At 41.6% G+C, this 71,359-nt stretch overlaps 7 protein-coding genes and 1 long non-coding RNA gene across 13 annotated transcripts; 2 read left to right on the top strand and 6 right to left on the bottom strand.

Moving 5' to 3' along the window:
• Positions 1-8,055: 8,055 nt before the first annotated feature.
• LOC127775711 (F-box only protein 7-like) lies at positions 8,056-9,225 on the bottom strand. The gene is given in 2 exon segments (XM_052302000.1): positions 8,056-8,725; positions 8,819-9,225. Coding segments are annotated over 2 exon segments (1,077 nt in total).
• A 13,358-nt stretch (positions 9,226-22,583) lies between these two features.
• LOC127777626 (heavy metal-associated isoprenylated plant protein 29-like) lies at positions 22,584-23,764 on the top strand. The gene is made up of 3 exons (XM_052304226.1): positions 22,584-22,731; positions 22,830-22,905; positions 23,022-23,764. Exons 1-3 carry the CDS (start codon positions 22,726-22,728, stop codon positions 23,486-23,488), a joined length of 549 nt encoding a protein of 182 aa, XP_052160186.1. The 5' UTR covers positions 22,584-22,725; the 3' UTR covers positions 23,489-23,764.
• An 887-nt stretch (positions 23,765-24,651) lies between these two features.
• Positions 24,652-27,676, bottom strand: LOC127775676 (arogenate dehydrogenase 2, chloroplastic-like). Its single transcript, XM_052301956.1, has 6 exons — positions 27,017-27,676; positions 26,122-26,289; positions 25,878-25,960; positions 25,622-25,691; positions 25,456-25,530; positions 24,652-25,262 (listed from the first exon to the last, which is right to left on the bottom strand). Exons 1-6 carry the CDS (start codon positions 27,542-27,544, stop codon positions 25,158-25,160), a joined length of 1,029 nt encoding a protein of 342 aa, XP_052157916.1. The 5' UTR covers positions 27,545-27,676; the 3' UTR covers positions 24,652-25,157.
• Positions 27,677-34,377: 6,701 nt separating this feature from the next.
• LOC127776570 (polyadenylate-binding protein-interacting protein 8-like) lies at positions 34,378-41,958 on the bottom strand. Its single transcript, XM_052302986.1, has 10 exons — positions 41,312-41,958; positions 40,660-40,770; positions 40,524-40,568; positions 38,256-38,328; positions 38,064-38,176; positions 37,870-37,929; positions 36,365-36,412; positions 36,204-36,272; positions 34,933-34,994; positions 34,378-34,830 (listed from the first exon to the last, which is right to left on the bottom strand). Exons 1-10 carry the CDS (start codon positions 41,759-41,761, stop codon positions 34,773-34,775), a joined length of 1,089 nt encoding a protein of 362 aa, XP_052158946.1. The 5' UTR covers positions 41,762-41,958; the 3' UTR covers positions 34,378-34,772.
• Positions 41,959-44,405: 2,447 nt separating this feature from the next.
• Positions 44,406-51,464, bottom strand: LOC127778113 (uncharacterized). Of its 5 annotated transcripts, XR_008018410.1 has the most exons (7): positions 50,558-51,464; positions 49,994-50,487; positions 49,311-49,465; positions 48,192-48,237; positions 45,823-46,086; positions 44,949-45,054; positions 44,411-44,827 (listed from the first exon to the last, which is right to left on the bottom strand). It is a non-coding gene; the product is annotated as an uncharacterized LOC127778113 (long non-coding RNA). The 5 variants fall into 5 exon arrangements; XR_008018408.1 differs by having other exon boundaries at positions 44,407-44,827; positions 45,823-48,237; XR_008018409.1 differs by having other exon boundaries at positions 44,408-44,827; positions 48,192-49,465.
• Positions 51,465-54,755: 3,291 nt separating this feature from the next.
• On the bottom strand, positions 54,756-55,586 carry LOC127777792 (uncharacterized). The gene has a single exon (XM_052304410.1). It carries the CDS (start codon positions 55,472-55,474, stop codon positions 55,076-55,078), a length of 399 nt encoding a protein of 132 aa, XP_052160370.1. The 5' UTR covers positions 55,475-55,586; the 3' UTR covers positions 54,756-55,075.
• An 8,102-nt stretch (positions 55,587-63,688) lies between these two features.
• Positions 63,689-67,248, top strand: LOC127777964 (non-specific lipid-transfer protein 4.1-like). 2 transcript variants are annotated; one of them, XM_052304584.1, is made up of 2 exons: positions 63,689-64,073; positions 67,024-67,248. In XM_052304584.1, exons 1-2 carry the CDS (start codon positions 63,706-63,708, stop codon positions 67,031-67,033), a joined length of 378 nt encoding a protein of 125 aa, XP_052160544.1. In that variant the 5' UTR covers positions 63,689-63,705; the 3' UTR covers positions 67,034-67,248. The 2 variants fall into 2 exon arrangements, with proteins under 2 accessions (XP_052160544.1, XP_052160545.1); XM_052304585.1 differs by lacking the exon at positions 67,024-67,248 and adding an exon at positions 66,812-66,887.
• Positions 67,249-67,387: 139 nt separating this feature from the next.
• On the bottom strand, positions 67,388-69,896 carry LOC127777962 (cationic amino acid transporter 8, vacuolar-like). The gene has a single exon (XM_052304582.1). The coding sequence runs from the start codon at positions 69,506-69,508 to the stop codon at positions 67,718-67,720; it is 1,791 nt and encodes a 596-aa protein (XP_052160542.1). The 5' UTR covers positions 69,509-69,896; the 3' UTR covers positions 67,388-67,717.
• Positions 69,897-71,359: the final 1,463 nt, after the last annotated feature.

Here is a 71,359-nt window from a genome sequence, read left to right as displayed (position 1 = left end):
AACAGAAGTGTGGAACCCTCTCATAACGGAGATCAAACTTTCGTGTTACCTCCTTGCCTTGGACAGAGATTTTTATGGCCAGCTTCAACTTTAAAGGTTGCTTAACCAAAAGATCCACCCTTATTCTGAAGAAGTCATGCCTATTCCTCCCATCGTCACCAACATCCACCTCACGAACACGCCCCAGTTTGCTACCATATGATTCACCCTGGCTTTTGTCATCAGCACAAGTGGGAAGTCATAAATCCTGACCCAAATAGGTACAAACTCTAGTGGAACAGACGATAGGCTTGTTAATCCATCAAAACTGGCCACTAGAAGAGCATCTCCTCTGTGTATCCATGGCCCCCCTTGGATGACAAACTCGTAATCACCTTCTACAGTAAAGGTTATGATAAACATGTTATCCCTTAGTGACTTGTAGCTCATGTCCGAATGGAATCTCGACGCCCTCCGCATATCCTCGAACAAAGCCACCTGATTCGGAACCTTGCGAGAACTGTCCACTATCCTGCTTTCTGAACTTCATCTTCCTCCAGAACCACCTCAATCACATCTTCCTCCTCTTCAAGCACCTCTCCTTCTGTAAAAATCTCTAGTCCCATGGACACCCCAGTATCAGAATCGATCACAAGCCCTGTTTTAACCACCGGCGTTTGCATCGACTCTTGTTCCCCCAAATCTACCGATCCCACAGGTACACCCACGTCACCGCCGATCAGCTTCGAGTGGGTGATCGTCAAAGTGACAATCCCTTTATCACCCCCACCGTCAGCAACCGCCATGGATCGTCCTTTGAGCTTATGAGGTAGAAACCCTAAATTGCAACCAGGAGGGGAAAACCTTGGAGAACTTTGTATTGTATTACTGGCCTGCCTAAAACCACAACTTTATAGCGGAGATCAAACGAGATTGGAAATATCCCTTTTGCATCCCAAGGAAACCGACCCGGACTAAACTTCCTCTTTGATTTCCAGACTTCCCAAGATTGAAAGAGACCAGGTGTACGACAAAACCCTAGTCTTAACTCCAAAGGATCATAACGATCAAGACGATTACCAAAAGCAGGCGTAAACCCTGCACACTTCCTCAGCGGATCAGAGATGAATTCCAAAACATGGAAACCGACCCTTTCCTATTCCTATTCTTTTTATTTTTCTATTAATTTTTCTGTTTCTTTTATTTTTACTGTAGGCTCTGGCAAAGTAAAAAAACATACTCCACGGAAAAAACGGAAACTAATAAATTAGAAGAAAAACATGGACTGGCACTATGCAAAGTGAGCAACATGATACTAAAGCAGAATAAATTTGATCAAAATGTAAGTGATCAAATCTAGAAATATTTTGAAACCACCAAATTATATTATTATATTGATCGGAACAGCGTATAGAGTTAATATTTTTTTTGTTTTTATTTCCTTTATTTATGTGAATTAATATTTGATATATAGTAATGTTTATCTACAGCTTCATCTGTCAACTTGGGATAAATATCTATCTCTTCCTTATCCCTATATATTCTTATATATGGTTTTAAATACACTCTCCCCGGTTTTTAATATACGACGCCATTAACTTTAGACATATTTTAATCATTCCTCTTACTATTTTACAATATATTTGTCGATAATTAAAAATTTGACAACTGTAAATATAGTACCATTGTAGTGTAACTATAACTAGCATGTAACTATAATATAATTTTGAACCGTTCAATTTGCTTTAAAATTCATGCCAGGGAGGTAACAGAAAAGTACACCCCACGCACGTGTTAGGGGATTTGGCAACATATTACCTCGGGATTTTTAAAAGTTGCATACAAGTTATATGTAATTATATCACGATTGTACTATATTTATATCTGTCATTTTTTAAAAAAAAATTGACGATAAATATATAGTTAATCCCATAGTATTATTTAAACAAATACAAACTAAAATAAATATATAAAGTAATGCTTGAAGAATCTTTGATGATAAATCAATTTATAACAAAATAAATAATAATTAATTTTTTTAATAAGACGAAAGGCCATACGTATATAAAAAATTAACGGTGTCATATATTAAATACATGAGGGAGTATCTACTTAAAAATTCATATATATATTTTTCCAATCTTCACACTGTTGGCAACTGTTAAATGTCGATTCTATACCGCCAACATCTACATAAAGTTTAGATAATAAAACATCCAACATAGTGATAGATGCTTAATCTCACAAATTCCATAAATGTTGGTGTATATTTGTATGCAAGTGATAAACCCTGATGTTGGGAGGAAATCTAGACTAAAGTGAGGAGAATTATGTATACATACAAGGATGGGTTGTAAACTTCATCAAAACATCAGAGAAGCAGTCCAAAATACCGAAGAATAGATAGAGGAGGTATAGGGGGGAAGATGGGCCAAGGGCCAGGCCAGATGGGCCCAACCCAGGTTCGGCCGAACCCCTGGTTCGGCCGAACCACCATCTCCACCGTTGGATGTGGGATTTGGCGTGGACGTTCCAGATGCATCCCTAATGACGGTTGGAGGGCACTTCGGACATTTCCCCTTCGCCAACCGTCATACCTACCTCTATATAAAGACATCACTCCCTCACTTCACTCACACACTTCCAAACTTGAGATGAATTATAAGAGGCTCTATTGTACTATATTGTATACTAGAATAGGAAGAGAGTAGAGTAGAAGAAGTCAGAAGAATTCCAGAGTTGTCGGTAATCTTCTCCTATTTCTTTTATTCTGTTTATTACTCTGAATTCAATATAATATTTTTCTTGAGTAATGTAGATTTATCTTGTGAGAATTATCTCTTGGTTAGTTCCTAAGTAACATACGGGATTATTGTTCACTATAATCAACTAAAATATAGTGATTGCTTTGGTGAGTTATAAATATTAAAGTAGATATTAATTGTTTAGACGTGGTGTTTAGTCAATTGTTATCCAGTAATTGTTGTGTATCCCACGTACGTTTGAGGTAGGTATAGAGGTAGTGACAGGCCTCAAGATCACTCAAGTCCTCCCTGTCCGGGTACGTAGTAGAGCGACATCTGGGAACAGCGGGTTGCTAGTGCATGAAGTATTGCATTAGGATTAAAGTCTGTTTCTCACTAGAAAATCCTCTATATCCTGGCCTATCATCTGCTTGGTGTCCTTGGATGAACCGGAGGAAGATTTGACCACACACGTTCCCTATAATTCGATACCCTTGGAATACTCCGTAGAGGAAGTGCTACATCGGTACATCCATGTACTTACGGATTCTTCTATCTGTAGAAATACCAACACACATACACGCCTTTTTGTTTTTGTTATGTTTTGCTTTTCAGATTTTCCACAATACTGTCTCACTCAGCTTTTATTGACCATATGCTCTCTCTTTTATCAACCTTTTTTCTCTAGTAGTCGAAAAAAAGAAAAAAAAATAGAGGAAATCGAGTGCGGGCGGTGTTTCCTTTTCCCGTTCCGCTCGGCGTCGGCTCCGACTCCGACGCCCGCAGCTGCCTGCGCCGATCCCCATCCATCCCTCCCGCGAGTAATGGCGCCGTCGGTTGTCCCTATGCTTCCGCCGCATTCTGGTGAGCATCCTTACGCAAATCCTCTTCCTCATCTCTCTCTCTCTATACCAACGCACTTTTTCTGGAATTCGCGTTAACCCTAGCTTTTGTTCTAGAAATTTACCTTTGTTCTCAAACTGAACCCGTATGTCCCAGGTTAGATCCGCCTCTGTAATGTATTCAGATATATTTAATCCAGTCCTTACATGACTCGGATTGGCGTGGAAAGGATCTATATAATAAGCAAGCACAAGGGGGGGGGGGGGGGGGGGGGTCGGGGTTGCTCGCCGGAGTGTTGTATCCGTCGGCTGCCCCATAGTCTTGGTCCTCTTGGATCCGTGATCTAATCAAGGCGCTGTTTCTTGAAGCTCCACGATGGATGGTTCTGTGACAGATTGGTCAGGGCTACCTGACGATATATTGAGCCTTGTATTCGATTTGCTCGAGTGCATAGACCTCCTCCGCTCTGCCGCTGTCTGTTCGGCATGGCGCAAGGTGTTCTCCGACGCCCGCAACCTCAATGTTTGCCCGCGCCGGCAGACCCCATGTTTACTCTATTGCACCGAGGCGGCTGGTGCAAGCGCAGTTGGCATGTACAGTCTCTTGGAGCGGAGGGAGTACACAATCCCGCTCCCTGACCCTCCCATCAGCAACCGGACCTGGATCGGCTCATCTCATGGCTAGATTGTCACTGCTGATGATAAGTCTAATCTGATCCTTCTTAATCCAATCACTGGCGAACAGATTGCATTGCCGCCGGTGACGACCATGGAGCATATCAAGCCTATATTCAATCAAGATGGAGTTCTCGACAAGTATGAGATGTCATACTATAATGGCAAGATTCCAAGAGTGGAGGAAACACCATATGAATTTGATTTGCCTGAGTATCGTGAAGTCTATTACAAGGCAATGTTGTCGTCTAATCCATCTTCAGGTGACTGCATTGTCATGCTCATCCATCAACCGTATTCACAGCTCTCGTTTGCAAGAGTAGGAGAAGATCATTGGAATTGGATTCCTATTGGTTTGTTTTATACTGATTGCATCTATCATAAGGGATGGTTTTACACCGTCAGTGTTTTAGGAGCAGTGGATGCCTTCAATCTGAATGGGCCATCTGTCGTACACAAAAGAATTCTTAAAGATATGCTAACACTAGGGTATGAACAGATGTATATAGTTCAATCTCCATGGGGCGATATCCTAATAGTAAACAGGATGACAATAATTCCGCGCAATGGGAATCCTGAAATAGAAGAAACAGAGCTATATACATCTGACATTGTAGTATACAAGGCTGATATTGGTGAACAGAAGCTTGTCAAACTGACAGGCATAGGTGATTATGCGCTGTTTATTGGGCATAATACTTCCTCCTGCCTTCCTGTGAAGGATTGCCATATGTTGATGCCAAATCATGTCTATATTACCGACGATGAGTATCTATGGCTACTTGAGTTTAGACATAAGCGACGGGATGTTGGAATTTACAGCTTGGAAAATAACTCTCTATCAAATGTGGTTAGCCCTGAACCTTGGAAAAGTTGGTTGCCTCCTATATGGATGATGCCCAATCTCATGAAAACAGGTACAGTTCGGAATGCAAGTTAATCAATTACTTTAAGCATGGGAATTAGGAAATGTAAAACATTTAGTCATCTATTACTTCCATTTATGCTGGTATATATGAATAAGAGAGAGTACTGTTAGAACCTACCATCTTAATGGACGGAGTATCCAGCCAGATCTATAAGTAAACACGGTTCATCCTTTAGCTTTTGCATATTGAACTACTCCAGCCTCTTTCTTGTTTTCTTTGTAATTTTGTCAAGTTTCTTCAGAGTTCGCCTTTTCTAGCCCCATTTCATTATGAATACATAACAGTTGATTCTAAATCTGCAACTCTTTTAACTACATATGCATGTCCATGATGCAACCAGTTATGGAGTTCACCTGACCTATAAAGCTTTTGTTTGTATTATCAATTTCGTTCCCTGAGATGCCCTTAACCAGTTATAGTGTATCTCACATTTCTCAACTCTACTTACTGATTTCTTACCTGTGACTTCGTAAATCTTTTTTAGTTAATAATTTGTTGCTTACATCTTTCTTCCTGATAGGTTTTCAGGACCAAAATAATGGGGGAGATTAGTTTATGGTCTTCAAAATCATGCTGAAAACATGTTGTAAAATTTGAGATGTCTCTGAAGTTTAGTTGAATAATTATGCATATCCTGCATGCTGCCATATGCTGAGTGAGGTATTGACTGAACACAATGGAACAAGAAATTGTACTGGAAGTGCAAGTTAAAGGCGTGACGAAAATCACAATGCTTTCACATGTGCGCAAAGCTGCATAAGAAGTAATAAAACAAGGGAAAAAGTATGAATTACCCCATAAACTATCGTATCAGTCCGAATTACCCCTTAAACCATAAAACCGGACATTTTAAACCCTGAACAGTCTGTACCGGACGAATAAGCCCCTCAACCCAATCCGGAGTAGTTTTGTCCTACACGGCGTACGCTGGCAATCCGGTCAGCATTTTTCTTTAAAAAACATAGTGGGGCCTACCCATGAGACTCTCTCGCCTCTCTCTTTTCCCTCTTCCCCGACCTTGTCACATGGGCACTGGTGAAGTAGAGGACGCCGTCGATGGCGGGAGAGGTGGGCGGAAGGCCACGGCGGTGGGCGACGCGCGAGGCGAGGGCACGGAGGGCGGATCTGAAGGACTCGTCGCCCGGCCCCCATCGATCTCCTTGCCGCTGACGCCTCGTCTCCACCAGCCTCCCTACCATCGCCGTCGCCGCCCGCCTCATCCAATGACCTGTCTCCTCCTTGCGCCGCTCCACCTCATCGCCCACGCCTCATCCTCCACACTTGTCGTCGCTGCCGGCCCCACGGCCTACACCGTCACGGAGGGGATCTCCACCGTGTACTGCGCCCTCGCAACCAACTCCTCTGCTGCCGCTGTCGTGTCGCGCCGTTCGTGAGGTTCTCCCAGGTGTCTGGCGGGGGAGGGGCGTTCATCGACGCGTTGCAAGTTGGGGCACTCGCGCTTTTCTGCTGGCCGTCCGCCGCGCCAGGTCAGCTCAGGCGGGTGTACAACGGCCCGGATCAGCTTTCTGAGCTCGCCGTCAGGAGCGGCAACGTCTCAGCGTACCACGCGCGTGCGCATGCCATGGCAGGGACCGCTTCCCTGTCCAGGTCGCGGGTGGGTTCTCCTCCCTCTTCTCCGACGATGACTTCACTTGCACGGTGGAGATAAACACCTCCGCCGTATGATGCTTGGGCCTGCGCGGTAGCGCTGTGGAGGCAGTTTTTCTCAACGTCTCCATCTCCACCCTCGTTGCTGCGGTGCACGGCTGCAACGTGCGATGGCTGGCTAACGAGGCCGATGAAGTAGGCAAGGCGCGCATCGACATGGCTGAACTTGTCGCCGTAGCGTTTCTATAGCGCGGTGAAGGTGTTGACCACGACGTCGAAGCCGGCGAGCTGGGACGCCTTGATGTGGTCCCACGACATGGACATGTGGTTGTCATGGACCTGGAAGTTCGGCGGTCACTAGCGAGCAGTCGACGCCTCCCCGGACGATGTCAGGGCGGACGGCGACGAGGTTTCCACTCTCCGCCGCCCTGTGTAGGTAGAGATGGAGGAGGAAGGAGGTACTTCCTCCGTTTCACAATATAAGTTATTCTAGCATTTCCCACATTCATATTGATATTAATGAATCTAGATAAATATATATATATATATAGATTCATTGACATCAATATGAATATGGGAAATGCTAGAATGACTTACATTGTGAAACAGAGGGAGTAGAAGAGAAAGAGAGGAGATATAGAGACTTACATGTGGGTCCATTATTTTGTAAAATATTTTTTTGCCACGCTGTCGAGTTCATGGAGGTAATTCGATCGACCGTGATAGTTCGGAGGGATAATTCATATTTTTTCCTAAAACAAGAGGCTTGTCTTCAGAAAAGAAAATAATGTCATCATCTTTTAATATGTGAGAGCTTCTTTCAGAACAATTAATAACTATGACTGGGATCTCATGAAGCATATCTTGCAACTAACATACTAGGCAAAAATTAGAATGATCCATGTAATTTTCAATAGTTATTAACAAAACTCTTTTGGGTTCATCAAACATGACGGAGTCACAACCATAGATAAATTAACCGAAGTAATTCACACATACCAAAATAGCTGGAAAAGCATGCTGGCATAAAAAATGCACAGCAAAGCTGGAGAAGTTAGTGACAAACCTATTACAGATGGGTTTGTATTACATTAGAAAACTAAGATGAGCGGAGTTAGTAATCAAAAGGTAGTTTATAACACCGTTGATAACACTGTCACACTGATAATAACAATTCGAATAACAAAATGTGAAATCATAAGAAAGGGTGGTTTATAGAGACTATATCAATGAAAGCTTGGTAAACATCTGTATTTATTAAGATAACTGAATGCACACTTATCCTATGAGACTAGGAGTAAACCAAATGGGAGGCAGTGAATATATCCAAAGTTCAGGATATACCACTTTTGTGACAGTGTTATTCTCTATGTTGCACACTCCTACATCACGACGAGAACTTTTGAAAGAAAAAACTGTTTCAAAATCGTCATCAGTGAAGTAGACATGATTCGGCATCAAAGTGGGATGGTCCTTAACAGAAAGGCAAACCGAAGCATTGTGCCCAACAAAGAGAGCGTGTTCACCAATTCCTGTCATCCTCACAAGCTTCTGCTCATCCAAACTGACCCTGTACACTCTGAACCCCAATGTACGAACTACTTGGTTGTGTCGTTGCTCTTTTGCAAGGATGTCTACTGTTCTGTAGATCCGAAGAAGGCCCCCCCATGGAGCCTGAACGATGTATTCCTGGTGCATATTATTGTCTTGGATCCTCGGAAAGATTGTTTTGTGCACAACGGAAGGCCCATGAAGATTGAAGGCATGAATTACTCCCATGGAAGTTACCGCGTAGAACCATCCGTCATGGTAGATACAGTCAACGAAAGTATAATCGACTGCGAGCCAATTCCAACTATTGCCTCCGACCTCGGCAAAAGAGAGCTGATCATATGGCTGATGGATGAGCATGGCGATGCAGTCAAGACGGATCTGAAGACAACACTAACTTAGTGTACATATAGCGACGGTATTCTTCCAGGGAGTATGTGTCGGGCTCGCTGTGCTCTTTGCTTGGATCCCTCCAATCGTAGAAGGAGACCTCGTACTTGTCAAGAATCCCTCCTCGTTCAGGACCAGCGTGACATGCTGCATGGTGGTCGCCGGAGGAAGAGCGATCCGGCGGCCGGTGATGGGGTTGAGCAGTATGATGTCAGACCGGCAGTCAGCTGTTATCAGCCAACCGTTGGAGGAGCCGAACCAGTGCTGCTCGCTGATGGGGTCAGGGATGGGGATCGTGTAGGGCCTCTGGTCAGAAAGGCTGTACATGCCAATGGCGTTCAGGCCAGCAGCTGCCGATCTATAGATTAAGCAGGGGGTCTGGCGGCTGGCTGCAATGCCACGGCGACGCAAGTCGCGGTACGCCGCGCGCCAGGCCGTGCAAACGGCGGCACAGCGCATCACATCTGGGCACTCGAGCAGCCGCAGAATCTCCAACAACATGTCCATCGGCAGCTCAGGCCAACCAGGGCCTGCTCCTGCGGCCGTTTCCATTAATACTTGTTCAGAATACTTGTTCTTCTATAAATCGGCAAGGGAATATTAGGCTTGCAAACAATCTGACCTTCCGGTATTTATGGATCCAACCTCCACGCCGACGCGAGCAAGAACTGCATCAGATTCCGGTTCGTCTCCACGCTGATCGGAACTCCAGCGAAAATTGAATCTATTTCTACGCCGATCCTAACATGAAAAGGGGTGTAGCTGCCATAATGCCATTACATGACGACTGAATCAGGAAACGCCCAAACTGTATTCGATTGCCACTAGAGAATTTTGTATATGGGTGATCCTTAAGAACCGACTTCGCTAGAATACCATCGTTAAAATAGGTTTTATTCGAATGCCACTCTCAAGCAGTGCGCATTCGCTACTATACTATTTTGGTTGTTTGTTGTATTTGCAAAACATTATTCATCAAAACAATTATTTCTCGAACAGTTTTGCCCCTGGTTGTGGTTGAACCAAACCACATATCCACGCATCTCACTCTCTGGACCAACAACACGCACTCACGAGTGAGCGAGAGGAGAGAAGGCGACTAGGCTAGGGTGCCGCCGCCGCCTCCCAGCGCGGTGCGCCACCTCTCTACCCCCGCCATTTGCGCCCCTGCCCTTCCCCCTCCTTAAAATGTTGAGCAGGCGGCAGCCGGTTGCTACGGCGCGGCTTAGCGAGGAGAGGAGCCACGGGTGGCGGCGCAGCCGGTGTGGCCTAAGGTTTGGGTGGCGCGGTCAGGGGAGGAGGTGCAGCTCGGTTGGTGGAGAGGTCGCGTGCTAGGTTGGGGAGGCGGCGGCACGTTTGCCGGTCGGCAGCGGCGTCAGCATGGTTGCCTTAAAAATGATTTGTAAATGCAACAAATAGCCAAAATGGCATTGTAGCAAATACCCGCTGCGTGAGAGTAGAATTCGAGCGAATCTCATTTTAATGATGCATATAGAAGTAAAACAACATAAGTTTTTGCAATAATGGGATTCAATATGTTCAAGGAATATGGTATGACTTGCCTTGCTCGAAGAGAAGGTCTACTGACGACTTGATCTGCACTTCGAGAACTTCCGAAACGACGACAACTACACGAACAACAAAGCAGGGCTACAACTCTAAGAAAGAAATGAAGACAACACAAAAAAACAACAAACATGGGTTCTTTTAAGTTATAACAAAAATTAAACAATTTAAACGGGTCAATTAGGAGCTCGCATGGCCGAGAAACAACCATCCGAATTTTAAGTGCAATTAAAGTGGATATTTCTGAGTTATTTAATTATTATTATTATTATACTATTAAATTATGCGCAATGAAATATCGCTCGAAGAAAGAAATGATCGAGCAATTGGCAGCCGGGACTACCACGTGAGCTACACACGTGGGCAATCCACGCGGCGACCACATGGGGAGGACGAGGATAAGGTAGCAAGGGAAGAGGTTCTCACCACGGGCACGACATGGGAAGGGAACAACGATGACAACCGGCGACGACCATGGCACGGCGACGACGAACGGAGGAGGGTGACGGAGACGAACGGGTCGACGACGAGGGGATGGCTCCAATGATCTTCGGGCTTGACGAAGAGGCGGACGCTGGAGGACTTGGTGCTGCGGACTTGACGACGATGATGATGGGCAGCACTTCGTCTTGGCAGGAACGGCGACCGGAGGAAGGCGACAGCGACGGGGTGACGTTCCAGGGGTCTTCGCTTGAAGAGAAGCAGCCGAGGGAGAGGGCGACGAGGTTCAGCTGACAGCAACGGGCACAGCGAGGCCGCGCTCCGGTGAGAAGGGAGGGGGTTGCTGGAGGAAGAAGACGATGGTGTCCTCACTGTTCGCCGGCGAGAACAGGCTTCCAGCGAGCTTCGGGCTTAGGGAAGGGGATGCCGGGGACAAGCACAGTGAGGCGAGACCGTCGGCAGCGACAGCACGGGCTGCAGCGCCCAGCTCGATGGGGAGCGCTTGCCAAAGGTGGAGGATAACGATGTTTTGGACGTCAGCGTCCCCGGCGCACCAGCTGGCCTCGGGCGGAACAGAGGCGAGGCCGGGGAAGAGGAGGTCGCTGCGAAGCGGATGGTGGCGACGCCGGGCTCCGAGGAGGTCCCGACCGCCGATGAGGGGCGATCAGAGTTGCGCAACGGTAGCGACGTGAAAAGAAGGCGGCGCGGCGGCCAGGGAGAGAGGTAGGGATGCAAGCGGGGCGGGCAAGCGAGTTTTTTTTAGCCCGCTTATCTCACTTCTAGTTCATTTTTTTCTTCTAAATTTTGTACTACCATATGAAAAATGAACTAACAAATAGGTTTTTATACGGGTAGCGAGACTATCCACTTACATCCCTAGAGAGAGGTGGGGGAGGGCAGCGGTATGTGGGGAGAGAGGAGGGGGTCGGGACTCCTTTTTATAGTCCGGGGAGGAGGAGGGGATTGACCGGGGAGAGGAGAGGAACGGCCGGAGTACTCGCCGGGCTGCCATCAATGGCGGCAGTTCATCGAAGAGTAAATTCAGGAATCAAGACCGAATTAAGAGGGAGAACGTGGGGGAATTGATGAGGAGGAGGATAGGAACTGACTTTTGGTATTCAATTAGGAGGAGAATGAGTGGGGAGGGAGATCGGCATGCCGGCGGTAGGGTTCGGCCGGGATGGGAACAGGCAGCGACTGGAGGAAGACGACGTGGCCAGTTGGGCCGAGCGAGGAGGGGAGGAGCTGGACCGAGGCGGCCCAAGGGAGAGAGGGAAGGAGGGTGGGCCGGCTTGAGGAAAAGGATGGGCCGGAGGAGAGGAGGTCGGCCCGAGAGAGAGAAGAAGACTTCGCCCACGGGCTGAGGGAGACAAGGACTTTGGGCCAAAAATGGCCCTAAGAGAAGAGAGAATTATTTTTAGGTTTTTCATTTTTAATTAACTCTAAAATTGGTTTTTGTTGCATTTAAATTATTTCTTGTGCTCTAAAAATTCAAGTAAAAATTGAGGAGATATTTTAGAAGAAGGAGAATTTACTAAAAATACTCCAAGCAGAATTCCAATTTTTCTTAGATGTATTTTAGTGTTTGAGATTTCTCTTAGACTTTTAACAATGAATGAGAGAATCTATTCTATACTCATGGGTTTGTTCGAGTTCAACGATTTTCCATCGACATTGTCTCCTTCTATAATATATCGATGACTTTATCGATTGTTCTACACTACGCCATTAGGCTGGACATTCTTTTTAAAAATACTTAAAATACCCTTATGGACATACAAGTTCAACAATTGATTTATCCAATTAGAAGTTTTAAAAAAATATGAAAACTTTTATGTAGCATCCTTACACAACATGGAAGTTTGTATAGAAGTTTCAAGTTTTTTATATTTATATATATTTTTTAGAAAATATAACTTATCTGTTATATGCTATATAAAATATTTTTATTGATGTTTTTAATATAAATCATCTTTCATATACTACATAAGATATTTTTGTGCTATTATCTCTCGTATAAGCAAATTTTCTCTCATATACCACATAAGATATTTTTTTTCTAAAAACTAAATATACCAGAAAAAACTTGAAACATGTATACAAAGTTCCATGTTGTGTAGCGGGGCCACATTAAAATTTTCATAATTTTTTAAACTTCTAATAAGGTAAATCAATTGTTAATCTTATATCTCACTAGAGGTATTGTGGGTATTTTTAAAAAGAAGGCCTAAACTAATGGTGTATTGTAGACCAATTGATAAAGTCATCGGTATGTTATAGAAAAAGATAATGTCAATGGCGAATTGTTGAACTCGAACAAACTCAGTGGTATAGAATAGATTCTCTCTTTAATATTATTCCTTTTAAAAAGTGATTTTTAATTCGGGATGGATTTATCAGGGCGTGACATCCTCTACCATGGGGTTGAGTTTGAAAGCCATGTACTCCAGTTCCAGCATCTCCTGCTAGTCAGTGTCCCCCTTGGCCACCACAAACGCTGCAGCTATGGAGACATTGTAGTCGGTAGAGCTCTCGACAACGGGCATCTCGAACGGATGATCGCGGTAGATGAGAGGGTGGTATGTAGGCGAGTGGCAGGGTGGATTGAAGGAGGAGGTGAAGAGTGAAGTTTGATGCGTAGCATTGAAAGGAATATTCTACATATACTCTTTTTTAAAAATAAATGAACACCAAACTTTTTATCATTTATCTAAAAAATAAACATTGTCATGAATAATACCTCACACATTAAATTCCTCTATTTTCGATAATGTTATTGCCAGCGCTAGCCACCATATGTTGCAACTAAACACTACTAGCTAGTTCATCTGCACATGCTAAAGTATTATTTATTAATTTTACATGAGTTAGTATTACTTGCTGAAACATAGTAAAAATATTAGTTACTTGCTTAACTAGTTTTTAGAAAAGAGATATTTTCTCCCTAACATAATATATAAATCTCTTAACTGATAATAAATATAGATAATATTCAATGCTAGCTAAAGTCATAAAATAGACATGTGTAATGAATCTAATGATCATAATGCACTATAAACATTGCTCTCAAACGAGTTGTGGTTTTACTATATACGAGAGCATATGTCTTATGTTATGTTATATAACTTTAATTTATCATATGAGTATAGTATTTTGTTTGTTATTGTGGATATCAATATATTTTTCATTGAAATCGGTTAATGATACAGAAATTTAAATTAGGAAAATATTAAAATGACTTAGTATAGAAAAGAGGATATAAATAACGAAAAAAAATAATGTTAATTGCTATAATTATTTATAAAAAAAATAAAAAAACTATAGAGAGATAATGTAATGCTCTTGAGTATGTTTTCATTCACATCAGACTTAAAAAATAACAAACATTGAACTGAATATTGCCCTTTGAACTGAATAGAGAAAAACATTTAACTGAATATTTCCCTTTGAACTGAATAGAGAAAAACAGTATTAATTTTATCTTTATGATTTTTCAGTTTTTACAACAGTAGAATAGTAAAAATGGATAACAAAGTAAACTAATCTTTTTTATTAAAGGTAACCTGGCGAGAAAAGGCCCTAAAGTTCTAAGAAAAATTGAAAGAAAAGGTCCTAAAGTTATAAGAAAGCATCATACAGTAGAATAGTAAAAATGGATGGCAAATGCCTTGTTAGTTCAAAATAAAAATACATTGTTTAGTTCCAAAACAAAAATTTGTGCTATCATATAGAACGATGTTTAGTTTCCAAAATAAAAAAAGTTCGCAAAACAAAAATTATTTTCAGACTATGACATAGAACGAGGTGATCTGTCTTTCCCGCAAAAGCCATCCTGAACTAGTGTTTTCATATGTTATTCTGTTTCGTGTCTTTTATGTACTCTTGTTGTGATATGTTTCGTGACTTAACAATAAAACAGAATTTTAGGCAAGCCAAATTTCCTTTTCCATATTTTTTAACTTTACCAATATGTCAGCAAGCAATTCTAACGATTTCTTTCATCCGAAAAGATATTAAATAGAGATATAAACCAGTACTTGAATGAAGGGTTAATTGGATCCATGCCATTATTAATTTATCCGTTTAGAAATATGTCAATACTATTCATGAAATTTAAACCATACCATTGCGATTTTACAGAAATTTGATATGTGCCATTGCATACCCCTTCGAAGCATTATCAAAATTGTCTTGACCAAAATACCCTTTTTCTTCCTTCTTCCTTCCCCTCATCTCTCTTTTCCATTCATGATAGAGCAATGCCAAGAGACAGCGGCGTCACCTTGACGAGCGGCGTCAGCTGGAACAGGTTGCCGCTGTTCGGCAGCACGCAGAGAACGTCAGCATCGCCGTAGTTCTCTAGGCATACGAAGCAGCATGTCTGCGTCGCCGCCGCAATGCTGTCGCAGCCTTTCTAGCCTCACTGTAGACCACGGCCGTGAACGCCTCCAACGTCTCGTCGTCGATGCCGGCCTCGACGTCATCGCCGCAGCGTGATCGAGGAGGACAAGTCTCGGAGATGGGTGGGCTAGTGGCGGCCACGGCATGGACGTGCTGCTACATAAGTAGATGGTGAGTGCGGCGGTGGAGACAATGAGGAGCACGCCGACGGAGGCTCCAACACTATAGCCGCGAACCCGCCGATGCCACCCGACCCAAATATACTCTCAGCGCCGCTGCCGTCGACATCTAGCGACGGGCTCCTCACGCTCATTGCCTAGCTAGCTACTAGCTCTAACTAAGCTACTGCCAACGTCGTCGTTGTCAACGTAATCAAGCAAGCAAGTTGGGCAGCCTGAGCTCGACCATGGCAAGGCAGCAAGCAAGTTACTCTCCTACGGTGAGGGAAGGAAGAAGAAAGCAGAAGGGGTATTTTGGTCAAGAAAATTTTTATAATGGTTAGAAGGGGTATGTAGTGGCACATTTCAAATTCACTAGTTAGCGTGCACGTGCAAGACACGTTAACATACATTTAATGGAGTAAAAGATATACATCCTTCGCTTAAATCAGTTGAGTTAAAAGTTCTTGTACATCATGCCCAAAGAAGCTACACCATTACATTCTATTCTAATAATCTTCGATCTATTTAAAACTCCGAGACAATAGCCAACATCGACTTTGCATCATGGAATACATGACACAGCCGAGATCTACCTCCCTGTAGCATCCAATCCTAATGCTATGGAATGCATTTCATCATGGAATACATTAGCTCACACTCACATGTACCGATAAAAATGGAAGTTCTATAAGTACCACCTTTAATAAGATTACTGTGACCTTGGCTCCTCCACCAGTTTGGTTGAAAAATAAAAGCATCAACAGATAGCCAATCAATGGTAAATAAAAGAATAGAATTTCTTTGACCACCTTGTAGGGCTTGTTCAAAACCGAAGGCGACCTAACGGATGATCTATTGATCTTCATTCCGTTCATTTACAGCGTGTAAGCTTGTACAGTTCCTGATAGTTTTTTAGCATGCCTACATGCCAACCTGCAAACATAAGACGAAAAAGAACTGTTAATGGCACAAAATTAGATATACTTTTCATTCAAAAAGTCTGCAACTTTTTGTGTTTTTTACGTAGTGTACTTTTATACAAGCTTTGTGATAGTGGCTCAAGAGCAAGAAATGTGCAAATCTAGAACATGCAAACTGGATTCGCCAATATGTGCTCAGCAAATTTGGAAATAACGTAGGCTAAGCAGTATTCAGTTCAAATTGATTGTTAAATTGCGAAGCCACGCAATTAATATTTAGACTAAAGAATTCCGACTGGATTCGCCAATATGTGCTCAGCAAATTTGGAAATAACGTAGGCTAAGTAGTATTCGGTTCAAATTGATTGTTAAATTGCGAAGCCATGCAATTAATATTTAGACTAAAGAATTTCAATGTATATAGACTAATCTGATGTGTATGGACAACTGCAATACATGACGACGATGTATATTTTAAGACAATTCCAACATTAACTTCATAAACATTACGTTTGACAATTTTCAAACTGTACTTTTAGTCGAAAGCATGCATGCCATAGCTCATATTTGATAAACAAAACGGTAAATCACTTGTAAGCAAGAAATCAAATCATGCTCGAACCATCTACATATTATGCTTAAAAACTCAAAGTTACTTTGTAAAATTATCAATGTGCTGCAATAATTTATCAAACGCATGGTCAGTTAAGAATCTTTCATTGAGGAATTTTAACATATGGTGAGCAGACATTTGTAGGAATCGTACAGTAATGTTCAGTGAACAGCAGAATGCCTAAGCTTTTATAGCGACTGTAGAAAAAAAAAAGATCATCAGGATTGTAGTATTGTAATTTGTAGTACTAATTAGTGAGGCTAAATGATTTCAGGAGGAATTACCTTGAAGGATTGCTCCATTCTTAAGCACATGTGATCTCAGGTGGCATAAATGGTAGTGCTCTCCCCCAGCATCATCAGCTCATGGACTCACATAGACAAAAGTATAATACCCTAGAGTCATATATTCCAATCAGATTAGGGTCAAAATAGTACATATTAAAATAACTCATATATCAAAAGCAAAGTTGTTATTAAACTGGAAGAAGTGATTTGCTTAAATGTAGTTAGAACGGGTAAGGTAGACCCTAGATTGCAAGGTACAAGCTAAATCATCAGGTGTTTGAGCTACATTCATAATATGGATTATTAATAGAAGCTACTGATTTTCAGATGAGTTCAGATAAAATCATTAATTGAAGTACATTCAAATCTCACATAAGAAAAGGTAAAATTATAACTCACAAGTATGACCTGCAGATATTTCTTTTGTTAGTTCAAAAATCAACAAGATGTCGATAATTACTTAAAGTAGGAGTATAATTTTTTTTTTTTGCTAGCATATGCATCACAATACCCAAGGATCCAGCGACTCTTCAATATTCTCTTCATGGGTAGTTGTCAGTCAAGTTTCTAGCATCTCTTCATTGTTCTCTTTAACCCTTCAATTCTACCTTCATGAAATACTCCAGAATTTGTTGATGGTTGATTAGAAATAAGAAATTTAGAAAGAAAATATTTCACATGAGCTCGAAAAATTCAATATGCAGTTTTCAAATAAACCTCATAGCCCACAGTACTCGAGCTAAATACATGATATAGTAGTTCAACAATAAAGAATACACATCGGTGATGAATGATGGTGCCCCTAAAATTTTTGTTTGGTAATTAAAAATCACCACTCAATGCCTATGGTTATTGGAGGATTACCAAAACATAGAGCATATCCATTGGTTTGCACAATAGAAGCACACAAATGAAGTGAAAATCACCATGTATATGCAATCTTAATCTTCCCAATCATTTGCTCATTTCTATCTATCAACCTGTCAAATTTCTTGTTCACATCCGATGTTTGATATATATACTGCAACTTGACGTCTAATCTCTCAACTCAGTCAATACAATTTGATATAATTAAGATCGGCTAGTAACATGCATATACTTGCAGTACCAAGCTATGAAGGTTAATTATGGACTCTTTATTTCTGACTAATAAAGAACTGTTACCCTGTTAGCATTGTTACAACTTGCAAAACGGAATCTTATATTTCACATGTGTAAAGGTGTAAGAACAGTTATGTGTTAAATGTAATCATACTGTTCTAAATTGCTGATTGGGTGGATCTGTGGTTCCTTTAGGAAGATAATGCATTGGAAAAAAAATGTAATGATAGAGCTACTACACTTGGTTGGGCTATGACTATGAGGCTAGCTCTATAAGAATCAAATTCCTTTTGCATGGAGGCTGTATGCATATCTATAACATGTTATATACTGCCAAAAGATATTGGTGGCATAATTTTGTAACACACAATACCTGATAGTTCTAGCAACAAACAAAATGATTGTTTGGTATAAACGTGCTTGCTCAATAACCATGTAATAGGAAAGCCTATTTGATCTATGAAATAGGAGATGGAAAAAAGATAAAGGATTACTATCCTGAATCCTGATTCATAAGCAGAAAAATCAAAAGCTTTATAATATGCAGACTGACATATCTATCCATTCTATTCGAGCTGCTATTATAAATAGAAACAACAATTTGACTAATATGATTTGCCAAAATCAGCAATCAAAGATAATGATGTAGACATATGCAGGGTGTTGACATCGTTTTTCATTGTATCAAGATGCCGCCTCATGTTTGTGTAGCAACGTGGAAGTCACAAACCGAAATAGCATATAGAGCATATACCATGTAAGTCACCGACTGAAATAGCATAAAGCATGTACGTCAGAAACCGGAATAACCTAGTTTAGAGGAAGAATTCAGTGTGTACTGCATGCTGAGGTGAGAGAACCACCTCCCGACATACCAATTTCCTGAAAGTAATAGTGTCTTGATCCATACTATATTACTATGTCGATCAGTTAATGAAGCTAATTGGAGTTCGGTGTTTGTGTCAATGTAGAATGTGACCAGCTGAATATGGATTGATATAGATGGAGAAACAGAATGAGATGGATGAAAAACGAATCTGACGGATGAATGAAAAACTAAAAGTGACAGTATGCTCACCGTAGGGCGAGGCAGCGAGGCGGTGGTGGTGGCGGTGTGAGTAGACCCCAGCTCTCCTTCCTCTCCGTCGCGGCGCGAGCAGGGAAGCAGGCGGATCCTAACTTGGAAAGTGGGGCATTTACCCATGAAATATCTGGGGATACCAATAGACAAGCACCCACTGAAAATAAAATAGAAGGAAAACTTAGCTGTTGGCTGAGCAAACTCTTTGCCAAAGGAGGGAGGTTGACCCTTATTAATGCCAGCTTGAGCAGTGTCCTTTATACATGCTATATTTCTATGAGATCCCTAAGGGAGTAAGGAAGAAAATGGAATTTTTCGAAGCTAGATTCTTATGGCAAGAGGATCACGGTGTTAGGAAGTAACATCTAGTAAATTGGCCCACTGTATGTACACCTAAAGAGGTTGGGAGTTTTAGAGCTAGGGAAAATGAATACAACCCTGCTTGGGAAATAGCTATGGAAACTAGAAAAATGAACATGGTATTTGGCAGGACTTGCTTAGATCAAAATACCTCTAATAAAAAACCCTAACTCAAAAGAAGCCCAACCCTAGTGTAACTCAAAAGAAGCCCAACCCTAGTGATTATCAATTCTGGAAAGGATTGATTAATGTGAAGGAAACTTTTCTTCAGTTATGAGAGAAGAAGATAGAGAATGGGAGGAATACCTTGTTTTGGGAGGATAGCTGGATGGGAGGTACGCCGTCCTCTGGCTGACCAATTCCCTGGACTATATAATATAACTTTAACAAAGAAGGTGTTGGTTGCCCAGGTAGTGGAAAAAGGCTTTAGTGGATCAAATTCAGAAGAACCCTATATGACAGAAAACTAGAGGAATGGAACAAGTTACAGAACATATGGCAATCAATTGCATTGTCTGATGTTGAAGATAAGACTGTTTGGAAACTGACAAAAGATGGTGTTTTCACTATCGAATCCTTTTATACAGCCTTCATATTGCAAAACACTTGGTGAAGGTTTTTCTTTGGCTTTTATTGAAAAACATCATCTTAATAATGGAGAATTTGTTGAAGAGAGGCTGGAAGGGCAAAGAATCCAAATGCCAATTTTGTGCAAATAAAGAAACTATGGAACACTTATTCATAAAGTGTCCTATGGCTACATTCCTATGGGAGAACATATTATATGCACACAAGCTTCATGTGCACACTCCGTGCACACCAACTAATAAATATCATGAAAAATTCTAAAAAAAATGGACATTTACTCCTAATAGTATTACACATATCTATAAAATCTCATATTCAAATTTATTATATTTTAACCGTAACAAAAAAAATGAAAAATCTAACAGTTTTAGGGGTAAAGGGGTAAAAATATGTCAGAATTGTCTTTTTTTAGGCTAAAATATAATAAATTTGAAGGTAAGATTTCACACGTAAGTGCGATACTATTGGAATATGTGTCTAATTTTTTTAGAATTTTCTGTGATATTTGCTAGTTGGTGGGTACGGAGTGTGCACAGGAAGCTTATGTGCATAGGGTATATTTCCTTCCTCTGGAATGTGGTAAATGGTGTTTTTGAGCTGAAACCAATTAACAGCACACACGCGACCTATTTGGGGGGCGTGGCTACATGATTTTTGGAAAATTGACAAAAAAAAAAGTGACAGAGATGGGCATTGCTGCGATCATGTGGACTATTTGGGACTGTAGAAATGCATCGTCCTTTAATAAGAAGAAAATTCAGGTCCCAATAGATCTCGTTCATGTTTAGTTTCAAACATTTTCTTCAAATTTCTAACTTTTCCATTACATCAAAACTTTCCTACACGCATAAACTTTCTTTTTTTATCACATTGTTTTAATTTTAACCAAACTTTTAATTTTAATTTTAGTGTAAACATACCCTATGTTTATGGATCGATGCTTGGGCTGTCTCGCAGAAATCGGAGGACGCGTGAAGACTGTGCTGCTAAAGAAGGTGGTCGCTGACAGCTGCAACGCAAGTCACATGTGGAATTCTTTCATCTGACGCCTGGAGCAGGGAGCTTAAGAGAAAGCGAGAGACATTTTTTGAATCTTGTGTGGTTATGTGCTTGTGATTATAGCACTGTTTAGTTCCCATGCAAAAATTTTATACCCTGTCATATCGAACGTTTGGACATATGTATAGAGTATTAAACATAGAAAAAATAACTAATTACACAGTTTGTATGTAAATTGCGAGATGATTTTTTTAAGCCTAATTAGTCCATGATTTGATAATGTGGTGCTACAGTAAACATTTCCTAATGATGGATTAATTAGGCTTAATAAATTTGTATCGCAGTTTACATGCAGAATCTGTAATTTGTTTTTGTTATTAGTCTACGTTTTTTACTTCAAATGTGTGTGTCTGTATATCCGATGTGACACACCGAAACTTTACACCTCTGAATCTAAGCACCCCCCGTATGTGGGAATGTTTTTCTGCATACATGTCGTAGTTTTTAACTGTTGAGTAGTGTAAGCAAAACTCTGTAAGGACCAAGATTTCCTAAACCGCCGAGGCCGGGGTTACCGCACCCCGGCGGTAAGCACGGTTACCGGTAACCGTGAAAAACCGTACAAAACTGTGCAAAATTCATTAAAATTTCAAATTATTTTTTAAATTTATTTGAATTTAAAGAGGTTACCGCGGTATTTACGTTACCGTACCCCGTGATAAGCCCAGTAACCGCGATAACCGTGCGGTTACCGGCGGCGGTGACCTAATGTCATGTCATGTCAGTAATGAAATGGGAGGATCACCCCTCTCTTTTTTTAAAAAAAAAAAAGTGCTATGCTAAGCTAAAATGCTTGTTCGAACAGGGCCTGAGTCGAGTCAACTTAATTAACTTAACTTCAACCGTCGCTATTCTGGCCTGACCAAGAAGCATCCCAACAAACGCACGCAACTTCAGTACTCGCTGCCAATCGCCGGGAAGATACCGGGATCATGCATCTCGGTCGTCGTCATTGCCAGATCGTCAGCGATATGCAAGCAAAGCCGATGACTCGTTGGCCCATCATTTCTTAGTTTTTGCGACGAAGAGGGCAACAGCTACGCCGAAATTATCCGGCAACTCATGCATTAACTACGCTGCAGCTTGGTGACACTAGTGATTAACTATCTTGATCCATCTGCTGGCAGCTGACTTGACTTGGAAATTCTCAATGCTAATTATTGGCATCTCTTGTTTCTTCTCCTCCTCCTACTACTACTACTACTACTTCACATCTCCATTTTTTTAAGTTGGATAATGATAGACACTAGTAGTGTACTACTACTATATATATACAAACACACACACAGTGTCCTAGAAAAGCACTCTTATTAGCAGAGGAGAAGCTTAACAACTCTGTCATATGTGCATATACAGAACACTGTAGTTAGCATCTATGTGATTAAGCGGCGTCTTCCAGGACTCAAGCAGCGCAGCAGCTAGCCTAGCCATGACGGTAATTATTGGTTTGAGTTGTTGCATGGTTGTGAATTATGTCTCCTCTGGTTCAGTCTGGTGATGATCTGATGCTGAATAAATCTTCTGCTGATGCAGATCGTGGAGATGCAGATGAACATCGACTGCGACGGTTGCGAGGACAACGTGAGGAAGGCACTCCAGAGGCTCCAAGGTTCGTGCCAATAATCCTCTTTTGAGAAATTTAGCACCAATTAATCCGTTAATCACTGTGGATTAAGTGTTAACCTGTAGTTTAGCTCGCTTAATCATCGTCGTCGTCTTCTTCAGGGGTGGATTACGTGGACGTGGACAGGGTGAGGGGGAAGGTGACGGTGACGGGGTCGGCGAGCCAGAAGAAGGTGCTGCGTGCGGCGCGGCGCTCCGGGAGGATCGCCGTGCTCTGGCCGTCGGCGTACGACACCGACCACCGCCACCACCACCAAGCCTACTACGCGCAGCCGGCGTACCATCACCACCACCACTACCAACAAACCATCAAGCCCGCCGCCGCCGCCGCCGTCGCCGTCGCCGTCGCCGCGCGCGCGCCCCACCACCACCAACACTACAGCAGCGTGCAGCACGGCAGGATGAGCGGAAGAGGCAAGATGGTGAGCTCGTACAACTACCACGTCCACGGATACTTCGACTCCGACCTCCACGGGTACAGCGGCGGCCACCACCACGGCGACGTCGTGCCGGCCGCCGCGCGGAGCTACTTCAGCGACGAGAACCCGCACGCCTGCGCCGTCATGTGACCGTCGCCGTCGCCGGCCGGTCGGCCGGAAGAACGCTGCTCTGCTCTGCATGCGCCTCTGTGTTCTTCTGTGGCTTTGTGCAGTTGTTGTTGTTGTGTACTTGTGTACAGTTTCAGACTTTCAGCCTTTCAGAGATCAGTCTGCGTGTTTTCAGGAGTACCTCGCTAGTTCTAGTATTGTAGCCTGAAACTTCTGAATCCAAGAGCAAAGTTTTGCTTTGCTTCCGGTTTGATGAATCAAATAGTATTGTTTTTTGAATGAAAGATTCAAGAAAACAGACTGAACCGTACTAGTAAAATATTTGGCCGAATATAGCAAAACAGTAAAATAATGAACCTTAAGGCGACTTGCATACAAAAATTCCATTTTTTGTATACAAAAAGATCTCCTCATGAGGAGTGCTAATGAGAAAACATTGGACAAGATAGGTTAAGGTGGTGTTTGAAACTAATAAAGATGAAGATTAAGTTAGAGCACGTAAAACGAGAAAGCTATTAGCACATGATTGATTAAGTTTTAATTATTATAAACTTGAAAAATATATATATTTGATATTTTAAAGCAACTTTTATATAGAAAGTTTTCGCACGAAACGTACTAGTAGTTTGAAAAATATGATAACGTATATCGTGATAGAATCTGTATCTCAACCTCACTTTTTCCACTATCAGTAAACAAGATGACATGGATCTTATCTACATCTTCTAGAGCTATATTCGTCGGAATTAATAATATGACGCAAGAAAGAGCATGACATAAGTACTTTATTAACACTTAATTCAATGGAAATTTTCTTTACAAGATACAATGAACTTGGAATGTATGCATAGGGAGTAATTGAGATATTTTTCTCGCCGAGAATTAACTCTATATGTATTTTACTCCATCTATTCATCTATCTGATCTGGAATAAGATAAACCGAGAGATGGTGCTGGTGCATACTTCTGAAAGTAAGCAATGTCTTTATCCCCTTTCATTTTCTGAAGCTCAACTTTGACGTGGTGAAAGGGAACACAATCCGTTTCTTTTTCCTGTGAACCTTCTCCGTGTTGGATGACAACATGTTGCAACTTGAGCAAGAGGCAATTTATTTATTATTAGATCTTAGCAACAATACAGATGAGACTATAATCTGCAGTTTATAGTGCCAATGGGAGATGGATTTTCAAACAAGCATTCTCTTATATCATAACTTGTTTCATGCTCAGTGTAAAAGAACAAAAGAATTTCGTTACAACTCATGAAAGAACAAAAACAGAGGACATGATTACATCTTATTCCTTGCATATTTAGCTAACACCTAAGAGAAACATTGAATGCATACAGCTCCTATCACAACACTGAGAAAGACATCTAGAATTAGTATCTTGGTACCAATGAAAATATCACAACAGGGTTTGAAAAAATTATTGCCTATGACATTGATATTTTAACCTAGGACCCACATGTTATTCACATATGTGATGGTATTTTCCAATTGTCACCTATTTGCCATGGTATTAGCCTAATTCTGTGTTTTGTCAAGTGTAGGGGTGGGTGTAGCAGAGATATGGGATATGTGCAACTTCTTCTGTGTGGATACAACCTTACAGGAGAGAAGAGAGGGGTCCCAGGCTCCCAGGCCCCAGCAGCACTGGACTGGGCTTCATTTGATATTTACTGAAGGGGCTACGGGATTGGGACCCTCTCTACTATCTGCTTTCTTAGTACATTATGCAGCCTACCATAGAGCATCTGCTTCACCTTCTCAAATGCCCTGTCCAGGTTGTCTATCTGCACATACCATAGATACAAAAATAGTTACAATATACGTACAAACCGTACATGTTATTACACACTAAGTTTTGATCTTTGGTTATCCCTCATAGTAATAATTATCTGGGGGTTGATTTCAATCTCCATCACATGACCGTAAATAATAATAATTTGAAACAAGGATGACACATCACATGGAGAGCGAACTTGCCTGTTCTGTGGCATTCACATTGTACATGAAAAGCCCATAGTACAGATCGAAACTATCACTTATCGTGTTCTTAGTCTGAAAAGTTTCAGAAAAAGAATATCATTCCCCACACAATAAAAAAAGGATAAGATGTTTTCTCTTCAAGAGTTTCGTTAACTCTGCTTACAAGTTGCAGAAGGGTCTCATAACCCTTGGTGTTGATTGGTGTGGACTCAAGGTTTAGCTGTGACAAAATCCTGCTTCAATGGTACAAAAATTAGCTTTTGGACTCTAATAAATAAATGGAAATGATTTTTTTATATAAAAAAACAGAGCTGGTGTGTATATTACAGTGAGATAATAAACAAATGGACATGTTAAACAAGCACCAGAAGATACATTTAATAGGTGAAATGGTTCCAGATAAATAACCTGTTGCTCACCTCCCAATAGTGTGAGTGATGAACTGACTTCCCGCGGCATAGCGATCATGCTCTTCGCACAACATCTCCACCATCCTACATCCCTGCCAGTAATAGAAAGAAACAAAATGAAACACAACCAGTTTGCACGCCTTCAGTAACTGTCATCAGTTATTTCAGGTATCAAGAACTACTCCACTGGTTTTATCCACTGTAACTAACAAGAACATAAAATTCTGACAGATAAATCAATCAACCGAATTACCTCCCGCTCAAAGATGCTCAAGAACTGTTCGCACTTGGCCGCCTGATCCCCTTCCTTGGCAACACGGACCTTGTCATAGACAAAAGGTAGCCCACTCCAGCCATGCTTTCCACTCTCCGGCCCAAACATGGGGTGCGTACATACAATCCCGAACCCCGGAGGGAGGATCTAACAAAATGTATCACTCCACAATAATTAACTAATGAAGTCAACTAATGTAGTATTCCGATCTAGTCATGAAAGCATGTTGTTTTGGGTGTGCTTTAAGTCAAACTTTAGAGCTTTAAACATCAATATCATTTCAAATATTTTTAACTGGTGGTGCTGCATGAAAATGATTTGTAGATTTTTCTCGGAGAGCACTTTCATAATATCCAAAGTTTATCATGTTTTACAAATAAATGACAATATAAAGAGTCTGGTCAAAGTTGTATCTTAGAGGCCTATCAGTGTCCAAAACACTAGTAACATGTTTCTCGACCAGAGAGAGCACCATTGTACTAATACTAGCGGTAGTGCAGTTACACATCCCACATCAAGCCAAATGTGTGTTGGCGTCGTGTGCTTGGCAGGACCTCGAATCAAAAAATGTCTAGTGTGTCGATGTCACTACCACAAAGTCACTAACCAACAAGACCAAAAGAATAGTACTATCCTCCGCCTTTCAAGACGGATGACTCCCCCTAGTTTAGAGTTTCTTCTAGTAGGTTGGTCGGTACGTGTTGGATGCTGATTAGTGTGGCTAATCTCCAATGACAGTGACATGGTGATATCGAATTGGAGGCAGCAAGATCTGATTCGAGAGATGGTGTTGGTGGCTACTAGCAACCAGTGCGATCAATGGACGATTGAATTGATGTGATGTGTTTGCTGGTGAAAGTGTTGGTGTATGTACCTCGAGGAGGAGGTTGCGGGGGAACTGCTTGACGGAGAGCACGTCGGCGACGAGGGTTCCGGCGCGGAGCTTGCGGAAGGGGATGGCGCGGACGACGGCCTCGGTGGAGAGGATGGAGCTGCAGACGAGCAGGACGTCGGGCCCGGCCTCGCAGAGCTCGTCGGCGGTGGCGAAGAAGCGGATCCCGTGGCGGGCGCAGTAGCCCGAGTAGTCGGATCTGGAGGTGGCCAGCACCGCGTGCCCCTGCCGCTGGATCCCCCCCGCGATGAACTGCCCGAAGTTGCCGAACCCGACGATCCCCACCCGCAGCGCCCCCGCCGCCGCCGCCGTCGCCGGCGAGGCGGCCGCGGTGGTGGGCTCCGACGGCGACGGATCATGGCCAACGTGCTGCTTCTGCTGCAGCTGCTGCTGGGGAAGGCTGGGGAGTTGCCTGGTCGGGCGGAGGGGGGCGAGGGCGCAGAAGTTGGGGTAGTGGCGGCGGAGGAGCAAGGTGGGGTGGTGGGTGGAATGGCGCGGGGAGGACGCCATGATCGATCGAGAGAGCTCGGAGCGCTCAGCTCGAGTAGAATTTGGCTGCGATCGATGGATGGATGCGTGGGTGGGCGTGGCGCGGCGGAGGGAGGGAGGAGTTGGGAGTTGGTTTGGTTGATAGATCAGTCATCACTCATCAGTCAGTGTGGTAGGTGGTGGGGGCCACCCGTCTCGACCGCGGTTGGTCAAAATGGCGCGGCTGTTTTTCACCTGTGTCGTCCCCAATTTTACCCAATTGGTCAACGTGGTCAAATTGTGTTTTTTTTTTTTACTGTCCCCCGATTATAGAAAATAAGGGCCCACGACCGGGCTTATTGGGCTGGCAAAATGGGCTCGAGAGACCAATACGATTTTTTTTTGAGAGGAAAAGAACTTTCCATTAACTTAAGGACTCAGCAAAATCGCTGGTCACCAAGTCCTCCATGGCCGGAGGCATACTGTCCCATTGTTCAACAGTGTTCCGAGGACATTTACAACCCAAAGCTGCTAAAGCATGCGCTACTCTATTACATTCTCGTTTCGCAAAAACAAAGGAACAGAAAAGGAAATTACTTCCGATCAGCTTCTTCGATTCATAAAACAAGCCACCCGTTGCTGCAAGTCTGTGATCATCGGTATCCATTGCTTGCTTCAAGATAATGGAATCAGTTTCAAAAACGATATGGCCCATTCCTAGTGCATTCGCGGCCCTTGCTCCGGCCAAGCACGCCACAACTTCCGCCTGGAAAGCATCTAGCAGACAAGATATCTTACCAGCACTTGACAGGATAACCTCTCCCTCCGAATCCCGAATTACAAAACCCCATCCTCCTTCCCCTGTTTCAGCTATATAAGCTCCATCAGAGTTTATCTTCAGTTTACCCACAGCAGGTCTGCACCATCGTTGTTTTCTCCTTGTCACCTTATTTTGTTCAAAGCTGCATATGCTTTCAAAATCTGTTGCATTCTTCCCAACGAATTAATAACTCCACTTTTACTCCCTCGTAATATAGATCTAATCCAATTCTTATCCCTCAACTATAATATATTATATCTTAATTCTCTAACTATTAAAATTGATCTAATTTGACTCCCTCGGCTGTTCTGAAAGTGGTTTTCGCTGATGTAGCACGTTTGCCTAGTCCAACTAGCACTGGGGAGTCTTAAAACCACTCTCAAAACCGCTTAGGAGTTAAATTACAATGATTTTAATAATCAGGGAATCAAGATAGTTCAAGGACATAAATCAGATTGGCCAAGGAATCAAAGTGGACTTATCCCTTCCTTACTTTGGGTTGCAAATCTCGGCAACAACCAGGCCTACTGACGAATGGGCTATGGCCTACGGCCGCACGCAATCGATCCGCACTTCCATTTTCTATTTTTCACCCACACGGATTTCCTTTTCTAATTAAGGTCACTTCGTATACCAAAAGTTTATACATTCGATTCTGATTCAAATGATTTTACAGGGAATATAAAGTATTTTTAGATAGCTTCTCATGATGATACACACCCGGACTAGATTTAACATGTTCGCCCATTAGAAAATAAAAGATCATTTTGTGAGTAAACCTTTTAAATGCATGTCCTTAGCGACTCAAAAGCAAATACTGTAAAATAAACTACGATGAAAAAACTCAAATTCAAAAATTTAAATTTTAGCTTATAAGTACTCCTTCCGTCCCTAACTATAAAGGATTTTGGTTGGATGTGATGTATTCTAATACAACGAATCTGGACATCAAGCCTGTCCAGATTCGTTTTACTAGGATGTGTCATATCCAACCAAAACCCCTTATATTTAGGAACGGAGGAGTAATAAGTATAATTCAAATAATGAGACCCTAGATGGCTAGATCTACCCACACGGACGAGATACACACGGACCATGCTTGCCCATTAGACCTACTAAATTCCCCAATAGGACAACATTTGGAATGGGAAAGCAGTACAATTGGATTCGGGGTTTTATTGGACTGAACTATTTCATGACCGAATACCGATTATGCCTTGGCCCTTGGCCAGCTCAAGTTGTACATAGACGCATTTCCAGGGTAATGACTTTTGAGAGTGCAGTGACTAGGGGTGGACGCAGGATAAAAAATAACTGGGGGGCATGTATCTATATAACTCATAGAATAGTTAGAAAGCCAAGTAAAACTCACCTTATTGCAGCTTCTAAAAACTATGAGATATTACATTATTTTTAATAGTAATATATATATGCCTTTCAAATAATGTCATTGTCTATAGAAACAACATAAGTTAACACAAGCCATATACATATAAATATTACTGAAACTAGTATATATAGATAAGAAATAAGGTTTATAAATATAGTACATGGCATCCTTTTTACCCTTTTCACGACGGTGTTTCATTTTATGGAAACGATCGACAATCACGTCATTAGTGATTGTGTCTAATATTTTCTTATGTCTTCACGTTGGGATGATAACTGCCATTCTATTCCTTTTACTGTATCCGAGGAAACTTGTCCATATCAATTGGTTGAGGCACTCCAGATTTTTCTTAGTATTGGTCTAGATGCATTTGCACTAGAACTTCCTCCGGTGATGTTCATAGCTGCTGGATTTTTAATAAACAAAATTGTTCATTATCTCACCTACCAAATCATGGGAAGGCTAATTAGATAGAGCACGTGAGGAGGAGGAGGACCTATGGATCCATCCACTATAACTATTGACAGCATGAAAGGGAGGAGAGGGTAGGCAGAGAGGAGAGAATGAGCAGCGCCGCTGAGGCTGAGGCACTGACGATGACGAGCGGTCAAGGAAGGCAGGAAGCGGCGATTCGGGTGAGACGATGGCGGGTTCGCTTCCCGTTCACTTCCCTAATCCCTAATTTGCGGATTTTCCAGTTGATGGAATCTGAGAGAATCAGAGAAAGGGAGCACCCGTTCGTCCCCTCCATGCATGCGCGATTGTGATGAAAGGAACGAAAACTTGGGGACTGGGGTCCTTCCTCCCAATTAAAGTGGGGCCCATAGATCATACTACTAGGGATATACCTAAGGAGTGTAATTTTGAATGGGGTCCAAGGCCCCCCATCATTTCTACATTAAATCCGCCCCTGCTTCTAGAAATGATGATTGATGCTAATAGGCGATGCGAGCGCTGTCAACAAGCTTCGTCGCTGGTTGGGGTTGGCTAGGTTCTGAAGTTTAGGGTTCTATGTTAGGAGTTGTTGTGCTTTATGTGCTTTTCCATATTTGCCCAGTGCTGTTATTTGCCTGGAGTGCATGTTCTGGATGACAACTATGATGTACTACCTCTGTCCCACATAAATTGCAATTATATCATTGTGGTCATTTTTCAATCCTACTAATCTCTATAATACGAATTTCGTGCGCGTTCTCCGTCGGAGAGACATACCACGTGGCATTGCGTGATTCACGGATTGCCCCTGGCGCTGCAACGGCATGGCAGAAGCAGCCTCATCTGTCGCCCCACGCATGCGCTCGAGGCAGCTGGTAGCTGGGCTTTGACTCTTTGAGCCTAATGGGCTGCACTTTGGCTTGGCTTTCCCGTCTCAGCGTAGCCATCAGGCAGCATTTCCACTTCATATTTATAAAATGGTCCTTGCATTTTATTTAAAGTTCATAACAATACCTTCAGTCAGTTATATGCAATTGTATACACATAGGATGATTGTATCAAACAAATAATTACTTGACTGTGTTTTAGTTGACGAGGAAAAACAAAATAAGTCAATATTTAATACGTTTAAATATTTATGTTACTACCTCCGTTCCAAAATAAGTGCAGCCATAAATATCCGTGTTTAGCACTTTGACCATCCGTCTTATTTGAAAAATCTACGAAAAATATTTAAAAAATTAGTTACACATAAAATAATATTCATATTTTATCATCTAATAACAATAAAAATACTAATCATAATCTTTTTTCAAATAAGACGAACGGTCAAACGTTGAACATGAATAGTGCTAAAACTGCACTTATTTTGGGACGGAGGGAGTACTATGTTTAGGAAATACAAATACAATATATGCTTTCAAATTTGGGGTGAAAATGGAGCGGATAATATCCGATCCTTTCCACTCCGAATCCGTCTGAAACGAAGATATTGTATGGCTTTTAGAAATCCGGCGGATATGGATGCAGATGCAGATATGGTATCTCTAAAATCCGGCGGATGCGGATTATTCGATATTTATGTCGGATTATCCGATGGGATGTTTTTTGGATAATCCGAAATTATCAACACGTGTAACTACTCCATCCAATGTCCTAATTATATGCAATAGATAGAGTAGTTACACGTGTTGATAATTTCGGATTATCCGAAAAACATCCCATCGGATAATCCGACATAAATATCGAATAATCCGCATCCGCCGGATTTTAGAGATACCATATCTGCATCTGCATCCATATCCGCCGGATTTCTAAAAGCCATACAATATCTTCGTTTCAGACGGATTCGGAGTGGAAAGGATCGGATATTATCCGCTCCATTTTCACCCCAAATTTGAAAGCATATATTGTATTTGTATTTCCTAAACATAGTACTCCCTCCGTCCCAAAATAAGTTTAGTTTTAGCACCATTCATGTTCAACGTTTGACCGTTCGTCTTATTTGAAAAAAGATTATGATTAGTATTTTTATTGTTATTAGATAATAAAATATGAATATTACTTTATGTGTAACTAATTTTTTTAATATTTTTCGTAGATTTTTCAAATAAGACGGATGGTCAAAGTGCTAAACACGGATATTTATGGCTGCACTTATTTTGGAACGGAGGTAGTAACATAAATATTTAAACGTATTAAATATTGACTTATTTTGTTTTTCCTCGTCAACTAAAACACAGTCAAGTAATTATTTGTTTGATACAATCATCCTATGTGTATACAATTGCATATAACTGACTGAAGGTATTGTTATGAACTTTAAATAAAATGCAAGGACCATTTTATAAATATGAAGTGGAAATGCTGCCTGATGGCTACGCTGAGACAGGAAAGCCAAGCCAAAGTGCAGCCCATTAGGCTCAAAGAGTCAAAGCCCAGCTACCAGCTGCCTCGAGCGCATGCGTGGGGCGACAGATGAGGCCGCTTCTGCCATGCCGTTGCGGCGCCAAGGGCAATCCGTGAATCACGCAGTGCCACGTGGTAGGTCTCTCCGACGGAGAACGCACACGAAATTCGTATTATAGAGATAAATTAGTCCATCCAATGTCCTAATTCATCAATTAACCTAGATTTCTTAGTAAGAGTCTTTCACTGTCTCATGTCTCACTTGCATAGTTGTATTTTTACATTACAGACATCATATATTTATGTTGTTTAGCACTTAAGCCTATAATTATTACGATGGGTCGTTTATTGATTATTGCATTATTGTGTCTTGCATTGCTAACTCGATATTGTATAGATTGCATACACACATAACATCCGACAAATTTATTCCGTTTCCAAACCGATTCCGCACCATTTCCGATATCCGAAACAATTCGCTCCGCATCTGCATCCGTACACTATCCGCACCCGTTCCGAATCCGTTTAAAAAAATATGGTTTATGATATGGTATGACCACTATCCGTTTGAATCCGCTTCATTTTCACCCTATCAAATAAGAACATGGAAATATAATACAAATATGGGTGAAACGTGAAAACATCTATATATAAGTTTTGTTGCATAGAAATATGACAATGTAAATCTTCTAATAAATACTATCTATTGTAGGTTCCACCTAAAAAATAAAAATGTTATTAATAGTTCTATCAAATATCAAATGTATATTTTTTTTATACAGTGCAAACAGAAAAAGTAATGGGCGTGCCTATTGGCGCGTCAATTTTCTAGTCTGTCCTAAATTAGCTAGAATTGCAGAACATGCACTACATTGTTGCTTTGTCAGTTGAAAACCCCATAAAAACCATATGTAAACTACATTGTTGCTTTCTATAGAAAGTATAGCCGCTCCAGATCGTCTTCCTTTCTTGAAAAAAAAAATATAATGTATGTCAAGATTGAAATAAAAATTATGAAAAATACTCCGAGAAAATTTTGTTTCTCTCCTTGCAGAGTAAAGGATTCCATTTTTCACACCACGCGCGTAGCCACATACGTGCGGCTGCATGCTAGCGATAGAGCAAATGCGTACTTGCTTCTAAGAGAAGGTACAATAGCAGGCTATAAGCCATCTATAACTACATATCGAGAAGAAAAGAGAAGAGAGAGAAGAAAGTGGGCTACAATCAAAGACATTATGTGGAAGAGAGAGAAGAAAGGATTCCAAGACATTATATGTATATGAGAGGTGGAACCGGGTATTAATGATGTAGTATATTTTTATAGTTAACTATTGTATGAATAGGCTATTAGATTACTTATAGATGATTTAGAGCCAGTAATTAGCTATACTATTAAACTTGCTCTAAGGCCAAAGTACTGTAAGTAAGTGGTTAGCTCGTGTTCAAAATATAGAAATTTAGGACTTGAAAAGAGAGTAGTAAAAAGAAAAAAAATCATTTTACGATGAACAGCTACAGCTGCTGCGTTGTACAGCATTGCCGACTGGCATATGTTTCACGAGACTGGGGCATATATTCCTGACACCAAACCCCCCAGTCCAGAAGACAGCCACACAGACATCAGAAATCACAATATCAGATGCAGGCATACACGTGCCAGAGCAGAAGCCAAGACTCACCTGAACTACCACAGAATCTATTCTGGCAACAACCCGTGTAACGCCGAGACCCTGCAACAACATTAGACGACAAGTAGTTGTCCGGAGGGCGGCAGCGATCTCTGTGCACGAATATGAACACCACCAGAGTTTACTCCAGTTAGGGATGATGAATCAATTCACAGCGTAGCCGGTGAAAATAGGACAAGCCATAGACATTATTTGTTCCAATGCCTGTCAAAGGCCGCTACAGCATCCATCGATAACAAATTAACAAAAGGGAAGGGGGTGATAAGTTGGGGGGCAGAGGAGAGATGAGAGGGGGTCAAAATAGAGCTCCCGGAGAACATACAGATTGGTCTCTGTCTGATCCAAGAACACATCAGCGCGGTATGTAGGGGGCCTTCTGCTAAGACTAGTAGAATAACCAAAAGGACAAACTCTCTTCGACGACAATTACTGATCCGCGACGCGACAGACGGTCTCTAAGGCCACACAGACTAGAGAGGAGGCTTTGCTGCCCTGGACGATGGCTTCAGACGAGAGAGCCGGGTTTCAGTGCGACGTCACACGGGGCGAACGGGGCCGGACCGGTGTCTTTGACGGGCTCACCCTGCAGAACAGAGCAAGAAAAAGAGTTAGGTCTATTGCGCAATCGGGCCGTAACTGGTTGCAATATACTAGTTTGGAACACGCATAGGGGGTATTTGCTTGCCTGACGGGAAGCGCTCCAAGGACCATGCCACTGCAACTCAGAGCAAGAATAGCAGAGTCTGCCTGCATGAACAAAGTGTAAAATGGTCAATGCCTAGAAAAAGGTACAACACGTTTCAGGGAATGAGGAAAATAAAAGGACGAAGCTATGGCAACGAGGACAACAACAATATACAACTGAGATGGCATATCACAAAAATATCCGTATTACATATGAACTCAGATGATCTTGGAACATCTGAAGCATATGCAGCTTCATCTGATTTTTTTTTCATGGATGTGGAAGAGCAAATTGGATGCTTTTAACACACAATTTTCTTTTGTGTACTACTCAAGGGGAAGCTAACTGACGGTCCTTTTTTTTTCTTGTGAAAAGACAAACCCTGACGATCTTAAGACTGGGATCATTTTTTCTTCTCTAGGAAATTCAATGAAAGATGTTCCAACTTGATCGATTTTAAGTTGGTTACTTCTCTGAATGTCTCTCAGACTACCATACTAGAAGTTGCACAGAACGAAGTGACTTCAGTGAAGAGAGTTTTCACAGAGCTCATCAGTCATCACAACTGCTCAATGAATATGCAATGTTGTTTGCCTTAATAATTGACAGTGGTTATTCCACTTATATTGTGAGGGTCACATTCAGTACTCTGGTTCAACAGTTATATTAGTCAATTCAGATTTTGGGTGTCTTCAAGGGTTTCTTGCCTGAAGCATTGTGTGGTTTATTCTTTCTTCTTGTGTTGTGTCTGATCTAGCTGACCAAGAGGTAAACCCGTTTTAGTAATTAATGTACCATATGTTCAGTAGGGTCCTCCCTACTGTTTATTTCTCACAGAGAGAGAGAGAGAGAGAGAGAGAGAGAGACTCCAGTATCTACATGAACTTGTGAACTTTTTTTATAACCATGCTATCAAGATGGTAGCAACTTATAACAAAATTGAGTCATTCAAATGTAACAGAGCTCAAACAAGACAAAATTCAAATGTTTGCAGTAAAGGAAACGTAAAAAAAGATGATTGCTTAAGTTCAATTGTCAAAATATCAAAATAGTGTTCTATTGCCAAAAAAAAAGAAATCAATTGAATTCTACTTCTATGTTTTTGCTGTTATTGTTTATGTACTTGTTGCAAACAACAGATTATGGATAAAAGAACAACAAAACTTATCATTGGTAACCTCTTTGACAATTAGCAGCACTTTTCAATAACATAAAATGATACATTCTCATTAACTTGCAATATTTAAAGTAAAATTTACTGTTTTACTTACTTGAACAAACTCAACAAACGCGATGCATGTGGAGTGCACATAATCACCCAGTAGCCTCAGTCGAGCAACCTACACATAAAGGGAAAACACAGACAGTTTGAGGGAAGTATCCAAGTTTAACCATAAAAAACATATCTGTAAGATAAAATAGTTGGGCATACTTCACCACACATCCCCTCAAAGAAGCTCTTCACAGCATCTTCAGGAACCTATATTTAGAAACAAGATATTAAATAATGCAGAAAGTTGTGGTACAATTACCACACCAGAATTAGGAAACAAACAACAAAAAGACATCTAGATCATAGCATTCATTATTTATCTGAGAAAGTCAATTTACACAGTAAGGGCACATACCCTAATCTCTTGCATGTGACCCAAATGGTCTTAAAAAATTCTGAAAATTTTAACTCAGATTATAATTTTATGTCACTGTCACAACACGAACATGCAAGGCTAAATTTGATCTACACATCTAGAAGCAAAAAGAAAGAAAAGAAAAACAAATCTGTTCATGAAAAGTGTGGTAGAATTTGCTCAATTTGTTTATTTGGTTTCTCACTGAGTGGAGTGACTTTGGAGTTGAAGAGATGGTAGATGCTTGTTCTATCAGGGTTATCTTTTATGGCTATTAATATTTGAGGATTGAGAAGCAAATGAGCACAAAATCTAACTCGGCTTTACGTTTGTTCAGACTAAAATTGGAAAGATTGATGATAGAAGAGAATTAAAAATATATATAGCTATAAGAATAATTTAAGACTTACTGCTACAATGATATTACAACACAATGGTGGAGGATCAGAATCCAATTATTAATGACCCTCCTTTTTTAAGAAACACACCAACTCAGCTATATACAAAAAAAAGAATTATAAGTTCACAAAACATTTCCTTGTAGGTAAATGATCTACAATAGATACATTCCATGCTAGGACAGATGGCTAAAGCTATACGCAGATACAATAAAACCTAGTCTTCTCCCAACCTTGACAAGTTATTAATTCAGCCCTTCATCAGATCAACTGTTTTTAGGATTGTGTGATGAAAATATGGATTAACGGAATTACATCAAAATCATCGAAATACAGGCAAGGAGCCGAGGATTTACCATAATTGGCCAACTGGGTGTAATTTAATCAAGATACCAACTCAAGAGATTAAGTAAAATTAAGACTCAGTTGGGCACTTTAGAGACCAAGGTTTCTAGTGGTCCACATCAGTGTCATTATCTTGCATGGGGCACACAAGAGGAAGACCAATAACGCTGCACTGAGGTAAATGTTTCTATTGATCTGGGAAGTTACAGAAGCTTGAATCATGGATCAAGAATTTGCATTTTCAAAGAAAGATGAGCTCATAAATGACTGCAGAAAAGGTTTACAATTACTATTTCTCAGTGCAAACAAAACAATATGTATTTCTGACATATGATATTTTCTTAATGCACTGGTATCACATTCATTCAGTTGCTTTGCTCCAAGTGCTTGTAGCATGTCAGGTTACTTAGGAAGTGATTTGGACAACAATGACATATTGTGAGCCTTCAGCTAGTTCATTCATTCAAAGGGAATTGAACTAAATCTTGTAGGCCAAACTTTTAGATATGGTTTAATACATACGTGCAATTATAAGCATAACAGAAATGATAGAGAGATCAGCTCACATTCTTATCGATGTTAGTACAATACACAGTCCTTGACACCATTTCTTTCTCGTCCTCTGTCTGCGAGAGAGAAACGAAATTATGCCAATTAATTATTACACTACAGATCTCGGAAATCAACTAGTACAATAATTATTACACTACAGAGTAAATCAATTAGTATAATATCAAAATACCCGAATCTGTTTACTTACTCGAGGTAAAAATTTAGGGTTCACCGGCAAAATCGCGGTCTTAGATGGCAGAACTCTCACAGGGTAATAACCAAGCACGGTTCCACCAAGTGTTAAAGCTGCTCTTGCACCAACTGCAGGAAAAAGGGAACTTCATTCAGGATTGCTTCTTGCAACAAATGAGCATGCGAGATGAATTTTGCGTTGAATTACCATCATCGGCAAACTCGATAAAGGCAAAACGCAGCACTGAATTTGGGTCACCACATATACGGCAATCTACCACCTATAAGTGCAGAAGATGGTTGTAAGAAAACAGATGTAGTATTGACAAATGAGGCAAAAGGTAGCATGAAGTGTTACCCATGCAGAAACATCGCATAAGAGGGGCAGATTCAGGAATTTTTAGGTGGATGAACTGGCACGCGAAAAATTTATGCCAAACTACCTATTTACACCATATGGCTTCAAACATCATCCTTATGTTTCTTGAAAGGCACCTACTAACGGTCATTAATGGGTGTGTCAATTAGGATGGTGTGAAATTAAGTCCAGTCTGCTAAGAATCAAACATTAGGCACACCATTTGCATGCAGGGATGAAGAAATATAGTCTTATTAGTTGCGTGTTATTAAAGCCTTACTACCAAATATCTATACGTCATAACCAGTATAATTGGACTTGGTTGACACTTTAGAAACTGAAACATGCAAAAAAAAAAAAAAAGGAAGTGAAAGTGAGCAGTTATCCCACAAAAGTAGTACTAGTGCTACCGTCAAAAGGATCAGTTTACTGGATTTCCTAGAAAGAAATCGAACTTGAAAGTTCAACGGAGCACAACTTTAACTTTGAGGCATCAATTTCATTTAAGAAAAAGTCTATAAAAAGTACAGAAACGATACTGTTTTGTGACTGAACTTTGCTCAGCTCATCACTCAGTACGCATGATGTCAAGTTCCTGCATTTTATTGTAGATGGGCCAAATAGGGTATACAACTCATGTTTACTAATCTGAGCACACAATATTTTGAGAGTAAATTGCGCTCGTGGTACATGAACTTGTGATGTGGGTGCAAATAGGTACAACAACTTGTAAATTGCTCATGTTGGTACAATAACTTGACTAGTTTGTGCGAACATGGGCCAAAATAATCCACACAAGTAAAATTGATCTTTGCGCGCTAGTAGTTGTTTTGTTTTGAAAAATAAAATCCGTACTCTAGTAGTGCAAGCAGCCTACAAGAGATTGCAATATAGTAATTATTGTTGTTGACTGATATGTTCAAAATTAAGCTAGTGTGATTGGGTCTGCACAACTACAAACAATTGCTAGCGTGCATATGTCTCACTCTGGTTATCTGGTACTACACATTAGATCAATTTTGCATGTGTGTGTTGTTTTGTACTAGGTTCGCACAAACTAGGCAAGTTATTGTACCAAAACGAGCAATTTACAAGTTGTTGTACCTAATTGCACCCACCAAGCAAGTTCATGTACCACGAGCGCAATTTACTCATATTTTGACTTCCATTAATAATCAACCATAATTAACTTGGAGATACCTTATATCATGTTACTATTTCATAAGCATAAACATCTAATGCAATTACCTTACATGATGTTAATCAAACAAAACAATACAACTCGGTTTTTGGCTTAGCAATTGCATTCAGTTTACATTACAAAAAAGCGAACACCATTACCAGCATACTGAAGTAAGCATTTCAGGAAAATGGAACTACAGAATATTGGCTCTATCAAATGCTAGTCAACTAAAATATTAACTGTTGCTTTCCTGCAAGTTTCTTCCATTTCTCATCTTGTGATCTCCCTTTTTTTCCGAAACTATTACCTCCTGCCAATAATAAATTCTTCTGACAAGTTGGTCTTGTCTAGGTGCTAAGTCACAATCCATTCAGGCCGGGCAAGGTCACAATCTAAAACAAGCAGCTGTCGAAAGTAACTGCTGTACTTGTTCTAGAGTGGCATTCAACTGAATCATAACTTTAGGGTTGCACCCAACTGCATTTAGTCATTTACCATAGAGAAAAGTTGTGCTCCATACTTACAATGCAAAATCACTCTTTGTCACTCTGGTGTTATAAAGTATTAACCAAAATGAATTTAAATCTACTCTGCAAAATACTATACATATATGTTAGTTTTCTAGCTTGAAATATGCATAAGTCATCAAAGTATTTTACTACAGAATATCTGTCAGAATCTCTATTATATTTTTAGTACAAATATACCTTTTGGTTCATGCGGTTTGACTTGGTTTTCATCTCTAGCCTACTTCAACTTGATTGAAACTAATGGCTATTGTTGGTGTTGATGATGATAACAGTAATATTCTCTTCACTTGCAAATTATTAAGTCAGACAAGACAACCAACTTTGCTTGTTTGTTTTCAAGATATAAGAAAAGAGAAAGTCCGTTTTCTCACAAATGTAATTAATATTAAAATATCAGAAACATACTTGTCCGCAATTTGAGAAAACTTCAGCAAGCTTCTGTTCAGTCACCTGTAAACGAATGGATCAAGCTTCAGGTCAGTCAGTCAGGAAAATAAATGTCAAAGCAAATGTAACAGCTCATTCTCTACTATATTCTCACATGCTGATCAATGTCAGATACATAGACAGTTCGCCGCACACTATCCTCCCTATCAGTTCGCCGTGGTCGGCCTCCCATCCTCCTCCTCCCTTGGTTGAAGCTACTCCTTCTCTGTAACAAAATACATCTTATAATTATCAACAAAGAAAAAACGTAAAGCCCACTAGAGTGACTATAGAACTGTACAGATCGTGGCAAGCAATTTCTCTAACAAAAACGTCAACATAAAAAACCAGAAGAAAAAATAACTCGATCAAAATACAACCAGCAAAAATTCATCAATGTATCACAGTTGAATTATCAGTGAACAAACATGCAAAAAAGCACCGACTCGATAACTCTCCTATAAGAACGATCGGTACAAGATCAAATCAATTGGTCCTCGAGGAAAATTCGTCTTAAATTGATCACATAAATATCATAACCTAACTAGAACTAAACCCCCCTCGCCCATGAATCAACATTCTGGAATGATCGCGTCAGAGACCAAAACTCCGGCAATGAAGACAACAACATCACCCTAAACCCCAAATCCCAATCGATCGATCGATCGATCGATAGAGATCGATCATGCCACAATGAATCTACGCCAAACCCCCCACAGCGAAACTAATCGCACCGAACCCAGCAGCGCGATTAGGCGATCGATTACCCGACGATTCGGCTGGCCGTTGGTGGATCCGTCGCTGCTGGAGTCCAATCCCGCGCCCCCGCCACCGCCCACCACCACGGGGAGCACCTGGATCGGCGGCGGCTGCTGCACCGGGTGTTGCGAGTAGAAGTCGATCGCGGGGGACACGAACACGGGCGCGTCCGCCGACAGCCGGCGCGCGCCGTCCCCGCCGACGCGGCGGCGCGCCAGCGGCACGAACTCCTCGGCCGACGGGTTCAGCTTCTTGAACAGCTCCTCCAGCTTCCTCGCGTCGCTCTTGTACTCCCTCACCTCCTCCCCGCCATCCTTCCCCGCCGCCTCCGCCTCCACCGCCGCGGCCGCATCCGCCCCCTCACCTGGGGCGGCATCCGGCGCGGCCGCAGCCGCCGCCGCCGCCGCCGCGGGCACGGCGTCGGCGCGGATCGGGGCCTCCGCCGCCACGGCAACCATCTCGGCGCGGATCGATCGAGCCCGGCCGCCTCCGATCGCACGCGCAACCACGCGAGAGGAGGAGGGGGGAGAGGAGAGAACGGAGCTCGCTGGAAGAATCGAATCGAGGAAATTTGGGTGGAATTTTTATTATTGGAATAATTCGAGGTGAGGAGTGGAAAAATAATAAGGCGAGGTTGCGACGCGAGCAGGAGGGATCGCTTTCGGGGAAGTTGGCTATAAGTAGTAGTAGGAGCCCAAAGCGAAGCCTCTTTCTGTTTTTTTTTCTCTCTATTCATTTCGAAAAATAGATTTTCGAAATATGAGATATTTTTTCCTCTTGTATACATCTATCCGTGTTTCGTAATTTAAGTCATTTGACTTTTTTTAAGCTTCAAGTTTATAAAAAATATAATAATATTTTTAATTAAAATATATTATTAATATATATATATATAATGTTAAATATAATGAAACTAATTTTGTGGTGTAGGTGTTGCTAATATTTTTATAAATTTGGTTAAACATAAAGAATTTTGACAAAAAAAAGTCATGACTTATAATGAAACAGTTGGAGTATATATTTTGTTTGCATTTCTAAAAATGAATTTTCGAAATAGAAGTGATAAAGGTGTGTTTAATTCGTGAAAAGAAAATTTTTAGGTGTCCAATCGAACGTTTGACCGGATGTCAAATGGTTTTCGGATACGAATGAAAAAACTAATTTCATAACTCATAGAAACCGCGAGACGAATTTATTAACCCAGTTTATTAAGCCTAATTAATCCGTCATTAGCACATGTAAGTACCGTAGCAGTTATGGCTAATCATGGACTAATTAGGCTCAGAAGATTTGTCTCGCGATTTTTCATACAAACTGTGCAATTAGTTTTTATTTTATCTATATTTAATGATTCATGCATATGTCGAATGATATGATATACTCCCTCCATACTCGTAAAGGAAGTCGTTTAGGATAATGTTTAAGTTAAACATTGGAAATATAAATCATGAATAACTATCAGTTGTTGAGTTTGAAAATGTAAAAATTATATGAATAGATTTATCTTAAAAAATACTTTCATAAAAGTATACATATATCATTTTTCAATAAATATTTTTATAGAAACAAAAAGTTAAAGTTGTGTTTTGGAGACCGTGTCGTTGTGCTAATCGACTTTCTTTGCGAGTACGGAGGGAGTATGTTTCTAGGAAAAAAAATGAAACTAAACAAAGCCTAAATAGATTGCGGGTGGAAAATTGGAAATGGTGCGCATGGCACGGCGGCATTGGGATGAGCAGCACGTTGGCACGTGCTAGACCGATCTTCTGTGGCTGGTTTGAGTTGCATCCAGCCAAAATTGTAGCGGGAGTGCGGTTGAACAAAACACAATCTACTTAAACTAAAATTAAAACATAGTACTCGTACATAGTAGCAATGAAAAAATATAGGATTTATAAACACCATGCTAAACCTTTTAAATATCACAGTGATAAACTTGACCGAGTTAAATAGAAAAAGAACAAGAAAAAAAAACCCCTACCTTATATAATAGTGAGAGAGATTTAGTTTCTCAACGAAGATAATCGAAATAATACTAAGTTTAACATATTTTGTTCTATATGTCAGAACTTTCATCGATTTTTCATTTAAGAGTTATTTTTAAAAGTTTAGCTAATATATGTGGTATCTTATTTTCACGATAAGTGCTTATACTAGTTAGAACAAACATAGTACCTCTGTCTCAAAGTTTGCTACCTAGGTTAGATTTATAATGTTAGAATGTATCTAGTTATCAATATTTTGGAATGGATGTATTATTTTTTAAAAACCATGAGGGCCTGCATCATCATATATATACTAATCATAATTTATAGTTTCTCTAAGTAGAATTAATACGCAATGGAATTAACATAGCTTCTTATAGAAAATAATATAATTATTAATAATAAGGTAAATGAGAAATATTTCACAATTCTACACAACTTAAAGCATATCCTAATCGAACCGAATTTTCAACTGAACTTAAGTAATAGTTTATGTAGTATATACAAGTGCACAGTTACACAAGTACACAACGAAATCCAGAAAACAATAATACACACAGATTCCGTTTCTCGTGCACAGAAATCATCACCGCAGCAACAAGGATTTAACTTAGCCGGTTCGCTTTGTCCCATGCTGCCTTGGCGCGATCATCACGTGTAACGCTGCCACAACTAGGATTATAAAATCCAGCAGCCTCAGGGGATCTCAACGTCTCGGGCGGCTCAGAGCTGACGCACGTGAGCTCAGGGAAAGAAAAGGGCATGCGTGAATTTCGCACGTCGACAAAAGATTAAAAGAAAAACCCCACGAGTATACTCTACCTAATCTTCTCTTCTCCTTTATTTTTTTCCTGGGCAAAAAGGCAGTACCCTTTTTATTTATACAACCTTCGTTTTTAATGTATCATATTGTTGATTTTTTATAAACGTTTAGCCATTTATCTTATTTAATTTTTATGTAAATATAAGAAAAATTAAATCATACTTAAAGGATATTTGATGATAAATTAAGTTGAAAAAAAATTATATAATTTTTAATAAGACGAATGATCAAACATATAAAGGTTAATGGCGTTATATAAAAAAAACGGAGTATAATTTTCATAATAATATAATTCGACGAAACGTGAACAAAACGGACTACAATTTTCAGAATAATATAATTCGACGAAACGTGAACGGGACAGGAGAGGTGACACACGGGACTCGGCAACGCGTACGCCTGTATTCAATTAGGAGTAAATCCGTAGTTAAAGTACAATAAATTTTGGTCAATGGCTTAGGAGACGATAGAAACGGGAAAAGCACACGGGGTACTGTATAATAATGGCAGTTCGTTAGTTCAGCAGTCCGGTCAATTTTCTGCGGATCAAGAACCGCCACCAAGACGAGAGACTGATTCCTCCTGTGAAAATTTCACCAGAAAGAATTCTCCACTGTTAATTACAGTCAAGTTCATCTGATAAACAGCATGAATCACATCAAACAACATAGGAGGAACAAAGAATCCTCTTCCTGGTCAATGTCAATGCCTCTGACCTGAATTCATTTCAGAGAAAAAAAAAGTTCAGCAACGCAGAATGGAGAATAATTCTGCATTTCTTCCATTCTCCAATCTGAAAAACATAACAGAGAGAAGCTGCTCGAACGTTGTTTCTACCTTTCTACCTGTTACTTTCTTTCTGCGCTGCCCCACGGTGATATGGTTGCCCTGCAGGATATCATCACCATCATGATCCCAGTAGACCAAACTGAAGAATCCAGAGCTGTCATCAAAGGGACAAAACAAAAGATGAGGCCCTTTTTTTCTCTCTCACACACAGGGAATATATTATATTCTTCAGAACATATGCCACAACTTTATTCATTTTTGACAGAACTCATTGTTGCTGCAACGAAAAGGACTGAACCGCAGCAGCCGAAGCGGCCCAACACACAAAAAAAGGATTTGCGCAAAACGGGATGGTGTACAGCACATAGGATAGGATAGAGAAACAAATCCCATGACGCAAAGGAGAGCTGCACAAAAGAAGAAAACAAGAACAACAAACGGCATGGTGTGTCACGCAAGATATGGAAGAACAAACAAACCAGAATGATAAGGCTTTTGTTGAGAGCAGTCGTTATCCAGGCAAGTTTGGGTTTGGGTAGTGCAGAAATCCAATACGTATAATTGAAAGGGGCCAGATATCTAATGCAGACATTATACACTACTATACAAAGGGTTCCATCATGTGAAAATGGCTTCTCAACTTCTAACTGTGATCCTGTATGAAAAGTTAATCTGACACGATTTAGCAACAGGGACAGGATAATGCCTCACATTGGGAAGGAAATCGTTCGTTATGTGTAACTGAAAGAGATAAAAAGATCAGATTAATCTAATCTTATATCAGTGACCTCCTAACTTGCATTTAGGTCATGAGAGTAAATTTTAATCTAGCAAGTCTGCATATGAACAACACTGATCGAGATTAGTTTTCTGGGTGCTTATAAAGTTATAAGATAATACACACAGGATACCCATGACATACCTGAAAGCCAACTGTCCATAAGATACTGTAACCTCCAGAAAGGATAAAAGGATATACTGTGAAATTTTTAAAACAAAATGTACTCCAGGATTGGTCATCCTGCAAAAGAAAAGCAATGACAAGAACATATACACTTATTTTCTGATGAATATGGTGTTAATAGACCATAAACACGGTAGGTCATCTGTATGACTTCCCTCCTGCCCATGGTATCATAGGCTGGTGACCCTGTGAACCAACGAGCCGTCCTCACCATAACACTTTCTGCATTACAACAGTGGCCCACAAAAGGGAAAGGTGTGAACCCCACAAAAAATCATTCCATCAGTGCTACTAGATAATTAACCCAACCCCACTCCAAGTTGACGTAGGCCATAGAGGGATTATGTGGTTGTGAAAAAAATGAAGCACTGGTAAAGCACGAAAGGAGGTCCAACATGAATTTGTTGCTGGGTCCCGTAGATTACAATAGATACAAAAATCAAAGCCCCACATACAAGCCATAAAGGGATATTGTGTTTTGGGCAATACAAAGAGAACAAAATAAATGGTTCCTTTGTATACTCATAACCTCATACTTAGCTTAATCGAAGTGAAAATTTATCAGTCTGACATTCGGAATTGACAAGTGCACCTATGCTGAACAGCGAATACGTAAAATTCACAGATGGGTTTCCCCAACCGAAAAGATCCACCAAAACCAAACATGTGACAACTAGCAAACGAATGCTGTATAATTTTGCCTCAGGAGGCAGGACAGCCAACTTTAGCCAAAAATTGTACTGGATCGTACAGATAGAGGGCTGATTGATGTAACAAAACTTAAGAGTATGCATTCTCTCATAGGGGGAAGGGCTGGTTTTCTAGCGTGCAAAATAGCATCATGGTAAAATACCATGGGGGTGAACCAGGGTGACTAAATTCCAACAATTACTGTTTCAAGTAAAACAAACCAAATTATATGACATTTAACCATAGCGGCATTAATGAATCACGGACCAATGTTCTAACACTGCGAAACCTGATGGATTGATATCAGTTGGCTCCTTGCATATTGGATATATTATATATATTGTACCACTCAATACCTCAATCTGTATGTTACACCAACAATGTGTGGCAAAATTATGTTTCAGAAACATCACATCCATACTAGTAAAAAACCAAATTAAATCTTCCTTCCTTTTGCCAATAAAATAATTATTACTGCACCACGAAACAAAAATGGAAATATCAGTTTGAATTACAAAAAAATGGAAGTTGCAGGAGCACATAATTTCCTAGATCTGGTAATAAACATATATGTTTAAACTGAAGCATCTTAGAATGCATGGACTAAAATTTTATACTATTCTGATTTAACACTTTCCACCAGGTGAAGAGCTATACATATATGTACTGTATGTACACCTACAGCCTATGCTCACATGATGGAACATCTTTTTCTCGATCAAGGGGGAAGGACATCCCCTTTGACTTAGTTCAAACGAAGGGGCCCACCGAAACCTCGTACAGTAAGGTGGGCACAAATGCGGCAGCCAGGATTTAACATAATAAAAACGCTATACGCTCATCCGCATGATGGAACATCTAACAAAATAAATGATAAATAGACACCATACAAAATGCAAACATAAGTACAACTACAAATATCAAAAGCAAGGTTAGACCATGAAATAATAATTCCATGTCCTACAGCAATACAGTTGTACAAACATACAGCTGCAGCTCACTATTCACTAATATTTTTGTACTACATAGTACCTACTAAGTTAAGCTGGGAACCAGATATCAATATCAACATGAAATCATCAATGACGTCACTAAGAACTTCAGCCAATTGGTTAATATGACAAAACAAGGTAAAGTCACTTTCCAGGGGCTCCTTACATCACCACTCAAACAGGTTTTACAAAGTCCACCAGTCATCTCCCTCAAAGTGAACTCTTGAGCAATATGCAATACACTACCCCTCATTAAGAAAATAAGAAAATTGATCATCAGATTCATCACAGATCAGGCTTTTACCCTTCCCAATTGTTTATTATATGTGACGTACAGAGAATGCTGATGATGTAGGATTGATTCAAACTAATGCTTGATTGTCATGCATTATTATGCAACAAAACACTAAGTAATTGAACTTTTGGATTTCTTTTTCTTTTGCCCTTTTCAAAAGTTCACTTTTGTTCATGTGGAATGCAGAGAATACTGGGTCTATTACTATTAAAGTCAGAAACTAATGAGGATGACATACTTTTTGGTCACATATTAGGTTGTTCTATGCATAAACTGGAACATGTAAAAAATTGCTATCCATAATAATAGAACAGAACAGGTAACTACAACCAGCAGCAGGAAAGAATCACCTTTAAGATGGCGGTGATCACTGATCATAGTCTTATGCCCATGTTGCTGGAAACAGAGTTATACATTGTTAAGCATAAATTCACTCGTTCCATTGCCACTACAACATTACTAAATACAGAAGAGTTGAACTAAATCCGTAATTATGGCAAAGAGTAATTTCTAAACTGTCCTGTGGGTGCACGAGAGGGAACTGTTTGGCAGGTGGGATCATGTGTTAGGAAATAAGGCTATGAAATAAGCAATTACTTCATTAATTGTTTCCATCAAACTACAGATTGTTCCCCATGTTTAAGATTTGATTATTGCCGTGCTGAGCCCTCTCTTTATTTAAAGAGACTTGTACAGAGGAACAAATCAAGCGTAATCTACCTCCCTCCCTCTTCTGCCCTTCCCTATTCATATTTTTCTGCTGCATATGTCCAGACTCCAGACCATTAAGGTCCATTACTCTTTTCATGGTTACCATAATGAGTTGCTGCAGCATAAAAGAGGCAAGCAGCAACAGCCACACTAGCTAGGTACACCTATGATTTCTTAACTATCAAGTTATTTTAGGATAGGATCTTAGCTGCCTCAATGTTATCTTTATTTGTTAAAAGCAATTAGGTTGAGCTTACAGAAACTAGATTTTGTAGGAAAAGGAGTCGCATGCTACCGTTGGTAGGAGTAAGAAAAGTTCCTTAGTCTATCTTCCATGCCACTTGTGGCATGGGCAACAGTTATCATTGTGGTTGTACCGCTTGGGAGTTAGGCCCCTAGAGTCATCAGTCATCTAATCATGCCCATGATAGTATACATATTAAGTCATACTAAACAACATCAATGATTTTCTCCATCCATGCAGAAATGGTAGGTTAAACAGACAGAGAAACCTAACTTCCAAGCATAACCTGAATAGTTATCCTGGAAATATTTTTTTATTTTAATTTTAATGGGAGATAGCTCTATATTTCATCTGAAGCCCAGTGACTGGGTAAATCTTAATCTGTAGTTGGCAGTAGATTAAGTTCTTAATCACTCAATGCATCAATTGTAACTTATAAGAGAATTGAAAACAATCAGCCTCACAACAAGAATATCTATCAAATCTCCCAGTCAGCACCAGCTCAAGATCAAACCTGGCTGGTCCTAATGGTGGTGGAGCCTTGACACCCAGACATTACCCCTGCAGGAAGCATCTGATAGCCAGTGGTCTGCCACCTCCAAGCAGTACATGCAAATAATTCCAACTGCTATCATTGAGTCAAGGAACATTGCTCCAATAGAACTGTTCCTAAAGAAAAAAGAGAAGAAAGATCAGTGAATCTTTAGAAAATGCAGGAACTATATCATATATGAGATTATTTGTTCTGAAAAGTGAGGATAAGCAACTTGCATGTCCATCAAGGACTACAGAACTCACATCAATTTAGATTTGATCAATAAATGTGAAATTCTCTTGTTCTTGTTTGCTAGTTCGTTTACTATAGATTTTATTCAAGGTTGTTCTGTTTGAAATGCAAGAAACAAAAAAAGAGCAGCAATAGATAATTCAGTATCACACCTAGTGGAATTCTACAAGAGCAAAAAGAACAAAACAGTAATCACATACTCCTACTTCTGGTAGCTTAGGGAAAGACAGTAGAGTACATGCGGAATAAATGTATAGTCCTATTGCAATGGGTAAATAAGCATCATGACTTTCAGTTAATATCCTTAAGCCTAAAAGCAATATAATGCGTGTTAAAATTCTATAGTTTAATAAACATTTAAAAATTGTTTGTACTGCTAGTGCTACTAGTTTCATAACAACAGAACCTACAATCTTCTTCCGGTTGTCTGTGTACATGTACTAATCATACATGGTCTCGAGAAATTTGTCATCTGAGGATTGTGCGTGCCTGCCCAGAGTACAGCATTGGTGAACGTGGCAACAACTTCAAGACTCCTTAAATGCCCTTATGCACCTCCCACCTCTGAAGGCTTTGCTATAAGAGTGTTCCAACACCCTTGTCACTCACAATGTTTCCTCCATTAGCAGTATATTGTAAGGTTGGTAGATAACCCAGCGGGTGATCACGTGATCCAAGAACTTGATTGATTCATGTGCTCAATCCCAACCATTGATATCTCACTTTCTCAGGCCTCAAACCAAAAGTGCTCTTGCAGAACTCCATCATCCTTTACCTCAACTGTGTCCTCCCTTGGACCCCTGATCCCAATAAGAACATGGGAACCACCACATCTTAGGTAATCCATCTTACTTGTTTTACTCCTTCCCACTTCATGGGACAAACTCAGGCCAGGCGGACATCCCTGGTCACCAAAAACGCGAATATTAGGAAGGACCTAATATCAAATAATTAGAAGGGGTGAGGCTTCGAACCTAGGTCGTCTAGCCCACCACCTTGTGGAGCTAAGCCAGAAGACCCTGGGCGTTTCTCGCATCCGTAGTCACCCACCTCCTTCCCAATCGAATCATGCCTGGCCAGAAGTATTCATGCATCTTTCCCTCCATCCACCAATCGAGTTTATTAAGGCACACATTGGCAGGCAAAATGGCTAAGTATACCATAATGCCCACAATTCGACACATGACACACCTGTTCCAGGGTAAATCCGAACTTCCGAAGTATTAACCTCAATCAATATGGGTCAGGAACTCAGGGGGGCACATTCTGTTCTTCCTGAGCACCTTCCTTTTCAGCCTCTTCTCTTAGCTAGACCATCAAGCTCCTATCATGGTGGCACAAACACAGCCCAGACATGGGCATTGCGGTCAGAGACGGTCTTCTGGACAACAGGAAAGTAGAGAGTATCCGGCGAGAGCGCGTCGGCCACCGCCGGTGAGGTCGGCAGAGATGAACCAGAGGGTAGAGCGGCGAAGTGGGAGCGGACGGAACGGGTGGCGGTGGGAGCGAAAGGTTTGGGGCCTGCGGGCTCGAGGAGCAGGAGGAGGAGCGCATGGACGACGCGGTCCTGGAACGGGGGCGCCCGAGGCGGCCCGAGGGCGGCGCGCTGGTGCGAGAGGATGGAGGAGCCCGGAGGTCCGGAAGGCGTAGCCGGAGAGGTTGGTAAGGGCGTCGGGAGCGGGTGCGCCAAGGGGTCAGGGAGGGGCCCTCGTCGGCCGCCACCGGCGGCGCCTAACGGGGTGGAGGAGGCGGCGGAGCGGGCGCCGCGCGCGGTGGCCGGCGGCGGCATTCGATCGAACAGGTGGTGGGCGCCTGGTCGGTGGAGCGCTTTCGTGGCCTCGTGGACTCTGCCTCTCGTGATCTCGTCTCAGAAAAACAGGATGTAGGGCCTCAGGTGCGCAACAAACGCCCAATTTGACTTTTCAAGAAAAAAGGAACTTTTATCAATGTCCAAAAAATTGAACATTTGCTACACCCTTAACTTTCTATACAGTCATATCTCATCCTTTCAATGATTCAAAGAGATATTGGATGACATCAACAGTTCATTTTAAGGCTGAAAATGCTTTTAAATTTAAAAAATGTACATAAATGCAAATTTTATTTAAAATCCATCACTTGTTATATACGATTATGTACTGACCTAGATTGTTTTTTCTTGAGTTGTGTATATAATAGTTTGCCTGCAGAAAATAGTTCTATGATCCTTACAAAATCATTTTGTTTCTTGGAATAATCCTTTGTTTTGTAACAAGTCCGATTTATATAGGTTTAATATGCACAAATGTGTAACCCACATTTTCTATACTCTTTAAAGTAAATTATCAATTTTAAAATTTTAAATGTAATATAATACCATCCATCGGTTGGTATTTTAAATTTTAAATTAGTAGCTGAATTGAAAAGATCTTTTGAAAAGGAAATACGCTTACAAATTGGACGGATTAGAACTTACATAAATTTTGTCCAAAATGAAATAAAGCTTAATTTTATTATATTTTTTTGTCATGTTTTAGCACTACTTTCGACAAGCAAGTTATATGTATCTTGCTTGTAAAAATATTTCTTTTAAAAATGTTTCATGGATAAGGGGATAATCTTTTTTAGAATTTTCAAGATCATTTAGTGATTTTTAATTAATATATATTTTCAACATTACGCCACATTGTCACATTAGTGCTATGTCATCAACCTAATTTAAGGTTGAGTTTCAATCAGCTTCTCCATTAGGCTAGTACCTCTTTTTACATAAGTTTTTTGAATTGTTAAACATTATATGCTTTTTAAAAATATGTATATAGAAAATTCATTTTAAAAATAAATAAATATATTTTTTAAGTTTGTAACTTAATTAACCATAAATCTTCTCGTGTTATGATCATTGAAAAGCTCGGCCACCCCGCCAAATCAAACACATCATAAGGGAAAAGTCCGAATTACACCCCTGAACTATTGGTGAAAACGAATTACCTCCTAACCCGAAAATTAGATATCTTTCATCCTCAACTACGAATACCGAACGAATTATCCCCTTAACTCAAACCAGAGTGGTTTTGGTCCTATAAGACAATCCAGTTAACACTTTTTTTAAATCAGTGGTCCCACCTGTCAGTCTTTCACTATCTGTATCTCTTTCCCCTCCCCCCTCTCTCTCTCTCCCTAATCATCTCTCTCTTTTCCCTCCCCTCACCTCCATCTCTCTCTTATCACTGAGAAGGGGAGCGCCGGAGGGGGAGCCTACAACGGTGGCCGAAGGGGGCGAGGGCGGAGGCAGTCGGGGCGACGGAGGGGGAGCCAAGGATGGCGGAGGGCAGATGCGGGGGCGGAGGTAGCTCACAGCATCGAAGGGGGAGTCGACGTCGGCGACTGACGGGGGCGGGGTGGCGAAGGGGGAGCCGAGGGCAGCGGCCGATGGGGGGCGGGGGGTGGAGGCAACTCGTCCTCGGCCTCCGCTGCGAGACGCATGCAGCCGCTGGCGCGCCTCCTCCATGGCATTTTGACGAGAGTGAGAGACAGAGGAGAGATCTGACAAGTCAGCCCATCGATTTTTTAATAAAATAATTATTGACTGAACTGCCACATAGGATCAAAACAGCTTGCAAAGCTGTTCGAGGGGGTTTTTCATTCGGTATTGATAGTTGAGAGTGAAAGATGTCTGGTTTTCGGGTTTAAGGGGGTAATTCGTACTCACCTAAAATTCAGGGGTGTAATTCAGACTTTTCGCTCCAATCAAAGGATGAAAAGTGAACTTCATAGATATATGGTTCAGGGATATAAGATATTTCCAAAGTTAGTGAATGAATTTTAGACTTTCCTCAAAATTTAGAGATTGAGGGAGGACCAATCCGGCCACTCCATGAGCAGATGAGCTTAGACGTCGTATTTATATATTTTTTCTCATTCCTTTTTCTTTTGAGAATTAGGCAGTACAATGCAGACACTCACAACACAGCGCTCTCACTCTATGAACGCACGCACGTAAACCTACCCCTATGAGCATCTTCGAAGACTGGGCCAGCAAATCCATCCTGAAGATAGACGAAGTCACAACGCACACACACTCACCCCTATAAAACGCACGCAAACCCTACTCCTGTTATTGACGGGTACATCGCCTACCACTGAAAGCACATAGCCATCAAATTCTGAAAAATTCACTTCCATGGAGAGTCGAACACATGACCTATAGTGCTATTGAGACTCTTGTAACCACTAGGCTATAAGCCCTTTTGCTTCCCATTCCTTATTTGGACGGCTGGCATTTTCTCCTTTTTTTTTTTTTGTCTCTTCAGCCAATCAAACTTGCTATTAAAGAATTAACTAATCCACCCACAAATCATCATTCACATGGGGCGTACGTACGTTAACTCTAACCTCGCAAAAGATGGAGCTAGCGGCGCGACGTTGTTTGCTGCATGGAGTAGACGCTACGACACCAGCTAACTAGCCATGCTCCCCCCTTATCTAGCACTAGATAGATTACTACTACTATTCCTATCAGTCACCTGGCCGGCCGCTTCATGGGAACTCACCATGATAATCGATTTGCTTAATTTTTCCTTGAAAATGTTAGTAATTGATTTGATTATATTGTGGCTAGCCAGTTTAGTAGTGGTTTAGTTCAATTGGCCTCCCTTAATCCGCACGCTTAAGATCGGAAGGGCGCCGGAAAGCATCACATCACCAAGCTAGCTTGATCTGCTCCTGCCTCCAAGAAACTGCAAGAGAGCTACTACTGCTTGACATGCAGCCTAAGCATAGCTTAATCTTAGCTTAATGATGTCACCCTCACCCATGGTGGCATGCAGGACCAGCTAGTCATTGTTGTTTCTGGAACAAGTGGATCATTACCTGTATTAACCACTATATTTTTTCTCCTTTAAAGAAACGACTAAAGCATCCTCTCTCTTTTTTTTCTTTTTCTTGCGTTGTGTGCATTTGTGTGTGCTAAGCTCACATGGACAAGAGAGATTGAATCGATAAATGCAGTGACAGACCGGAAGATTTAGTACCGGTTCAGACATGATCAGACGGCCTCAAGAACGAGCAGGAATTAACACTTGAGAGTCATCTGTATGATCGTATTCAGATGATGTTCTGAGTTAGTATCAGATCAGATGGTTTAACAACAAAAACAATAACAGAGAAGATGTTCGTAAGAACAATGGCAAACAAAAGAAACTCCTTTCTGAAGTTTACTCAGGTTCAGAGCAAAGAGCAGTTAAAGAAGATCGGAGTTTACAGAGCTGGAATGTCCAAGAGATTGTAGTGTAAGCACTCATTTTCGGAGGACAAAAGTTTTTTTTCCGCCTTTTTACAAATTCAAGAACAGGGGAGAAGCCGAGAAGGTGACGAATCGAAACAAGAACTAACTCATCATCCTATTCTTGAATGAGCTCTTGGAACTGGATCTTCATTTGTTGATCGAACAAGTCCAGCACCGGGCAGGCAGGAACGAACACGGCCGTCTTCGTCGTCGTCGTCGTCGACGATCACGGGCTCCCGTCGCCGCCGCCGCACACGAAGAACTCCGCGTCGGCGGCGGCGGCCGGCATGTCGTTGTGGCACGCCGACGATCCCGACGGCGGCACGAACCCACGGGGCAGCATCGCCGAGAACGCCCACGCGCCGGTGCCTCCTCCTCCTCCCCGGCCTCGCCGCCCCGCCGTCCTCCTCCACCTCGCCGCGCCGTTCTTGCCCATGCCCATTCCAGGCCGCCCCGGCGCCGCCGCTTCCTGCGATCCCTGCTGTACCCAGCTCGCCGCGGCAACGTCCGGCGCCAGCGCCGGCGCTCGCGCCACCTGATCCGCCTCGGCTCGGACGGAGAGGGAGGAGACCAGCAGGAGGAGGAGAACAGCGACGAGCAGCGCGGCGCGGGAGGAAGCCATCATAGACGAGGAGGTGTACGTGGTTGCATGCGAGGAGATGAGGAGAGGATTTGGCTTTGGTTTTCTGATCTCTGGGGTGAAATGCCAAAGAAAAAAGAGGGAGAAAAAAAATCTATTGGATTTGAAGAGGGATTACTCTTGGCTTAGCTGCACCTGTTACTTATATAGCCTCTTTTGCTCAGTGTGTCTCTCTCAGCAGGGTTTTTTTTTTTTTTTTTTTTGCCTTTTTGGGAGAAAGAGAGGGTTTTGACTGACCTGGTTCTTTGGGCCAGGGGGCATAGAATGGCTTAGATTCAGGCTCGATTGAATCTAACAATGGGATTGTGGGAAGAGGGGTCTTAAATAATGGGGAAAATCTTATCAAAAGAAAGAAAATACTAGTCAATTACTACCTCCGTTTCATATTATAAGTTTCTAAGTTAAACTTCTTTAGCTTTCATCAAATTTATAAAAAAAATATAACAATATTTTCAACATAAATAAAACTATCAAAATATATTCAATGCTAAACTTAATAAAACTATAATTATCTTGTTATATTTTTCTATAATTTAATAAAAATCAAAAAGTCAAAGCAATTTATAATATATGGAACGAAGGGAGTACACAGAAAATAGTCAAGTACCTCTGATATCTACGATGATGCAGTATACCAGACAAGTAAAAAGTTCACAACATTAGAGAGAAATTTCTAGAATTTCATATACATATAGTGGAAGTGCACAAGTTTTTGCATTTAGTTGTTTGAGGTAGTCTTCTTCACATTACTTTGTTTCGGTTATGCTGAAGGTGCAAGCGCACAAGCTACTTTATGTGTACACCACACTTACACACCTGTGAGCGCACCCCTAATACACGCTAAAAGGATGAAGATTGGTGGTAAATCCCTAGTCTCATTCTTTTGCACATTGTCTGTTCGAGCCTTCGAGGCGCGGGTTCGATTCTCCCAATCGAGAGTAATGCGTTAAACATTATCAATTCTAAAATCATGAGTTTCCTTTCATATGGTTATTTTAACATTTAATTTAATAAATTGATTAATTGATACAATTATATATGTGCATAGTGGAGGTAGCCTCAAGATAGGATAAGGCACCATCCGACTTCCATAACAGCTTAACAAACCAATTAGCATGTCATTCTTGTAATCATACTGGGCCCAGACAGTAGAGACTAACATCATCAACTGCCACTTCTCTCTCTCTCTTTTTCTTCACAACAATTAGATTAGGTGAGAGTGGTAAAAAGGTCGAGGCCTTTTTTGCATTGTACTACGAATCATAGAGAAACTTCAGAGGAAAGGAATTCTCTAATATAATAAAGTTTCCCATGGTTGAAGGATGAGAATAGATTAAGGTCAAACAATTGGAGTTAAAGACTTTCAAGATCTAACTTACACTGAATTACTGTCCGGCAACATTTGCTCTGCAGTGATTGGCCAACAATTTGGATGCAAGTACCAAAAAGTACTGACAGAGTAATATGACTTCCCATCACTTTTTATAGTGATATGTTTTCATGCAGTAATTACAATATGGATGAAATTGTTTGTATTCTTCACATGAAAATGAATCAACATATCAGCCATTAAAACTACTTCAGTACAATTTTAAATAAGTTTTGTTGACATGATGTTAGAAACGAGTGTTGTAGTGTATGCCTTCAAGACAGCATCAAATAGCCAGAGCAAAAGGCAAACGACAATGACTTAAAAGATGCACGGTGTTTGGACCAGTTTGTTACTCTTGCAAGCTGAAAACTTGAGTTTTAATTTCCAGCCAGCAGGCAGGCTGCCAAAATTCTTGAATGCCCTGATGTCCATGTAGTTATAAATTTAAGGATGTACTTAGATTACTTTTGCCGGCTGCTACCGGTGCAAAAGCCAGCTAATCAAGCTGACACCACAGAAGAGTCATCAAATGATCTCGATCTGTTCTCATCAGGATTGAAGTACAGTCCAAAAGAAAAAAACAAGTAAACCTCCTGATAATAACATGAAAAACCTGAATTCCTGTAAAAAAAAATTGTAATCACAAGTTGTACAAACAAATTCAGTATCGTTGTTGAGGTCTCATAAAAACAGTGAGAAGTAATTAAGCAGTATCTCCCCCACTGAACTCAGAAAATATACATCTCTAAAGAAAATAAATATGAAAAAAATATATTACCAATTGGATTACCAAGTAATTAAGCAGTGTGTTTTCCCCAAGAGTATAAAGCCATGAATCTTACTAGAACAACCCAATGCATTACCAATTGGATTGTAGTAACTTGACAAAATTAAATCCTGCAAAAACAAATTTGACCAAATTAAAAGTATACATTGTAGGATCCTTTCCTACAGTATTTTTCTTCAAAAAAGAGAAAGAAAGAAAACATTCAGAGATCTTCCAGCCATCCAGGGAGGGAGCTAGGAAATGCCAGGTTGGGCAGAGAGGTAGCCAGGGTTGCTAGCTGGGACCAAACAATTTAACAATCCTATAAATTTCTTTCGTATCAGCAACCTCAGGGAACTGGAATACGAGGAAAAACAAAAAGGATTGAATGCTCCAGCTGTCGGATTCAAAGTCAATTCAGTGTCATGTTCGGAGAAACGTAGCAGCAAGAACATCCTAAACTCTCACATCGGCAGAGAATGATTTGATGAATGCGTATACTACAGAGTTTTGGGGCAGAAAGAGAAATACCAAACGTATATGCTGTACCATATAGCAAATCTTCCTCCATGTATTTCTTTTTCTTTTTCTAAAATAGTACTATCTTACTACATTTTACTGTAGTATCAATGGCTCAATTAGTACTATAATTGAGGATGCTTTCTTTTCAGCTAATATTTAAATGACCGATGGACAATATGCAGATTATTGGTGCTAAGCACGATTCCTTTTAATATTTTCTATATTGACATTGCTCAAATAACTTTCTCTAAGCCACTATTTGTTAGCTTTATAATATATAATATTTAATGTGTCCTTATAAAACAATTATCTACAATCAGTCCAATATCTATTTTAAACCCACCTTCTGACACACTCTCTCCATCCACAAATATAAACGCTTTTAGACTTTGACACGGTTAATGATAATATATATACTCCCTATGTTTTAAAATATAATCATTTCTAGCTTGTTTAGCGAAGATTAATTGTTACCTTAGTGGTCGAAATTTAAATTTTAAATTGTTTAGATTCTCTTTGCTTGGATTTGCATGCATTGAATATATATCTATATGACTTCAAAAAACATTAGTGATGGCATCACTTCTACTTTTACACTTTTACAAATTAATCACTAATATTTGTTGGTACCATGCAATAGTTAAGTATTTGTTCAAAACTTTGAACCAAGTGGATACCATATATTTAAATAAGCAAACAAGTAATACTAATATATTTGATAAAAAATATTTTTTATCTATGGCATATTATTATATATTTTCTTTTACCCATACTTAAGTACGTGTATTTTGCTAGTACTAAAATGCTTATATTATGGTGCAAATTTTGAATTATAGTTTGAAATAGAGGAAGTATAGAAATAAATCATTTCATTTAAGAAAAACCTGCATATCATCACAGCTTGTTTAACGACTAATCTAGTAACACCATTCTTCATTAATCTTTAAATATTTTTACTACCAGAGAAAATACCCGTGCATTATAACGGGTAAAGTCTATTTTAATCTTATTATTATTATATGGTTTAGTTAAGATGAAATTTATTGTGGGAGTTCGCTTGGATATATATTTTTTTAGAAAATTATGAGCTGCAATTAGGAGTCCGATCGGCTCAAGTTAGCATGCGAGTTTTTTTTAAACAGATTTCTTATATGATTTCTTTTATATTAAAAAAAATGAATGATCTTAAAAACCGACTCATACACAGATAACATACCAAAATACTGGTAAAAACATCTTCAATTTTTATAACAGTAGAGATTAAGCATCAAATTCAAACAATAAATGTGTAATAACATCATTCTTAATTATGTCTTCAATCTTTACGACTTTTTCTACTGACAATCAAAGTAAAAAAATGTTTACAACTGTTCTAAAAGCGTGCATATTTGGACCGAGCTAGGGAGTAATGCTACAAACTTGATTGATGGACACAACCTGGACCTGCAAAAACTGCTCAGTGCAATGACAGAAACAACACGAACTCTCACAACAGTACTCATCAGTACTCTCTCATTGTTTGCGTAGATGTGAACTCTCACGACAGTACTCTCTTGTTGTTTGCATAGATGTGACGGTTTGAGAAAGTAAGAGCACACTAACTAAATTAAATTAGAGCATCATGTCATTGGCCATGAAAATGACGGAATTAATTGATCCTGTGTACACAGCGAAAGAGCGATCGATGATTGAGAAGACACTACAGTAACAGTAGGAGTAAGTGTGTGTGCACTGATGCGTATGGTAAACTGGCTGACGCAGCGGCAGTGTCCTGACGAGTCGACTTGCTCCACGTCAGCTCGTCGACGTGGCCTCTGTAGGTGGGACCATCTTGTCAGCCTCTGGCAGTATGTAAGTTCGTCTTGTGAAATATGAGGCCGTATGAATTTCAGTGAGTGAGCGGCTCAGAGGCTATGATGGGCTTTAATATCTTTTCTGGCCCAACCATTTTCACAGTTAACTTCTCGACGTGGCCATGTACTTTGAGAGTCGTCCCAGCCTCTTGCTTTCATGACTTCGCGAGAAATGTCGAGCAATGTGAATAGGCCCGAATTTACTCAACAAGGCAGGTATTAACATGGCAGTGTAATATATGGAGAGAATCTATTCTATGCCCCTGAGTTTATTTCAGTTCAATGATTTACCATTGACTTTATCTCTCTATAATATGCCACCGACTTTGTTATTTTTTTCTACAATATGTCATTGGGGTGGATACTTTTTTAAAAATGCCTAAAGTGCCCTTCAAGCCATAGAGGGTTGACAACTAATCTACCTACTAGAAGCATTGTAAAAATATAAAAAATTTTACATAGCCCCCACACATAATATGAAGTGTGTGGATTTTAATATTTTCAATATGCATGTATTAATTTTTTTGAAAATATAATTTATGTTTCATATGCTCTAGCGTCGAGATCGTTTATGTAAATAATCTTTCATATGCTACACAAAATTATTTTTCTAATATAGCTATGTTTTGTATATGTGATTCATCTTTCATATACCACATAAAAATAGTTTTTCAAAAAATATTTTTGAAAAAAAAAATCTTAAAATATATATAGAAACTTTATATCATATAAGAAGGCTACACTAAAACTTTCATATTTTTTTTCAAAACTTATAATGAGCCAATCAATTGGCAATCCTTGTATGGCTTGAAGGGAATTTTAGGTATTTTTTGAAAAATATCCATCCCGATGGCATATTGTAGAAAAAATTGACAAAGTTGGCATATTATAGAGAAAGACAAAGTCGATGGCAAATCATTGAACTAGAGTAAACTCAGGGGCATAAAATGAATTATCTCATATATATGTAACTTAGAGACTGGAATAAAATAAAGAGTAATTGGGATGATCTAAATCTACAAGAAGACTGTAAAAATAAACTTCGGTGGAATTTGACAAAAGAAGGAAGATTCACTGTGAAGTCTTTGTATAAAGCTCTTAAAATGCAACAAGTGAACTTTCGGCAGAAAAAAAAAATCTGGAAATTTAAAATTTCTCTGAAGATCAAAGTTTTCATTTGGTTGTTTGTTAAAAACAAGGCACTCACAAAAGATAACTTATACATAAGAGGTTGAAGAAAAGGGGATAGAAAATGTCAATTTTGTGAAAAGATGAAAATGTACAATGCCCATGGCCAGACTTCTGTGGAATATAGTAACTTGTGCCCTTAGTTCGAAACCTATGCTGAATAATCAAGATCTGTTTGGACATTGGCTTAACAATCTTGTAAACACACAAAAAAACCTTCTTGTGATAGGAACTAGGTGGGCGGCCAGCGCAATTGCGCGGCTAGCATTAATTTTAAATTATTTATTTATTACACATGATTTTATTTAAAATTATCATTCCCGTGATTCTAATTATTTTATAGTTTTTAAAATCCACGCCAGTCGCTACCCCTCACTTCTTTGACACCTTTTTTATATGGTTACTCGATCTACCACTACTTCTATTAATCCTCTTTAGAACTTTAAAAATTAGGCCTTATAGTTTTTAGAGTTCATTATCTCGTATTAGGTTCTTATATGGACTTTTATTTAAACATTTCTTATTTTAATTCCTAATCTCAGATATTTTTAAATTGAATTCCTAGTTGGACTCTTCTTTTTTTTCTAATTTCTGGTTTTATTTTATTTTTATTCCGAATTTTGTTTAATCTCGTATTGGGTTCTTATATGGACTCTTCTTTTAATATTGCTTATTTTTAATTTCGAATTTTAGTTCTTTTCAAATTGTATTCCTACGTGAACTCTTCTTTTATTTTTTTTAATTTCAGATTTTATTTTATTTTTATTCTGAATTTTAATTAATCTCGTATTGTGTTCGTACATGGACTCTTCTTTCAATATTCCTTATTTTTAATTCCTAATTTTAGTTATTTTTAAATTGTATTCCTACTTGGACTCTTCTTTTTTTCTAATTTTGGATTTTATTTTATTTGTATTCTGAACTTTGATTAATCTTGTATTAGGTTTTTATATGGACTCTTATTTCAATATTGCTTATTTTTAATTCCGAATTTAAGTTATTTTTAAATTGTATTTCTTCTTGGACTCTTTTTTTTTCTAATTTCAGATTTTATTTTATTTTTATTCTGAATTTTGATTAATCTCGTATTGGGTTTCTATATGGACTCTTCTTTCAATATTGCTTATTTTTAATTCCGAATTTCAGCTATTTTGAATTTTTATTAATCTCGTATTGGTTTTCTATATGGACTCTTCTTTCAATATTGCTTATTTTTAATTACGAATTTCAGTTATTTTTAGATTGTATTTCTATTTGGACTCTCTTTTTCTTTTTCTCTGATTAATGTGGGAATTTCTAGCTCCCACAGCGAACATGGTGCCTTCTTTCAAAGCTGTTTTAATAATATAATAGAATATAATAGATAGATAGATAGATAGATAGATAGATAGATAGATAGATGGCTGCAATTATTTGGCCATTTGGAAAACTAGGGATAGAGCTTGTTTTGAGAAAAAAAAAACCCAAATAACCCCACAGATTTTGTTTCTTTGGCAATGCCATTGGGTTGAACCCTGGGCTGTTATGCAGAAGCCGGAAGCAAGCCCAAAGAAATCTGCAGTTTAAGATTCGGATAGAGGGCTGGCATCAGGAGGATTGAAGGCTGATGGAGATACTGGTCATTTGGAGAAGTGGGGCTTCAGGGGTTTTCGTGTTCTCCTCTGCATAAAAGTTTGTTGATGTATACTGGCTTGATCTAATCTGTGTTGAGAGTAGTTTCTGTTGAAGGGTCAATTCTGAGCACAGGCCCCGCTGTTAGTAACTTCAATTCGCTTTTTGTTTTTGTGTTCAGTTTTAAACTGCTTTGTACCAGACTTCTATAGCGTGTTTGCTCATTTCTAGTAAGAGAAATGGGGGACTTCATGACCTAGAGCAAAAAAAAAAAGAAAATCAGTACTCTGCACAATTTTCGTCAGTACTAGTTTGCAAGCGTTTTTTTACATCATATTCAGGGTTGTTGAAGTAGATACGGAAACGTGTGAAGCTCAAACTTGGCCGGGGTTTCTGAATACATTATACCTGGAAAAGCTCTAATCACGCGAGCTGGTGGGTAAAATGTATCTGATTCTGTCATATAGATAGGTAAAACATTCATCGCGATCGATTGCCTTTCTGGCTGGAAAAATCTCTGTTTGGTTCGTGATCTAGAACAGGAGAAACTTGTGAGCATCTCAAACCTCCTTGCAGTTGTATATATCTTCAGAACTTGATGTCTTCTTATATTAGCTTACCTACTGTACCAATCATACTATCTTTTCTAGAACTTGATACATGTGTAACCAATCTAACCTAGAAAAGTTGTTTTTTTTAATGGAAGCAAGATAACTAAGACAATGATGATCAAATAAAGAACAAACAATGCTCTAATATGAAACTGTGAACATCCATATATCTCTTCTTTTGTACCTATAAATACCCTGTACAGAAATCATTAGTTCAGTACAACAATAGCATCGATTAACACAGTGATTAAGAAAGAAAGAAACAGCTAATTAATCAGTCACTAAGCCAAACCATGGGCAAGAACGCGAGCCGCCTCGCCGTCGCCGCCGTCGTCGTGTTCGCGCTGCTGCTGTCGCTCCGGCAGCTGGAGGCGGCCGACGACGTCTCCGTGTCGTGCTCCGACGTGGTCGCCGACGTGACGCCGTGCCTGGGGTTCCTGCAGGGAGACGACGACCACCCCTCCGGCGAGTGCTGCGACGGCCTGTCCGGCCTGGTGGCCGCCGCGGCCACCACGGAGGACCGGCAGGCGGCGTGCGAGTGCCTCAAGTCGGCCGTCTCCGGCCAGTTCACCGCCGTCGAGGCCGCGCCGGCGAGGGACCTGCCGGCGGACTGCGGCCTCTCCCTGCCCTACACCTTCTCGCCGGACGTCGACTGCTCCCAGTAAGTACACTTTGCAGTAGCAGTAATCCAGTGACACGCCATGCATTGTGCTATAGATGGCCATATGGCCCGAGGCCCGATGGCCGGTGATTTGACCCGGCTCAGGCATGGCACGGCTTGACTCGGGTCATGCCTGTGCCGGCCCGGCCCAACAATCGTGCTGTGCCTGGGCTGCTACCTCAACACGCTGGGCCAGCATAGCCCGGCCCAAAGTTCAGGGATGCGAAACATACTTATTCTCAACCATATGTAAGGCACGTCACAAAGAATAGAGAGGAAAAATAGACATATTATATGGCACGACGTAAAAAGTAGGGACATAAAATAGACTTATTTTAGCTATTTTAAAGAGGGAGGGGAAATATACTTATTTTAAAGAAGGCACGATGGGCCACCCGGGGGAAGTATTCGGTGCAATCATGCAACTCTCATCTTACACTGTTGGATCGAGAAATGGACGCTCAAGATTCATCCATGTCACCATGAGTTAAAATTTAACTCACAGATTCCCTCATGAGTTAAGGGCTGGTTTGGTTTGAGGCCTATATTGGCCTTACCAATATTTGTCAATTTCAATAGTGTTTATTGTCTATTTGGTTTGGAGCCAAATTTTGGCGTGCCTAAGAAAATAGGCTATTTCAACAGTTAATTTAGGCTATTTTGGCTTCAATCTAAACACAATTTTACCTTTGCCAAAATTAGCCATGCCAAAAGTTGCCAAAATTTGACATTGACAAAATTTGGTAAGGCCAATTTAGGCCACAAACCAAACCAACCCTAAAATTTACTGGGAGTTAAATTTTAACTCATGTTGACGTGGACGAATCTCAGGTGTCTATTTCTCGATCTAACGGTGTAGGATGAGAGTTGCATAGTTGCACCGATTAGATGATTGCACTAGATACTTTCTCGGGCTACCGTGCCTTCGGGCCAGCACAGCATGGGCCGACTACTGGTGGGCCATGCCTGGGCCTAAGGTGCAGCCTGTAGGCCGGCACGGCACGGCTCGAAGTGCCAACCATGCCGTGTTAGCTCGATCGCCTTGGGCTGTGCCTAGCCAGTGCCTGGGCCGGGTCGTGCCGAGCGAGACTCATGGCCATCTGTACATTGTGCGTAGAGGTGGATCGTTAACGTTAACGAGTTAAAGAGCTACAATTAGGCTCGGCTTGTGCGCTGGCTCGTTAAATTCGTTAGGCTTGTTTCATTTGTATTATATTAATAATTTCAAATTTACTGTTTTATTATATATTAACATAATAAAAAACAATACTAAATAATAAAAAACTCACTAAACACGAATGTTTTAATGTAAATTAAAATACTAAATATTAGTTAAGTAGCACTAAGTATATATAGATATGGTTATATCTTATACTAACAAGCTAAACGAGTATGGAGTAGATCACATGCTAGCTTGTTAAGCTCGTGAGCTAAAGATTAGCGGCCCCATCATTTCAGCTTATTTGTGTAATAAACCAAAAGACATATAAAAGTAGTTTGTAAATAAAACTTTTATATACGTGTTCTTAACGATCTAAATGCAAAGGCTAAAAAATAAACTTCAATGAAAAAAACCTCAAAATCAGCTCTAAACATATGGTTGAAAAAAAACAAATTTTAGCTGATAAGTATAAACATAAGCGAAAAGATGAAGCCCTAGCTCGACTCGACTCATTAAAACTATAAGTTCAAGTCAATATGAGTTACGAGTTTCGAGGTTTTTATCCACCCCTAAATATATGTGATAGTACAATCTCGGTTGAGCAATGTGGATGGTTGGATCTCAATCAAATAACATAGTTCAGCCTTGATCAGTTGATTGTCAGGAAAGGCCAGCCTCTCTACGATTTTTTTTAAAATAATACTATATTAATGGAAAATATTACTGTGGTGCTTCCATATGATAGAGTGCTATGCTTACGATTTTAGTCATCAACCTCTATGTTTACAATTTTTCATTAAAATATTATTATATTATTTCAAAAATAATCCTCTTAATTTCTCCACATTCCACAGCGATCTGTTTCTCTTTTCTCTGCGCTTATCTTATGTGCCTTGACCTTGACAACCACCATTGCCAAGCAGCAGAACAAATCTCATACTATCATATTCTCCGATGTGTCAACACTTCAGTAGTATTAGGCCCAGGGGACCTTTTACTATCGGGAGATGGGTTAGCCCTCCCCACGGTAAACCCTGTTACTGTTACTGCGGTTAAACCTGGCGAAACTGACGAGAAAAGAATGCCAACAACTTTTACCGGAAATTTTATTCTTTATTTTTATAATTTGGTCGATATACCAGGGTGTTATCAATTATCATACCCCGACGATTAGCTCACAATAACTACCAATATTGTAAACCCTAATTAGGCCATGCACGCAACATATCAGAACCAACATATAAGCCTGCTTGTTTGTTCTTTGGTTCTGCACCTAAATTTATTTATAGAACTTAATTTTAGATTAATTTAAAGAGTATTTCATCTCTTTCTATTTTTCAGCATTAGCTTTTGGAGTACAAAGTGCAAAAGCATATAATTATGGTTGCTTCCGTCACTTGTCTTCAGCTTACATTCTCTGTTTTTGAATAGGATATTGCATTAAACCTATATAATAATCAAATATTTGCATTTAATATTACAATATTACATTAATATCCAATAATGAACTTGCGCAATCTGGATGATCATATCGAAGATAACAATACACACACTCACGGACTTGCGCAATCTGCAGGAGTCAAGGACACAATCAGGCATTCAAGCAGCCAAATAATTCGTCTACTGGACCACAATTGCCTCCCAGAAATTAAAATAAATTAATCAAACGAGGAACATGTTCACAAATAAAACAGGCTGTATAAAGTTGGATTGCACGGCGACGAAATATTTTATAACTCGCATGCACTAACCTTTTTTTTTCTTCTCTGCTTTCATTTCTATCCGCAGGATTGAGTGAAGAGAACAAATTAAAAGACAGTGTGTACTGTGTCTTGTGTGCTTGAACTACGTCGAGATGAGACAGAAATTCTCCTTTGTGTATTTGTGTCAGCCCGTGTGCCATTATACCTTTTTGTCTTCTCCTTTTGTGCTAATCTCTGTACTTAGTGTGTGCTATTACTGTACTACTGTACTCCTTTTAGTATTTGTGCCTGAGCTTTTATGATGATGACATCCATTTGTTAGTAACTTTATAATCTTTGCGCCCATCAGGTGAAAATAACAGGTTGAACAACCGCAGCTCAGAGAATGGCGGCTAAAAAAAAAAAGACCAGGACACAATTAACTAAAGCTACCATTATAATATCCAGACTTTCGGCCAATATTAATACAGATTTCAGAACAAATTTCACGGTAATTTATACAAAACATTTCATTTCTAAATGTAATTGGAAAAAGAAAAACCTCTGCTCATAGAGTTCCAACTAAATGCATGGGTGGATAAGGCGGATCACACCATTTTAATGGTTTCAATTTTCGACACCTCTAATTGTGCTTGCTAATGCTCTGAAAAAAAAAATCTAGATCGGCCACTTAATAAATGTGAAATGTATCCTGATAATTCAAAGAACGTACTAATTAATGACTAATATGACCATCTCCTTGACTAACCATCAACTATAATCAACACGTTCACCTTGTGTCACGCCGGCGTCGTGGGCGCGGGCGCCGCCGCGATCTTGCCGTGCTCGAGGTTGTCGGCGGCCGCGTCGTCCGCGTGCGCGACGTCGTAGGTGGCGTGCACGCCGAAGAGCACGTAGTAGACGAGCATGGCGGCCGTGCAGATGCCGAAGCGGGCGTACGCCGCGGTGCCCAGCGACCCCATCAGGAAGAGGTTGGTGGCGATGGACATGGCCGGCAGCCACGGCACCAGCGGCGCGCCGTACACCCGCGGCGCCCGCTGCTTCTCCGCACACGCCGCCAGCCCCGCCGCCCCCGCCGCCCACCCGCAGCCGAACGCCGCGTACCCTGGCCACCGCCGCGCGTACCGGGAGTTGTAGTAGGCCGAGACGCCGATGGAGGAGAGCACGACGAGCGCGAGGAACGCGAGGAAGGTGCGCAGCTGCCCCGGCGTCGTCGCCCCCGCGACGTGGTAGCGGCGGACGAGGAGCGCCACGGCGACGAGCGCGAAGATGAAGAGCGTGCTGATGGAGGAGACGGAGGCGAGCACGTCGAGGCTGGAGAAGAGCGCGACGCAGGCGGCGCCGAGCGTGACGGCGACGGTGGCGTAGATGGGCGTGCCGGTCGTCGGGTGGACGAGCGCGAAGTACGGCGGGATCATGTGCGTCCGCGCGATCTGCGTCGTGTACCTCGCCTGCCCCAGCGCGCCGACGAGGAGGCCGCTCGTCATCCCCTTGAGCGCGCCGAGCGCCACCACGTAGCGCGCCCACCTCATCCCGGCCGCGGCGAACGCCACCGAGTAGGCGGCGTTGGCGTCGATCTCGGTGTACCGCTGCATCCCGACCAGCGCCAGCGACATGAGGCAGTACACGACGGTGATGGAGGACATGGACGAGATGAGCCCCAGGGGCACGTCGCGGCCGGGGTTCTTGGTCTCCTCCGCCATGGTGGCCACCATGTCGAACCCGGTGTACGACCAGTACACCACCCCCGCCGCGCGGAACACGCCCGCGGCGCCGAAGGGGAAGAAGGACGGCGCGAGGTTGCCGGCGTCGAAGTGGGAGAACCCCGCGGCCAGCACGAACGCGATGATGGCGATGCCGACCACCGACGCCAGCGAGTTGAGCGTGGACGTGAGGCGCGCCCCGGACATGGCCACCGCGGAGGTGCTGACGAGCACCACGACGGCGATGGGGTCGAGCAGATTGAACCCCTCGGCGAGCGCCGGGACGTGGATGCGGAGCGAGTCGGTGTCGCGGCCGAGGAGCGCGGCGAGGTACGACGTCCACGACCTCCCGAGCCCGGCCGCCCCGACGACGGCCTCCAGCAGTATGTTCCCGGCGGCGAGGAACGCCGCGATGTCGCCGAGCTCGACGCGGAGGTACGAGAACGAGCCCCCCGCGGAGGGGATCTCCGTGGCGAGCTCGGCGTAGCAGAAGGACGACAGCAGCGCGGAGAACCCCGCCGCGGCGTACGCGAGCGGGATCGCCGGGCCGGCGTCGAAGCGCGCCTCCTGGCCGGTGAGCACGAACACCCCGGAGCCGACGACGGAGCCGAACCCGAGGAACGCGAGGTCCAGCCACGACAGGCACCGCCGCAGCGGGTTCTCGCTCACGGCGCGCAGCGTGCCGGCCTCCGCCGCCTCCGACGAGCGGCTCCCCACGCGGTCAACCAGCCGCGGCACGGTGGCCGCGAGCGCGCCGCCGTAGGACCGCCAGCTCGCGAACGACGGCTCCGGGAAGAAGTCCGCCTTGCTCCACCGCCAGTACCGCCGCCCACTCCCTCCCTCTCCCGCCGCCGCCGCCGTCGCCATCACCGGCAACACACACGCACGCGCACACACGCTGACACGGACGAATGGACGGAGGAGAAGATGCCGCGTGTTAGCTAACCACCACCAACCACCGACAAGCCATCGCCATGGAAGAGCTGGAGATAGTGCGGCGGGCGGGTGGGTTGGAGAGATCGATACGAGAAAATCATCACAGGATAAACTCGAATTTATCTATCTACGCGCAAAACAGAATCAGCTCGGGATTCAGGGGAGAATTTCTCAGCCCGGCGAAACAGAATTTCAGAGAAGCGCGCGAACTTTACGCGCCAGCGCCGCGCCGCGCCGCCAACAAGCGATGCATGCCATCCTCGCCGTGCAAGCTACTGCTACCACGAATCTAGACACTGCGCTTATCCTGATTCATAGAATATCTAGATAGAGTAAATCTCATTTTATAGAAAACCCCCTAATATGATTTCTTGACGTACACATATCTAATTTCATCTTTCTTGATGTGATCCTGATCGAGAGGTGGTTGCGTTGATGGCAGTCACTACTAGAAAAAGCATTTTTCCCGACGTACGGGTCTCATTTTCGCAAGCGGACATAACCCTTAGAGCCAAATGACCACCTACAAAAATATAAATCGGGGTGAATGTGCCGGTCTGCCTGCGAAAATCTATTTTTGCAGGCGGTCCTTTCGCAGGCGCCGCTTAAGAGATCCGCCTGCGAAAATAGACTTGACTACAAATAGACTTTGGATAGACTTAGATTTTTTCTAAGTCTCAAAACGCACCCCTCCCTCTCACCTCCCCTCCCCTCGGCTGGCCTCTCCCACGGCGGCTACAGCGCGGGGCGGCGCGCGGCGTCCGGTGGCGCGGGGCCGCGGCGGAGACGACGGCGCGAGCGGCGGCGGCGGCTCCCCTCCCCCCTCACTCCTAGATCTGGCCGGAGGAGAGAGGGGGAGGCCGGCGACGGCGGCTACGGTGCGGGGCAGCGGCGGCGACGACGACGCGCGCGGGGGGGCCGCTGTGGTGGCTCCCCTCCCCCTCGCTCCCAGATCTGGCCGGAGGAGGAAGGAGGGAGGCCGGCGGCGGCGGGTACAGCGCGGGACGGCGGTGGCGACGACGGCGCGGGGCCGCGGCGATGACGACGCGCGCGTTGGGGCCGTGGCGGCGGCTCCCCTCACCCCTCCCTCCCAGATCTGGCTGGAGGAGGGAGTGGAGAGGCCGGCGGCGGCAACTACGGCGCGGGGCGGCGGCGGCAGCTACGGCGCGGGGCGGCGGTGGCTACGACGACGCGCGCGCGGGGGCCGCGGTGGCGGCTCCCCTCCCCCCTCGCTCCCAGATTTGGCCAGAGGAGGGAGGGAGGAGGCCGGCGGCGGCGGCGGCGACGGCGCGGGGCCGCGGCGACGACGACGCGCGCACTGGGGCCGTGGCGGTGGCTCCCTTCACCCCTCCCTCCCAGATCTGGCCGGAGGAGGGAGTGGAGAGGCCGGTGGCGGCAACTACGGCGCGGGGCGGCAGCGACGACGACGACGGCGCGGGGCGGCGGCGACAACGACGCCCGGCGCGGCTCCCCTCCCCTCCCCTCTTGCCCGGCGCGGCGATGCCGGAGGAGGGCGGCGGCGGCGACCGCCGCCCGTGATTTTTTTTTTTGTTTTTTGAATGTATTTTCGCAAGCGAGCTGTTACCCCGACTGCGAAAATGGATGATTTTCACAGTCGTTGACCTACAGGCGGTCCAACTCTCCGCCTGCAAAAATCACTTTTTGCCGTCTGGAAAAATACTTTTTCTAGTAGTGGGTGACGACGCAGTGGCGGTGGTAGCGGTGGCGACGACAACGAGGGAAACCGTGCAACTACATCGCGGCGGCGACGAGGGCTCCATG

The sequence above is a fragment of the Oryza glaberrima genome, chromosome 6 (assembly GCF_000147395.1).
Source record: "Oryza glaberrima chromosome 6, OglaRS2, whole genome shotgun sequence".
Classification (NCBI taxonomy): domain Eukaryota; kingdom Viridiplantae; phylum Streptophyta; class Magnoliopsida; order Poales; family Poaceae; genus Oryza; species Oryza glaberrima.
The sequence above is the reverse complement of the archived record's forward strand: the minus strand, read 5'-3'. Positions and strand labels throughout refer to the sequence as shown.

Coding starts and splice junctions, on each gene's coding strand:
- LOC127777626 (XM_052304226.1), top strand. Junction 22,906..23,021: donor GGCACTCCAGAGGCTCCAAG/GTTCGTGCCAAT, acceptor CGTCTTCTTCAG/GGGTGGATTACGTGGACGTG.
- LOC127775676 (XM_052301956.1), bottom strand. CDS start 27,544: ATGGCGTCCTCCCCGCGCCATTCCACCCACCACCCCACCTTGCTCCTC. Junction 26,290..27,016: donor CCCGCAACCTCCTCCTCGAG/GTACATACACCA, acceptor ACATTTTGTTAG/ATCCTCCCTCCGGGGTTCGG. Junction 25,531..25,621: donor ATGAGACCCTTCTGCAACTT/GTAAGCAGAGTT, acceptor GAAACTTTTCAG/ACTAAGAACACGATAAGTGA.
- LOC127776570 (XM_052302986.1), bottom strand. CDS start 41,761: ATGGTTGCCGTGGCGGCGGAGGCCCCGATCCGCGCCGACGCCGTGCCC. Junction 36,413..37,869: donor GTACTAACATCGATAAGAAT/GTGAGCTGATCT, acceptor TTCTAAATATAG/GTTCCTGAAGATGCTGTGAA. Junction 36,273..36,364: donor TTGAGGGGATGTGTGGTGAA/GTATGCCCAACT, acceptor CTTTATGTGTAG/GTTGCTCGACTGAGGCTACT.
- LOC127777792 (XM_052304410.1), bottom strand. CDS start 55,474: ATGATGGCTTCCTCCCGCGCCGCGCTGCTCGTCGCTGTTCTCCTCCTC.
- LOC127777964 (XM_052304585.1), top strand. CDS start 63,706: ATGGGCAAGAACGCGAGCCGCCTCGCCGTCGCCGCCGTCGTCGTGTTC. Junction 64,074..66,811: donor CCGGACGTCGACTGCTCCCA/GTAAGTACACTT, acceptor CGCAATCTGCAG/GAGTCAAGGACACAATCAGG.
- LOC127777962 (XM_052304582.1), bottom strand. CDS start 69,508: ATGGCGACGGCGGCGGCGGCGGGAGAGGGAGGGAGTGGGCGGCGGTAC.